Here is a 72089-nt window from a genome sequence, read left to right on the forward strand (position 1 = left end):
ATTTATGTCTTGTCTGTGGTTGCTTTAGCATTACAGCGGCAGAGTCCACTCCAGACTCATTAATACAATTTGATATAATCTCTTTGGTATCTCCAGTGAATTTTAAAACATTCAGAACCAAACCATGACCTCTCTGCATGCACCTGTTCCTCTTCCATCGCACCCTCTAATTGCAAATATTGGCAATAGTGGGAGGAGGTAAGGAAGTAAGGCGAGGTTAGAGTAACTGGAGCAAAACCTGTTATCTGTTATAATAGTGATTTCCTACTACCTATAGCTAATAGTTGATATAACAACAAATTAAAGTGGAAATATATTATTTGGTATATGAATGTGACCACAGGGAGAAGAGAATATAGGTGAGCTCCGTGGAGAGGGACAAGAGCTCGGTGGAGGAACTTTGTTCTTTTTTGTACTCTGAGCTCCTTGAATTATTTACTTACTAAGTAAGTGTATTACTTGTATAATAAAAGAAAAACAATAATTCAAAAAAGTAAATTGGAGTTTGACTCCATTCAATTATTAAAATTCAGAAGACACAAAACTAACAGTCCTGAGAAGTAATAACAGAAGCCCCAAGAAAATAGGGAAACTAAAAGCAATTTAGAGATATTTATATTCTTGGATATAAAACATCTTGATCTTACTGCCAAAAGAATATGATGTTTAATATATCTCTCATAACAGAAATAATAAGAAAAGGCTATTAAACTCAAAAGTATCTCACACACACTGGAGTTAGAAATACACAGCATCACAAAGATGTTTGTTATTTCATATCAAGCAACAGCGACAGAAATAACAGCAAAACTATCCTTAGCATATCTCTAACTGAAATAATGTGAGGTGAGAAACCTAAAGTGTTATATATTCTTTACTTATTATGTACAGTGTTCAGCATGAAATTCCTCCCTCTGTCTGTAGAACACAGCTTGGCTGCACATTGTGTAATGAACACCTGTAATATTTAGTGATGGTAAGGCACTCAGTACATTCCAGCAGGTGCCTTCATTCTCCCTACAAGCTTCTAAGCACCCATTCTCTCAGTTTTGTGTTCTAGGGAATACCTTATACCTTTTACAGCTGAGGAGAGATAAAAGCATAACAATTATATTTAATTATTAGAATAGCTCCTTATTTTTTAAAGATATTATTTATTTATTTGGGAGAGAGCAGGAGAGGGAGAAGCAGACTCCCTGCTGAGCAGGGAGCCCAACTCAGGGCTTGATCCCAGGACCCTGAGATCATGACCTGAGTTGAAGGCAGATGCTTAACCAACTGAGCTACCAAGGTGTCCCTAGAATAGCTCCTTTAATCACAACTATCTACTATGGACTTTAAAGGATATTTAATAGAGACCTGAGTGTGCCCTCCATAGTCATTTACTTTCTGTAGTTAATTTATTTCAAAATGCCTAGTAGTGATAAATCCATTTTCAGTATGTACACAACATAGAATCTAATATTTAAAAGTCACTTAAGGGGGCACCTGGTTGGCACAGTCAGTTAAGCATCTCACTCTTGGTTTCAGCTCAGGCCATGATCTCAGGGTCATGAGTTCCATTCCCTTATCAGGCTCTGCGCTCAGAGAGAAGCCTGCTTAAGACCCTCTCTCCCCCAAGGGGCACCTGGGTCACTCAGTCAGTTAAGCGACTGCCTTTGGCTCAGGTCATGATCCTGGAGTCCCAGGATCGAGTCTCGCATCAGGCTCCCCACTCAGCAGGGAGTCTGCTTCTCCCTCTGACCCTCCCCCGCTTGTGCGCTCTCTCTCAAATAAATAAATAATATCTTTAAAAAAAGAGCCTCTCTTCCTCTCCCTCTGCCCACCCCTTAGAATAAATAAATCTTTAAAAGCCACTCAAGGATCATTGTCTGAATCACACCAGGTACATTGCTTCTTTCTTTCCCTGAGAGATTGCTTGCATACTTCCACAGTCTGACATTAAAAAAAAAAAAAAAAAAGTAACAACAAGTGTTGGTAAGGATGTGGAGAAACTGGAACACTGGTACATTGTTAATGGGTATGTAAAATGGGCACAACCCCTAAGAGAGTGGCTCAAAAAATTAAAAACAGAATTGCAATTACAATCCAGAAATGCCATTTCTGGGTATATACCCAAAAGAATTGAATGCAGGGTCTCCAAGACATATTTACACATTTGTGTTGCAATGTTATTCACAACAGCTAAAATGCAGAAATAGCCCAAGTGCCCATCAGCAGATGAATGGATTAAGACAAATGTGGAATATACATACAATGAAATATTATTCTGTCTCAAAAAGGAAGAAAATTCTGACCCATGCTGCAACATGGATGAACCTTGAGGACATTATGCAAAGTGAACTAAGCCCGTCATCAAAAGCATAAACTATATGATTCTACATATATGATTCCATATATATATGCAAAGTAGTCAAAATCATAGAGACAGAAAGTTGAATGGTAGTTGCTAGGGGTTGGGGGAATAGGGGAATGGCGGTGTTACTGTTTAATGGTATGAAGTTTTGGTTTTACAAGATGAAAGAGATTGAAGATGGTGATGGTTGCAAAACATTATGACTGTACCTAAATACCACTGAACTGTATACTTAAAAATGGTTAAGGTAGTAAATTTTATGTGTTTTGCCACAATAAAAAATATTTTAAAAAAAAACCTGATTTACTGTTGACAAGCACTACTTATTAGAATATTCTACTTTATACTGAGTTGAAACTTGCTTCACTTTTAACCTCATTAGTCCTGGGGAGATCTTACCTTTAAAGCAACAGACTGTTTTTTCTTCCACATTACACTTCCTTAAACATTAAAATTTACTCATTCCACAAAGAAGTCTTCTTTCAATGCAATTAAATAAAGTGATTTGGTAATTTTGTTTCAGAGCATAGTTTTGAAATCAGACAGACTGAAGTTCAAGTTCTATATCTGCCACTTATAAGGCAAAAGGTTTTGGGAAAGTGATTTAATGTTTTTAAGCCTATAATGTATACAAATAATGGTCGTAAATAACCAATAAGTTAGTGGTGAGAAACCACATATAAGGCACTGATAACTGATGTGTTTGAGTCATTGATCATTTTTGTAAGATTGATATTTCACAGGATGCTATCCACAGAAAAACATTTGCCAATCCTAAAGCATTATACAATAGTAGTTAATTCTAATTTTGCTCGGTCTTTTAATAATAGTGGTCAACTTAAAGTATGACAATATTAAACTTGTTTCACTCATCAGCTAAGCATAATAAACCAAACTACTAGATATGCTACACTTTTTATTTTTATAGATGTGTGCTAATGACTTATAACCAGGAATTAGTTCTAAAATAATCAGTGGAAGAGATTTTATCCTTAACATCTATTAATCAATAAAACAATTGTAAAAGAGCCAACCAGAAGTGAACATTCTAAATAAAATTTTCCCATGGAGCAACAAACAATTACTGACTATTCAGTATGACAACTATAGAACAAACATGAATGTTATTATTTTGAGGAATCCATGTTATTACCTTGAGAGTCTATTCAAGAACTTTATGATTTTCAACATTAAGCATGCCATTGTGCATCTCTTGCCTTGAAGCTGAATAGGCTAGCCGCAGCCCATTGACACTGGAATAACCCAGAGCCCACTAAATCATGCCATTATGTGACTTTTACCCCACATCTGTGGGTCATCTCAAAGAGCAGGCAAGTAGAATTTTAGCATGACACATTTTAGCAAAGTACAGTTCTATTTTTTAATATTAGTATTAATGAACTAATGTAGTACAAGCAATGTAGTAACCCATGAAGGACCTGGTAAATTCACAAGGAGCTGGGAGTGTTTACTGGGAGAAAGGAAAGAAATGAATAAATGAAAAGAAGATACAGTGTTTTATGAAATTAATCTACATGAAAAATGAAATTCTTTGTACTTTCTAGCCATAAAAGCATAAATAATTTTAGATAACAATTACACTTTTGTAGTTTTACATTTAACATAAGACTTTATTAATACTTTGTAAGAGTATCAATATTTGCTATTTGGAAGCTTAAATATTTTGTTTCTGAATGTGCATTAAAGCAATAATAAAAAAGCAAAACTATCAACATGGAAACACACTCTCTGGAGTTTATATTTCAAAATCATCTGACTGATCAAAGGAAATCAGAATGTTTACTTTAGTAACTAACTTAGTACTCCCTAATAACATTTAGTGTGTTTTAACTCACTGATATGGACAACAGACTGATGTTTGGGTCACTGGCAATCATTTTTTGAATGTTTGAGAACCAAATATCATACATACTTAGGTACCACTGGAAGAATATTAAGTAATAAAATCAAAATTTGAACACTATTGTTTATATTGGTTGTATATTATTTTTTTATTGCAGTATCTATCTAGAAGAAGTGATTAAGGACAAATAATTTACAAATTAGGCCCATCTGGAAGTGGCTCCTTTATATTACCTTAAGATATTTTGCTTTGGAAATCCTTTAGTTTATATATCAGAATGAAGAAAGGCATGTAGTGTAAAATAGAACTTCACCCCAAATTAAGCAAAGATATAGCATGTGATTAAATTAATGACCCATGTTCATTATTATGCATAACAGTTGATTCTTTTTGGCAAACAGAAAAGTAGGAAAATAACTGGAAAATAATACCTGAAAACATGTAATTTTTTTAAAGAGGAGGAAATTTAAAATGATAAAAATAAATGACAGATAACAATTATTGAACACTTACTTTATTAATACAAATCTGTATCAAATTTATATGCTTTTATATGCTTTATATGCATCTCATTTATTCTCCACCAAAACTATTTAAAATAGTTGTTTTTATTAACTTCTTGTTATAGATGATAAAAGAGAGCATTAAAATGATAAATTTTTTTTCAAAATTTGAATAGTGAGTAAATGTTTTTTTTTAATATTAGGATCAATGAACTAATGTACTGCAAGCAATATAGTAGCATATTTGATTGTAATGTGCTATAAGCAATTTGAATCCTGATCTGTCTGAAGCAAAATGCAGTGATTTTCTATTATACTATTATAATAGATATTATATTATACTATTATACATACCAGTGATTTTCAAAAATGAATAATAATATGAAAAGCAAAGGCAACAAAAGCAGAAATAAGTAGAACTATATCAAGCTAAAAAGCCTCTGTATAGCTAAGGAAACCATAAACAAAATGAAAGGCAACCTATGGAATTAGAAAAATATTTACAAGTCACCAATCTCATAAGGAGTTAATATGCAAAATACACAAGAAACACAACTCAATAGAAAAAAAATATTTAAAATAAACAAATGTATAAAGAACTTATAAACACCCCAAAAAACAAAAAAAAATCAAGAAATGGGCAGAAGACATGAACAGACTTTTCTCCAAAGAAGACATACAAATGGCCAACAGACATCTGAAAAAATGCTCAACATCATTCGGCATCAGAGAAATACAAATCAAAACTACAATGCTAAAATTAACAACTCAGGAAACAGACAGATGTTGGTGAGGATGTGGGGAAAGAAGAACGCTCTTACACTGTTGGTGGGAATGCAAGCTGGTGCAGCCACTCTGGAAAACAGTATGAAGATTCCTCAAGAAGTTAAAAATAGAACTACCCTATGACCCAGCAATTGCACTACTAGAGATTTACCTCAAAATTACAAATGTAGGGATCCAAAGGGGCACCTGCACCCCAATGTCTATAGCAGCGATGTCCACAATAGCCAAACTATAGAAAGAGCCCAGATGTCCTTCAACAGATGAATGGATAAAGAAGATGTGGCATATATATATATAATATATGTATATGTATATATATATAATATATGTATATGTATATATATGATGAAATATTACTCAACCATCAAAAAGAATGAAATCTTGCCATTTGCAATGACATGGATGGAACTAGAGGGTATTATGCTAAGTGAAATAAGTCAGAGAAAGACATTCCATATGATTTCACTCATGTGGAATTTAAGAGACAAAACAGATGAAGATAGGGGAAGGGGAGGAAAAATAAAATAAGATGAAAGCAGAGAGTGAGACAAACCATAAGAGACTCTTAAGTATAGGAAACAAACTGAGGGTTGCTGGAGGGGTGAGTTGGGGGCATGGGGTAATTGGGTGTTAGGCATTAAGGAGGGCACTTGATTAAATGAGCACTGGGTATTATATACACCTGATGAATCACTAAATTCTACCTCTGAAACTAATAATATACTATATGTTAATTAAATTGAATTTAAATTAAAAAATCTTAGGGCGCCTGGGTGGCTCAGTTGGTTAAGCGACTGCCTTCGGCTCAGGTCATGATCCTGGAGTCCCTGGATCGAGTCCCGCATCGGGCTCCCTGCTCGGCAGGGAGCCTGCTTCTGCCTCTGACCCTCCCCCCCTCTCATGTGCTCTCTCTCTCTCATTCTCTCTGTCTCAAATAAATAAATAAAAAATCTTTAAAAAAAAAAAATCTTAGAAAAAGAAACTAAATGGACATTTTTCCAAAGAAGATATACAAATGGCCAACACACATGAAAAGGGGCTTAACATCATTAATCATCAGGGAAATGCAAATTACAACTACAAGGACATATCACCTCACATCTGCTAGGATGTATATTACTAAATAGACAAGACAGCAAATAGTGGTGAGGATTGTGGAGAAAAGGAAACACTTGAGCACTCTTAGCAGAAATGTTACCTGGTAGAGTCACTATAGAAAATGGGATGAAGTTTCAAGAAATTAAAAATAGAACTACAAGATGATCCAATAATTCCATTTCTTGATATATATCCAAAGGATGATAAAAAGATGTGCATATATGCATGTGTATATATACACTATATATATCTCCACACATACACCTGTATAAACAATGGAATATTATTCAGTCTTAAAAAGAAAAAAATCATTTGTGACAACATAGATGAAGCTTGAGGGCATTTATAATGAGTGAAATAACCCAGACAGAGAAAGGCAAATACTGCATGGTATTTTTGTTGTTGTTGTTGTTTTCTTTTTTCTTTTTTCTTTTTTTATTGTTATGTTAATCAACACACATTACATGATTAGTATTAGATGGAGTGTTCCATGATTCATTGTGCATAACACCCAGTGCTCCATGCAGAACGTGCCCTCTTGAATACACATCACGAGGCTATCCCATCCTCCCACCCCCTCCCCTCTAGAACCCTCAGTTTGTTTTTCAGAGTCCATGATCTCTCATGGTTCATCTCCCCCTCCAATTTCCCCCCCTTCATTCTTCAGCTCCTGCGATCTTCTTTTTTTTTTTTTTTTCTTAACATACATTGCATTATTTGTTTCAGGGGTAGAGATCTGAGATTCAACAGTCTTGCACAATTCACAGCGCTTACGAGAGCACATACCCTCCCCAGTGTCTATCACCCAGTCACCCCATCCCTCCCACCCTACCCCCCACTCCAGCAACCCTCAGTTTGTTTCCTGAGATTAAGAATTCCTCATATCAGTGAGGTCATATGATATATGTCTTTCTCTGTTTGACTTATTTTGCTGAGCATAATACCCTCCAGTTCCATCCACGTCATTGCAAGTGGCAAGATCTCATTCCTTTTGATGGCTGCATAATATTCCATTGTATATATAGACCACATCTTCTTTATCCATTCATCTGTTGATGGACATCTTGGCTCTTTCCACAGTTTGGCCATTGTGGACATTGCTGCTATAAATATTGGGGTGCATGAACCATTTCAGATCCCTACTTTTGTATCTTTGGGGTAAATACCCAGTAGTGCAATTGCTGGATCATATGGTAGCTCTATTTTCAACTTTTTGAGGAACCTCCATACTGTTTTCCAGAGTGGCTGCACCAGCTTGCATTCCCACCAACAGTGTAGGAGGGTTCCCCTTTTTCCGCATCCCCACCAACATCTATCCTTTCCTGACTTGCTAATTTTAGCCATTCTGACTGGTGTGCGGTGGTATCTCATTGAGGTTTTGATTTGGATTTCCCTGATGCCGAGCGATGTTGAGCACTTTTTCATGTGTCTGTTGGCCATTTGGGTATCTTCTTTGGAAAAATGTCTGTTCATGTCTTCTGCCCATTTCTTGATTGGATTCTTTGTTCTTTGGGTGTTGAGTTTGATAAGTTCTTTATATATTTTGGATACTAGCCCTTTATCTGCTATGTCATTTGCAAATATCTTCACCCCTTCTGTCGGTTGTCTTTTGGTTTTGTTAACTGTTTCTTTTGCTGTGCAAAAGCTTTTTATGATGATGCAGTCCCAACATTTCATTTTTGCCCTTGTTTCCCTTGCCTTTGGCGATGTTTCTAGGAAGAAGTTGCTGTGGCTGAGGTCGAAGAGATTGCTGCCTGTGTTCTCCTTTAGGATTTTGATGGACTCCTGTCTCACACTGAGGTCTTTCAACCATTTGGAGTATGTTTTTGTGTGTGGTGTAAGGAAATGGTCCAGTTTCATTCTTGTGCATGTGGCTATCCAATTTTCCCAACACCATTTGTTGAAGAGGCTGTCTTTGTTCCATTGGACATTCTTTCCTGCTTTGTCAAAGATGAGTTGACCATAGAGTTGAGGGTCCATTTCTGGGCTCTCTATTCTGTTCCATTGATCTATATGTCTGTTTTTGTGCCAGTACCATACTGTCTTGATGATGACAGTTTTATAATAGAGCTGAAGTCCGGAATTGTGATGCCACCAGCTTTGCTTTTCTTTATCAACATTCCTCTGGCTATTCGGGGTCTTTTCTGGTTCCATACAAATTTTAGCATTATTTGTTCCATTTCTTTGAAAAAAGTGGTTGGTATTTTGATGGGGATTGCATTGAATGTGTAGATTGCTATACGTAGCATTGACATCTTCAAAATATTTGTTCTTCCAATCCATGAGCATGGAACGTTTTTCCATTTCTTTGTGTCTTCCTCAATTTCTTTCATGAGTATTTTATAGTTTGCGGAGTACAGATCCTTTGCCTCTTTGGTTAGATTGATTCCTAGGTATCTTATGGTTCTGGGTGCAATTGTAAATGTGATCGACTCCTTAATTTCTCTTTCTTCTGTCTTGTTGGTGGTGTATAGGAATGCCACTGATTTCTGTGCATTGATTTTATATCCTGCCACTTGACTGAATTCTTGTATGAGTTCTAGTAGTTTGGAGGCAGAGTCTTTTGGGTTTTCCACATAAAGTATCATATCATCTGCAAAGAGTGAGAGTTTGACTTCTTCTTTGCCAATTTGGATGCCTTTTATTCCTTTTTGTTGTTTGATTGCTGTGGCTAGGACTTCTAATACTATGTTGAATAGCAGTGGTGATAGTGGACATCCCTGCCATGTTCCTGACCTTAGGGGGAAAGCTCTCAGTTTTTCCCCATTGAGAATGATGTTCGCTGTAGGTTGTTCATAGATGGCTTTTATGATATTGAGGTATGTACCCTCTATCCCTATACTCTGAAGAGTTTTGATCAAGAAAGGATGCTGTACTTTGTCAAAAGTTTTTTCTGCATCTATTGAGAGGATCATATGATTCCTGTTCTTTCTTTTGTTAATGTATTGTATCACGTTGATTGATTTGCGGATGTTGAACCAACCTTGCAGCCCAGGGATATATCCCACTTGGTCGTGCTGAATAATCCTTTTAATGTATTGTTGGATCCTATTGGCTAGTATTTTGGTGAGAATTTTTGCATCCATGTTCATCAGGGACATTGGTCTATAATTCTCCTTTTTGATGGGGTCTTTGTCTGGTTTGGGGATCAAGGTAATGCTGGCCTCATAAAACGAGTTTGGAAGTTTTCCTTCCATTACTATTTTTTGGAACACTTTCAGAAGAATAGGTATTAATTCTTCTTGAAATATTTGGTAGAATTCCTCTGGGAAGTCATCTGGCCCTGGGCTTTTGTTTCTTGGGAGATTTTTGATGACTGCTTCAATTTCCTTAGTGGTTATACGTCTGTTCAGGTTTTCTATTTCTTCCTGGTTCAGTTTTGGTAGTTGATACCTCTCTAGGAATGCATCCATTTCTTCCATATTATCTAATTTGCTGGCATAGAGTTGCTCATAATATGTTCTTATAATTGTATTTCTTTGGTGTTGGTTGGGACGTCTCCTCTTTCATTCATGATTTTGTTGATTTGGGTCATTTCTCTTTTCTTTTTGAAAGTCTGTCCAGGGGTTTATCAATCTTGTTAATTCTGTCAAAAAACAGCTCCTAGTTTCATTAATCTGTTCTACTGTTCTTTTGGTTTCTATTTCATTGATTTCTGCTCTGATCTCTATTATTTCTCTTCTCCTGCTGGGTTTAGGCTTTATTTGCTGTTCTTTCTCCAGCTCCTTTAGGTGTAGGGTTAGGTTGTGTACTTGAGACCTTTCTTTTTTTTTTTTTTTAAAGATTTTATTTATTTATTTAATAGAGAGAGAGACAGCGAGAGAGGGAACACAAGCGGGGCGGGGAGAGGGAGAAGCAGGCTCCTCGCGGAGCAGGGAGCCCCATGCGGGGCTCGATCCCAGGACTCTGGGATCACGACCTGAGCCGAAGGCAGACGCTTAACGACTGAGCCACCCAGGTGCCCCAAGACCTTTCTTGTTTCTTGAGAAAGGCTTGTATTGCTATATACTTTCCTCTTAGGACTGCCTTTGCTGCATCCCAAAGATTTGGAATAGTTGTGTTTTCATTTTCATTGGTTTGCATGAATTTTTTTAATTCTTATTTAATTTCCTGGTTGACCCATTCATTCTTTAGTAGGATGCTCTTCAGCCTCCATGTATTTGAGTTCTTTCCAACTTTCCTCTTATGATTGAGTTCCAGTTTCAAAGCACTGTGGTCTGAAAATAGGCAGGGAATGATCCCAATCTTTTGGTACCGGTTGAGACCTGATTTATGACCTAGGATGTGATCGATTCTGGAGAATGTTCCATGGGCATGAGAGAAGAATGTGGATTCCATTGCTTTGGGATGCAATGTTCTGAATATGTCTGTGAAGTCCATTTGGTCCAGTGTGTGATTTAAAGTCTTTATTTCCTTGTTGATCTTTTGCTTAGACGATCTGTCCATTTCAGTGAGGGGGGTGTTAAAGTCCCCCACTATTATTGTATTGTTGTCCATGTGGTTCTTTGCTTTTCTTATTAATTGCCTTATATAATTGGCTGCTCCCATGTTAGGGGCATAGATATTTACAATTGTTAGATCTTCCTGTTGGATAGATGCTTTAGTAGGATATAGTGTCCTTCCTCATCTCTTATTACAGTCTTTGGTTTAAAATCTAATTTGTCTGATATAAGGATTGCCACCCCAGCTTTCTTTTGGTGTCCATTAGCATGATAAATGGTTTTCCACACCCTCACTTTCAATCTGGGGGTGTCTTTGGGTCTAAAATGAGTCTCTTGCAGACAGCATATCGATGGGTCTTGTTTTTTAATCCAATCTGATAGCCTGTGTCTTTTGATTGGGGCATTTAGCCCATTTACATTCAGGGTAACTATTGAAAGATAGGAATTTGGTGCCATTGTATTGCCTGTAAGGTGACTGTTACTGTATATTGTCTGTGTTCCTTTCTGGTCTATGTTGCTTTTAGGCTCTCTCTTTGCTTAGAGGACCCCTTCAAGATTTCTTGTAGGGCTGGTTTTGTGTTTGCAAATTCCTTCAGTTTTTGTTTGTCCTGGAAGCTTTTTATCTCTCCTTCTATTTTCAATGACAGCCTAGCTGGATAGAGTATTCTTGGCTGCATATTTTTCTCATTTAGTGCTCTGAATATATCCTGCCAGTCCTTTCTGGCCTGCCAGGTCTCTGTGGATTGGTCTGTTGCCAGTCTAATGTTTCGACCATTGAAGGTTACATATCTCTTCTCCCGAGCTGCTTTCAGGATTTTCTCTTTGTCTCTGAGACTCGTAAGTTTTACTATTAGATGTCGAGGTGTTGACGTATTTTTATTGATTTTGAGAGGGGTTCTCTGTGCTTCCTGGATTTTGATGCCTGTTTCCTTCCCCAAATTAGGGAAGTTCTCTGCTATAATTTGCTCCAATATACCTTCTGCCCCTCTCTCTGTTTCTTCTTCTTTTGGGATCCCAATTATTCTAATGGTGTTTTGTCTTATGGTATTGCTTATCTCTTGATTTCTGCCCTCGTGATCCAGTAGTTGTTTATCTCTCTTTTTCTCAGTTTCTTTATTTTCCATCATTTGGTCTTCTATATCACTGATTCTCTCTTCTGCCTCATTTATCCTAGCAGTTAGCGCCCCCATATTTGATTGCACCTCATTAATAGCCTTTTTGATTTCAACTTGGTTAGATTTTAGTTCTTTTATTTCTCCAGAAAGGGTTTCTCTAATAACTTCCATGCTTTTTTCAAGTCCAGCTAGTATCTTTAAAGTGATGATTCTGAACTCTAGATCCGACATCGTACTAATGTCTGTATTGAGTAGGTCCCTGGCAGTTGGTACCACCTCTTGTTCTTTTTGTTGAGGTGATTTTTTCCGTCTTGTCATTTTGTCCAGAGGAGAATAGATTAATGAGAGAACAAAATGCTAACATGGTAACAACGTCCCCAGAAAATACACTCTAAACAAATCAGAAAAGACGTGAAGCAGGGGAAAAGAAAGGGAAAGAGAGAAAAAAGAAAAAGGAAAAAAAAGTAAAAGATAAAGATAAAAACAAACAAAAACAGAACAAAACAAAACAAAAACAGAATATGATCAGGCTGGTACATAGATCAGTGCCACATACTAGATTTTGGGTGTATTTTAGTCTCTTAGAAGAAAGTGCCTCCCAAAATTTTAAAGAAAGAAAAACTTATATATGTACAAAAATAAGGGTTGATATGATGAAGGGATGGTATATGACTGTAAAGATGAAAATTATAAAAAATTTTCTAAAAGGAATTGATAAGAAGTTGTTTGAAAAAAGAAAGAAGAGGATTTAAAAAGAAAAAAAAGGAGAGAATGTGATCAGGCAGGAGAGTAAAAAAAAACCATACACTAGATATTTAGGGTATATTTTGATCTGTTAGAAGAAACTATCTCAAATTTTTAAAGAGAGAACAACTTATATATATACCCAAAAATACGGGTAACTACTATGAAGGGATAGAATATGACTCTAAAATGAAAAATAAAAATGTTTTTTAAAAAAGGGAATGATAAGATGTTGGTTGAAAAAGGAAAAAGAAAAATTCAAAAAAAAAATTAACTTTGAAAGACTAAAGGATCATGGTAAAAAAGCCATGGATTCTATGTGCAGTATTCCCCTAGCGCTGGAGTTCTGCCGTTCTCATTGATTGGTAAACTTGGTCTTGGCTGGCTGTTCTCACTGATCTTCTGGGGGAGGGGCCTGTTGCCGTGGTTCCCAAATGTCTTTGCAGGAGGTGGAATTGCCCCGCCCTCGCCCAGTCTGGGCTAAGTAATCTGCTTGGGTTTGCTCTCCAGAGCTTTTGTTCCCTGCAAACTTTCCGAATCGCTTTGGAGGCCAAGAGTGAAAATGGTGGCCTCCCAATCTCTGCCCCAGAGGAGCCGAAAACTCAGGGCCCCACTCCTCAGTGAGCCCCCAGAGAAAAGCAGTAACTCCCATCTCCCCGGTCTCTGGCCGCACTCCATGCTCACCCGGCCTGTGACCAAGCATTTCTATCTCTGGCACCCGACCCCACGTGGAGTCTCCAAACCCAGCAGATCCCTGCGGTGCACTCCCATGCCACTCCTCCCGGGGGAGGAAGGGGGGTCCCCCCGGATCTGCTGCTTGTTGGGCCCCTGCTGGAGGAGCAGTGGCCCTACTGCGCCGCAGATCATGGTTTATGGAAACCCCGAGCTGAGAGCCCATGCCTCCGCTCCATCTCTGCAGCCGGCTTCCCCGCTCTGATACCTGGGAGCTCTGCCACACTCAGGCACCCCCAGTCTTTCTGTGACCCCGAGGGCCCTGAGACCACACTATCCTGCGAGGGTTCCACCCCCAGCTTATCCACCGGAGCGACATCCCTCAGCGGGGCAGACTTCTAAAAGTTCCGATTTGTGCTCCACAGCTCTATCACTTGCCAGAAGTGGCCGAGGGAGGCCCCTCCCCCACCGTCTATCCTCCCGAATATCGCCTCAGATTCAGCTCTCCACACGTCCTACCTTCCAGAAAGTGGTCGCTTTTCTGTTCAGAGAGTTGTTGCTATTCTTTTCTTTGATCTCCTGTTGAGTTTGCAGGTGTTCAGAATGGTTTGATCCCTATCCAGCTGAATTCCTGAGACCAGACGAAATCCAGGTCTCCTACTCCTCCGCCATCTTGCTCCGCCCCAATATTGCATGGTATTACTTATATCTTACTTACATGCAGATTTTTTTAAAGCTCAAAATAAAATGAAACTCATAGAAATGGAGAGTAGAAAAACAGTTGCTAGGGCCTTCAGAATAAGGGGACTAGGGAGAAGTTGGTAAAAAAAGGTACAAACTTTGAGTTATGAGATGAACAATAAATAGGATCTAAGGATCTAATGAATACATGGTGACTATAGCTGATAACATTGTACTGCATAACTGAAATGTGCTGAGTAGAATTTAAAGGATCTCACCAATAAATGAATGAATGGATGGATAGATGGATGAATGAATAAATGAATAAAATATGCAGTAAATATGTGAGGTGATAGATGTGTTAATGAACCAGACAGTAGGGAAATCCTTTCACAATATGTACACATATCAAATCATGTTGTACAGCTTTTTAAATTTTTTAAAGGTTTATTTATTTATTTCAGAGAGAGAGGGGGCATAAGTACGGAAGGAGCAGAGGGAGAGGGAGCGATGAAGAGAATCTCAAGCAGACTCCCTCCTGAGGGAGAAGCCAGACACTGGGCTCGATCCCACGATCCTGAGATAATGACCTCAGCCAAAATTAAGAGTCAGAGGCTTAACCAGCTGAGCCACCCAGGTGCCCCAAGGGTGTAGTAAATTTTAAGAAAAGTTTACCTCCTGCATTCATGAAGAGCTGGCTGGGGACAGCCAGGCAGAATCACCATTACCCTCAGTGTATCACTAACTAATAAGTACTAAATCTCTCACGTTCCCTCCCCTTCTTTCCCAGAATTTTCCCAGCTGTTTTGACAGTGGATCTAGGTCTTGTGTCAGACCCAAGAAAAGTGGGAGCATAAAAAAGAAAAAAAAAAAAACTTATGAAAATATGACTTGCTGTATTGCACAAGTATACATTTATGTGTAAATAAATATTGCTTTATATGTACATAAATCCCTTAAGTCTAAGGCATGTTTTTTTATATTAGCAAGGGATGTCTATTAACCAGAAAGTTTCAGAGTCCTAATGCAGCCTGTGGGATTTATTGAGATTCAGAGATCATGCTTCCCTGAATTAAATTTTTAAAAGTATCCTTTTATCATCTTTTCCTTTTTTAAAGAAATGTGAGCTAGAATTTAATCCTTTATCCTTGGGAAGTGTCTCCAGGGAAAGGGAATATTCAATTTCTTCACTTGGAGGGAGTCTTATTCCCCCTTCTTACCATTATAATCTGTTTTTTTCATTTTTTTTTTAATGGCCTAGCTCTTGAATGGAATATGGAAGGCAACTGAATGAAATATGCAGGGGTAGGGTGCATAGGAAAATGAGAGTCTAGAAGAGGGTGGAATAAAGGAAAGATCATTCAGAAAAACCACCTTTAACCCTTAGTAGTCAGGCTTCAGGTGACCAGAATGTCCACTGTGAACCATCTCCTGTTCCTCAGTGCAGAGCAATAAAACCCTGCTCTAAAGAGAAATGTCAGGAACATTTTACACAGACAACTAGACCCTAATTTTTTAGTTCCTTCCTCTTTTTAAAATTCCTTTTCTATCTCCTTTCTCTCTTAATGCCTTCATTTTGATACTTACCCTTCATTTTGATTTCCCTTACCCTTTCATTCTGAATTGAAATAGTCACTTAAAGATCTATAGTAAAGGGCCTCCCATTCCTCATGTACCATTTTATTCCTAGCTGAAATATTTGCTGTTGTGTAGACATGACCATACTATTTAATGTCTACAGTTCATTCTATATCATGATTACAATAATAGGTGCAATCCTAGGATAAGCAAATAATTTCTCAGGGAGCATACTTCATTCCTCTAAGGAACATAAACCCTTCCAAGAAAATGGGATCTCATTAACTAACTTAACCAAAAACACATATGCATAACGGCATTAGGCATTTCTGATGGCAAAGTGCCAATTCTGAATTCCAGAGGAATTTAAGAAATAGAACACTGGCCTGTCTGCCAAGTTTAAACCACTTATACCACAAAATAAAATGAGAACACAGAATACATCATCTATGACTCTTGGGATAGTACGATGATATATTTTTGTGTCAACTGTGCCATGGGTACCAAGATATTTGATCAAACATTATTCTGGGTGTTTCTATGGGATGTTTTTGGATGAGACTGACATCTGAATTGGTAGACTGAGTAAAGCAGATCACCCTCCATAATGTGGGTGAGCCCCATCTAATCAGTTAAGGGCCTCAATAAAACAAAAAAGCTGACCCTCCCCAGTGTAAGAGTAAATTCTCTTGCCAGATGGCCTTCAAACAGGGGCATCAGCTTTTTCCTCACTACCACCTCTAACTAAAACATCATGTCTTCCTGGGTCTCTAGCCTGCCAACCTTCAGACTACAGTTACACCACTGTCTTTCTTCTGTCTCTAACTTGCTGACTCATCCTGCAGATTTGTGGGACTTGTCGGCCTCCATAATCTTATGAGCCAATTCTTTTAATAAGTGCCTTGCCTTATTACTATTACTATTAGGGGTGTGTGTGGGTGTGTGTGTGTATACATCCTATTGGTTCTGTTTCTCCTGAGAACCTTGATTAATACAGAGTAAGTTATATTATAAAAGGCAGATCTTTGAATTCAGTTTAGATTTCTAAAAGCTGGGGTAAGTTTTACCCCAGTAGTCAACTTTGGTAAGGTTTCTGGATCTTCCTCTTTATTTAATTTCCCCTCAAATTTCTAATAGGTTAACAGTTTACGATATCACATTTTTTTTAGGGAAATGGTAATATTCTCCCATATAGTCAGGAAGGAATTAACTATCATTTCCTGCCTCATAGAATTTTAGATGGAACAAACATGAAAGGGAAGCTGATCTACAGCCATAGTGTCTGGAAGTGAAACGGAGTGCCAAGAAGATGAATTTATCTCCCAGGGGTATAGATCATCAGAAGCGATGCTCTGACTCAAATGCAATCTTTTAATTCAAATCAGAGTTGTGCTACTACTTTGCATAGTTAGATGTTTGGTACCTACAAATAAAATTTACAAACCTATCTGCACTCTACTCAGTTAAGTTTCATGTGCATAAATGGGGAGAAAAAATAAAATTATGAAGAGAGATTCTTCCTTGGAATGTTTCACACCCTCTCTCCCAGCAAAGCAAAGCACAAACCCTGAGCAGTTACAAGTCGTTGTCTCTGAAGTTTGTTAGAAATCTATTGATAACATTTCATTACCGATAGTACATTAAGACCTTTTTCAGATTCCCGCTCACAAATGTGGAGAAATTGGATTCTTGTGGGTAATGATTCATTTATTTCAACTCCTCCTTTGCCCTTTTTCATTTGGCGGGATTGATTTCCTTTCTCCATATAATTTCACTTGTCACTATTCATGACTCGCGAATTGACCCTCTCTTCTCTTTGTACATTCCTTTACGAGCCAACTTCTATTCTTAAAAACAATTGAAGTGCACATTAATTAAAAAAAATATTGAAGATGGCATTTATACAAATACTTGCTTTAAGTTATGTTTTCTTACTAATATAAAGTTCTGTGCTTCAGATACAACTATAAAGAAATATCAAAGTACCACCAGGACTAAAATAGTGAGACAAAAATTCCTCAGATGTCCAACTCTAAACCCCTTTCATCCCATGTACACATCCCAGCAAATTTAATCTTGAGGTACCCTTTATTCTGCAGAAGGAAGAAACAGGAAATAATGGGATCTCTGCCTTCAATTTTCTAAGGCAATACCCAAGTTATTAAAAACAAAAACAATTAATCAAATTTCCCTTAAGTTGCAGGAAAATGGGCCTTCTAGAATTCTGGCAAGCTGCGGGGGGACCCTGCTTTCTCCCCTAATGTGAAGACTGAGTCTTCTTGGAGCTGAGCTTGGTTGAAAAAACTAGTAGCACTTGATACTTATAAAATTTCCTTATGTCCAAGTATTACTACTGAATATTATTCCCAACTGATGATGTAAGACCTATTTAGAAGTAGAAAGGGCAGAGCAGAGCAAGAACAAAGATTTCTGGGCAAGCCCCTATCATGTACAAATAGTGACTCTGGGACTGTCCCCTTGCCATAGTCTTTAGGGAACAAAGAAAGCTATATTGAAATTTGTGGCATTAGCTATTATGCTCACTGTTTTCTCTTTCCAACTCCACTTAGTTTATCAGGTTACTTTTTCTGGTATGGTAGTCTGAAGTTTTTTCTGAAGTAGAAATTACAGTTTCTGGCATGACTATCTTCAAGCTAAAATAGTTGGACAAATTTATTTTTCCTTTTTTGTATGAACGTGAGGTACAACAGAGCAATAGATGCCTGGGCAATGTCACAGAGATCTTAATATTTTGCTGAATTGCCTCTTGCAGACAAGTCAACTGTCAAAAGCATAATACTCCACCAAAGAAGAATTTATCTACACACAATAATGAAATATTTTACATTCAGCTGATAGCCCAAATTCTGAGATATCTTAATGTATTTTCAAACTTTTATTTTTCAAGCTTTAAGTGACTTGAAGATCTATCACTTCGAGAATGCTTGGACCACCAAGAAGAGGAAACACTGGTTTGACTGACCTAAAAATCAGATTTGGTATATATTTACTATAATTTGGATATGTTGTTCAAGCATCTTGAGTCTCAATTACCTCACTGACAAAATAGGGAAATAATGCCTACCCAGCAGACTTTCTATCAGAATTAGAGAATTAATATAATGGCTTACCAAAGTACTAGGCACTAAAGGAAAACACTGTTCATTTTCAAGAATATATTTGAAATAGTCATTGAGAGAAGAGTCAGTGCAAGGCTTAAGATAGATGGGTTAAAGTTAGATATGGTATCTTCCTGGAATCTGAGAAGATGTGAAAAAGCTGGAGCCAGAACCAAGGGGCATAAGAGACATGTTTGAGTATTTAAATACTACAGAAGGCCAGAATTAAAAAGTACATGATGATTTATTTGTTATATGGAAATACAAAGAAAAGCATTCAACTCTGCCCCTAGGATCTGAATGAAATGACCAGGCAGATATAAAAACTGAGTACAATGGGTGTCTGGGCTGGTAAACAAGAAAAAAAAAAAATGCAAGCCATGTAGAATCAATCAATCAATATCTGCTAGATATAGTGCAAACATTGAAAACAAAAGAAGTTAGAAAAAAATCTTTCTCCTGCCCTAATGAGAAAGCTCAGCATTTTGGGAACACTGTACTGAACCTCTTGAAACCCTACCTACCGGGGCACCTGGGTGGCTCAGACAGTTAAGCGTCTGCCTTCAGCTCAGGTCATGATCCCAGGGTCCTGGGATCGAGCCCCACATCGGGCTCCTGGCTCAGCAAGGAGTCTGTTTCTCCCTCTCCCTCTGCCTCTCTCCCTGCTCATGCTCTCTCTCTCTCTGTGTCTCAAATGAATAAATAAATCTTTAAAAAAAAAAAAAGAAAAAAGAAACCCTACCTACCACTCCCAGCAAGTGGGACTGGAAATACTATTGCCCCTGGTGCAGGCAGGAAGTATACCATTCAGAATCCTTGCTAATTCTGAGGATCGGCCAAAATTGCAAGCAGATGCAATCAGTGGGTTAGGTATTCACAGAAGCATATAGCCAGCAGGTATTTAGAAGTCCATAGGGGTCTCTCCATTGTGCCTACAATATAGAACATGGTATAGATGATGATCTTCAGGGTATAGCCACAACTTGTGACTGGCTGAGAGAATTTATCTCTGGATTTATCAACATGGGAGTTTTTTGAGATCTTGATCAGGACAATTTCATTAAAAATAATACCAGCATCTTTTAAGATTAAAAAATAATTTTAAAACCAATGGAAGAGGGTGCCTGGGTGGCTCAGTTGGTTAAGCGACTGCCTTCGGCTCAGGTCATGATCCTGGAGTCCCGGGATCGAGTCCCGCATCGGGCTCCCTGCTCAGCAGGGAGTCTGCTTCTCCCTCTGACCCTCCTCCCTCTCATGCTCTCTGTCTCTCATTCTCTCTCTCTCAAATAAATAAAATCTTAAAAAAAAAAAAAACAATGGAAGAAGTTAATAATATTCTGTGTTAGTGAGGGTATGGGAAATTGGTATTCTTGCTCAAGATGGGAAAGGAAAATTATTGTGGAAGAAAATTTGGCCTATGAACTGTCTGCAGTTTTGTTTTCCTTTTTTTAAAAAATATGTATTTTTTAATTTTAAGTAGGCTTCACACCCAACGTGGGACTTGAACTCACAACCATGAGATTAACAGCTGCATGCTCTACCAACTGAGCCAGCCACACACCCCATATTGTCCATAGTTTTTGAACCAATAAGTTAAGATTTAGAAATTTCTTAGAGGATATATAGACATACACAAGTATTTACATACAGGATATGTTCACCTGACTTCAATTAACAAAAAACAAACGACATTTTCTGTTATCCTCTCCATGCATTGTTATTACATATACTATTTTACCCCTCTAAAATATCTTTGTATCTTCTCTTCCTTACCTAATTTGGGCTTCTCCTTTCAGACATAGCTCATTTCTCACCTTCTCTAGGAAGCTTTTCCTGACATCCCAGACAAAATACGAGATTTCTTCTCTGAATTCCCATAGAGGTCTCTGCATATTTTTTTTTAAGATTTTATTTATTTATCTGACAGAGAGAGACATAGTGAGAGAGAGAGCACAAGCGGGGGGAGTGGGAGAGGGAGAAGCAGGCTTCCCACTGAGCAGGGAGCCCGATGTAGGGCTCGATCCCAGGACCCTGGGATCATGACCTGAGCCGAAGGCAGACGCTTAATGACTGAGCCACCCAGGCGCCCTGCATATTTTTTATCATTGTGCTTATCACATTACATTAAATCTATTTAAGTGATTTTCTTCTGTACCAAACCACAAAATCTTGAGGTATGCAAAAAAAAAATAATAGTTTTTGAATTTAACTAAAGTGAACTGTTAACTGAATAGGGAATACAGAAGAGACAGTTTTGGGGAAGATGTGTATTCAGCTTAGATATGTTGAATTTGCAAGAGATGTAAAACATTCAGGTGGAAATTTCAAGAACCGTTTGGAAAATTGACAGGTGGAAATTCACATTTGGGGATCAACAAAGATGCCAGGACAAGAGAGATTATCTTTGAGCTCTAGCTATTTATTTAGAAGTAGCACTTTAAAAAAAAGGATGAGAATATTAAGGGAAAATATAGAAAAAGAAAAAAGAAGGCAGCAGAAAGAACCTTAGGAAGTACCTACATTTAACCATTTGAAGGAACAGGCAGTGGGTTTGAAAGATATTTGGAGAGGACAATGTCCAAATCACAGGTTGCAAAAACGAGTAATCTATATTATTATTTCTTGTTACTGTTTATGGTTAGAGCTATGGTTCTCAACCTGGGACAATTTTGTCCTTCAAAAAATATTTGACAACATCTGAAGACTTTTTTTTGGTCACAACTAGGGGAGTAAAGATGGGGTGAGGGGAGAGATGCTATTAGAATACGGTGGGCAGGTGACAGAGATGCCACCTGTATTAATTTGCTAAGACTCCCCAAATCAAATACCACAGATTGAGTGACCTAAAGAACACAAAAGTATTTTCTCACAGCTCTGGAAGCTGGATGCCCAAGATCAAGGTGCCTCCAAAGTTTCGTTCCTCCTGAGGCCTCACTCCTTGGCTTACAGATGGTGGCCTTCTTGTTGTGTACACACTTGGCCTGTGTACTCTGTGTGTACAAACCCCCAATGTCTTTCTGGGTGTCCTGATTCTGACCCAGGATATGGGTCAGAATGATTAAGGCCCACCCAAATGACCTTATTGTAATGTAATCAACTCTTTAAAGTCTCTATCACCAAATACAGTCACAATATGGAGGGTTAGGACTTGCACATACAGACTTAGAGGGGAAACACTCTGCCCTTCGGTTACCCTAGAATTGATGTCCTTCTCACAAGCAAAATATATTCACCACACCCCAACAGCCCAAAATTATTTTTTAAAAGGTTTATTTAAATTCCAGTTAGTTAACATGCAGTGTAATGTTAGTTTCAGGTGCACAATTTAGTGATTCAACACTTCCTTACATCGCAAGTGCACTCCTTAATCCCCATCACCTATTTCACCCATCCCCCACCCACCCACCTCCCCTCTGGGAACCATCAGTTTGTTCTCTATAGCTCAGAGTCCACTTCTTGGTTTCTCTTCTTTTTCCCATTGCTCATTTGTTTCATTTCTTAAACTCCATATGTTAGTGAGATCATATAGTACCTGTCTTTCTCTGATTGACTTATTTCACTTAGCATAATACTCTCTAGCTCCATTCATGTCATTGCAAATGGCAAGATCTCACATTGTCCTTATCCATTCAACTATCAATGGGCATGGGCTGTTTCCATAGTTTGGCTATTGTAGATAATGCTGCTATAAATATTGGCGTACATGTATCCCTTTAATTAGTATTTTTGTATTCTTTGAGAAAATACCTAGTTAGTGTGATTGCTGGGTTGTAGTTAGTTCTATTTTTTAACTTTTTGAAAAACCTCCATACTGTTTTCCACAGTGGCTCTACCAGTTTGCATTCCCACCAACAGTGTAAGAGGGGTCCCCTTTCTGCACATCCTTGCCAACACTGTTCTTTCTTGTGTTAATTTTAGCTATTCTGACAGGTGTGAAGTGATATCTCATTGCAGTTTTAATTTGCATTTCCTTGATGATAAGTGATGGTGAGCATTTTTTAATGTGTCTGTTGGCCATCTGTATGTCTTCTTTGGAAAAATGTCTATTCATGTCTTCTGCCCATTTTTAATTGGATTATTTGGTTTTGGGGTATTGAATTTTGTAAGTTCTTTATATATTTTGGATACTAAGCCATTATTGGTTATGTAATTTGCAAATATCTTCTCCTGTTCTATAGAATGTCTTTTAGTTTTGTTGATTATTTCCTTTGCTGTGCAGAAGCTTTTTATTTTAATGTAGTCCTATTTTTAGTTTTATTTCCCTTACCTCAAGAGACATATCTAGAAAGAAGTTGTTATGGCTGATGTCAAAGAAGTTACTGCCTCTGTTCTCTTCTATGATTTTTATGGTTTCAGAACCACATTTAGGTCTTTAATCCATTTTGAATTTATTTTTGTGTATGGTGTTAGAAAGTAGTCCAGTTTCATTATTTTGCATGTACCTGTCCAGTTTTCCCAACACCATTTGTTAAAGAAACAGTCTTTTTCCCAATAGACAGTCTTTCCTGTTTTGTTGAAGATTAATTGACCATACTGTTGTAAGTTCATTTCTGGGTTTTCTATTCTGTTCCACTGATCTATTTGTCTATTTTCCTGCCAGTATCATACTGTTTTGATCATTACAGCTTTTTTTATTAAAAGATTTTAATTATTTGAGAGAGACTGAGAGAGAAATAGAGCATGAGTGGGGGTAGGAGCAGAGGGAGAAGCAGACTCCCCACTAAGCAGGAAACCCAACACAGGGGTCAATCCCAGGACCCTGGGATCATGACCTGAGCCAAAGGCAGATGCTTAACTAACCGAGCCACCCAGGTGTCCCATCACTACAGCTTTGTAATACAACTTGAAGTCCAGTACCTGTCTTTCTCTGATTGACTTTCTCTGATGTCCCCAGCTTTGCTCTTCTTTTCCAAGGTTCCTTTGCTATTTACAGTTTTTTGTGGTTCCATACACATTGTAGGAATATTTGTTCTAGTTCTGGGAAAAATGCTAGTGGTATTTTGATAGAGATTGCATTAAACGTGTAGATTGCTTTGGGTAGTATAGACATTTTAACAAGATTTGTTCTTCCAATCCATGAGCATGGGATGTCTTTCCATTTCTTTGTGTCATCTTCAATTTCTTTCATCAGTGTTTTATATATAAGTTTTCAGAGTCTTTTCACTTCCTTGATTAGGTTTACTCCTAGGTATCTTACTGTTTTTGGTACAACTATAAATAGGGTTGTTTTCTCAGTTTCTCTTTCTGCTGTGTCATTATTGGTATAGAAATGCAACAGATTTCTGTATATTGATTTTGTATCCTGTGATTTTACTGAATTTGTATATCAGTTCTAGCACCTTTTTGGTGGAGTCTTTCTGGTTTTCTATATATAGTATCATGCCATCTCCAAATAGTGAAAGTTTTACATCTTCCTTGCCAAACTGGTTTCCTTTTATCTTTTTGTCTTATTGCTATAGCTAAGAATTCTGGTACTATGCAGAACAAAAGTGGTGAGAATGGACATTCTTCTTCATTCCTGACGATAGAGGAAAAGCTCTCAGTTTTTCCCCATTAATGATATTAGCTGTGGGTTTTTCATATATGGCCTTTATTATGTTGAGGTATGTTCCCTCTAAACCTACTGTGTTGAGGGCTTTTATCATGAATTGATGTTGTATTTTGTCAAATGCTTTTTCTGCATCATTGAAAGGATTATATAGTTCTTATCCTCTTATCTATCTTTCCATTGATCAATTCATTTTTTATCCTACAAGAAGCCATAACTTTATTAATGGCAGAAACAATACAAATTTCAAGCCAAGCTGCAATTATTCTTTTGAAACATCAAAAAAATTATCCTTGTTTTCAGATGGTTACATTGTTAATTCTATAATAACATTTACAATGTCATTCTTGCTGTTCTTCAGAACTCAGATGCCTTTGCTCTTGACACATTTGCCTGTGACGTGACCAGTTCTATGTCAACTTCTACATGTGTTTCCTCAACCTCTTCCTCTTCACTCTCCCCCAGTACAGTTGGAGTCTGTGTGTTTTCTTGAATGTTTGGGACCTCGAATTGAACCTCAAATTTCTCAGCAGCTGCTAGTTTTCCCAGCTGAGACAAATCCTTAATCTTTGTTTCCCCCAAAACTATGTAGGTATCTGAAGCTGCGCTCTTGTAGACATCTGGTTTTGTGATGACAAAGAGGATATTCTTAGATATCCAGATAGTGACTCTAGTAACCCCTTTAGCCTGTCGTAGACCCATTTTGGACATAGCCTTCCATACCTTCTTTTCACTCTGGCTTTGTTTTGCTCTACTGACTGGTTCTTTATCAATTTCAGCTGCTGCGGCCAGCTGGGCTTATGTGGTTGCCAGTGTGGAATCTTGTTCCTCAAGCTCTGATCCATCAATGTTGGATTCTATTCCAGACCTGGTCTCAGTGTGGGGCTATGGTAACTCCTGCTTTTTAGCAGAGTTGATTTCTGTGGGTTCAGCTGGCACTGTGTGCAGGGAACATGGAACCAAGATGGCAACAGAAAGGGAGCAAGTGAGAATGTAGCCCACGCTTGCTGAAGAAGGATTATCCTTTCTTTTATTAATGTGATTATCACATTGATTGATTTGTGAATATTGAACCGTCCTGAAACCCAATTATAAATCCCTCTTGGTTGCAGTGAATGATTTTTTTAATGGTTTGTTGGGTTTGGTTTGCTAGTATTTTGTTGAGGATTTTTACATCTATGTTCATCAGAGACATTGGTCTATAGTTCTCTTTTTTTATGGTTTCTTTATCTGGTGCTGGTATCAGGGTAATGCTGATCTCCTGGAATGAAATTGGAAGTTTTCCTTCCTCTTCTATTTTTTGGAATAGTTTGAGAAGAAAAGGTATTAACTCTTTTCTAAATATTTGGTAAAATTTGTCTGTGAAGCCATCTGGCCCTGGACTTTTGTTTGTTGGGAGATGTTTTATTACTGATTCAATTCTTTGCTGGTTATTGGTCCGTCCAACTTTTCTATTTCTTCCTGTTTCAGTTTTGGTACTTTTTATGTTTCTAGGAATTTATCCATTTTTTCTAGGTTGTCCAATTTGTTGGCATATAGCTTTCCATAATATTCTCATAATTGTTTGTATTTCTCCTAATTTGTGATTTTATATATTTGGGTCCTTTATCTTTTCTTTTTGATAAGTCTGGGTGGAGGTTTATCAATTTTATTAATTTTTTTCAAAATATCAACTACTGGTTTCATTGATCTGTTCTATTTTTTTAAATTTTTTTTAGTTTCAATATCATTTATTTCTGCTGTCATCTGTGTTATTTCCTTCTTTCTGCTGGCTTTAGGCTTTGTCTGTCATTCTTTTTCTAGCTCCTTTAGGTGTAAGATTAGGTTGTTTATTTGAGATTCTTCCTGCTTCTTGAAGTAGGCCTGTATTGTTATATACTTCCCACTTAGGACCACTTTTGTTCCATCCCAAAGGTTTTGGACCATTGTGTTTTCATTTTCATTTGCTTCCATGTATTTTTTTTTCTTATATTTCCTGGCTGACCATTCATCACTTAGTAGCATTTATTTAATCTCCATGTATTTGTGGTCTTTCCAGAGTTTTGATTTTTGGGGTTTTTGTTTTTTGTTTGTTGTTGTTGTTGTTGTTTTGGTGGTTGACTTCTAGTTCAGAGTGCTGTGGTCAGAAAAGGTGCATTGTATGACTTTGATATTCTTGTATTTGTTGAGGCCTGTTTTGTGGCATAATATATGATCTATCCTGGAGAATGTTCCATGTGCACTTGAAAAGAATGTATATTCTGTTATTTTAGGATGGCATGTTCTGAATATATCTGTTTAGTCCATCTGGTCCAGTGTGTCATTCAAAGCCACTCTTCTTGTTTCTTTTCTGTTTAGATGATCTGTCCATTGATGTGAATGTGGTGTTAGCATCCCCTACTATTATTGTATTATTATGGATTAGTTCCTTTACATTTGTTAGTGTTTTATGTATTTGGGTGCTCCCGTGTTGGGTGCATAAATATTTACAATTGTTATATCTTCTTGTTGGGTTGTCCCCTTTATTATTACATAGTGTCCTTCTTTGTCTCTTGGTACAGTCTTTGTTTTAAAGTCTGGTTTTTCTGAAATAAGTATTGTTACTCTGACTTTCTTATGACATCCATTTGCACAATATGTTTCTCCATTCCCTTGCATTCAATCTGCAGATGTCTTTAGGTCTCAAATGTGTCTCTGGAGGCAGCATATAGATGAGTCTGGTTTTTTAACCATTCTGACACCCTGTTTTTTGATTGGAGCATTTAGCCCATTTACATTCACAGTAATTATTAATAGATATGTATTTATTGCCATTTTATTACTTGTTTTGTGGTTGTTTCTCGAGATTCTCTGATTCTTTTTGTCTTACTCCCTTTCTTATTTTGCTGATTTTCTTTAGTGATATATTTGGATTTCTTTCTCTTTATCTTTTGCATGTTTATTAGTAGTTTTTGATATATGGTTACCATTAGGTTTGTATATAACTACTTCTGCAAATAGCAATTTATATTAAGTTGATGGTCATTTAAGTTTGAACTCATTCTTTTCTGCTCTCCTCCCCACAAAGAGCCCCAAATTCTTAACCCATTCTAGCATTAACTCTAAGTTCCAAATGTCATCTAATATCATCTAAATGAAGTGGGGGTGTAACTCGAGATATGATTCATCCTGAGGCAGAAATTTCTCTCCACTTATGATCCTGTGAAAACAAACAAGTAATATACTTCCAAAATATAATGGTGGACAAGCATAAGACAGATATTCTCACTCCAAAAGGCAGAAATAAGAAAAGAAAAGGGACCAGGGGTCTGAATCAAGTTCAAAACCTATCAGGGAAAATTCCATTAGATCATAAGGTTCAATAATTATCTGATCACATTTTCAAATCTTTTACTTAAAAATCTCCTCGGCTAAATGTTCATTCACAAATTCTCCCTTCCACATAACACTGGAACACGATTCAGCCAAATTCTTTTCCACTTTCTTCCAATGTCTAATAACATGTTCCTCATTTCCATCTGAGATCTCACCAGAAACATCCTTAATGTCTATATTTCTACCAACAACTTCTTAAATGCAATCTAGACTCTTGCTAACATGCACCCCAAAAGTCTTCCAGCTTCTGCCTATCACCTAGTTCCAAAACAACTTCTACAATTTGGGGTATTTGTTATAGCAGCACTCCATTTCTCAGTACCAAATTCTGGATTTTTCAGGGTTCTCTACAGAAATAGAACCAGTAGGATATATATATGGAGAGAGAGTGAGAGAGTGAGAGAGAAAGTGAGATTTATTGGTTCACACAATTTTGGAGGCTTGGTAAATCCAAAATATGATAGGGTAGGCTGGCAGGTTGGAGACTCAGGGAAAAGTTCAAGTCCAAATTCTTTCTTGTTTGTGAGAGGTCAGTCTTTATTCTGTTGAGGCCTCCACCTGATTGGAGGAGACCCAACCACATTATGAAGGGCAATGTGTTTTATTCAAAGTCCACCAATTCAAATGTTATTCTCATACAGAAAAACACATTCATAGGAATATCTAACATAAAATTTGAACAAATATGTGGGTGTCATGGCCCAGCTGAGTTGACACACAAAATTAACCATCACACGACCTCATCCTACAATGCATAAGACATTCCCCCATAACAAAAAAATTATATGGCCCAGAACATCATTAGCACTAAAGTTGAGAATGCCTGGTCTCAATTTCTGGAAAGATTATGAGGATATTATAATGAGCATTGCATAAATAATAGCACCTATAACAAAAATGTAAATAATAAAAATGAAGAAAGGAAGGAAGGGAGGGAGGGAGGGAGGGAGGAAGAGAGGAAGAAAAGAAGAGAAGAGAACAGGAAAAAAAGAAAAGAAGAGAAAAGGAGAGAAGAGAACAGAACAGAACAGAACAGAAGAAAACAGAAGAGAAGAGAAAAAAGAAAATAATTTAGACACCTTGAAGGTGAAACTGATATACTCTCTCTTTTAGGCCACTCTCAGGTAGGTCCCACTAGAAGAACTCAGAGAGTAGTGGGTAAACTCAATAAATGTCACTGATTAAGTGAACCCTATGAGTGTGAATGTTAGGAGAGACATATCACCAGTAGGTTTATTTAGTTTCATAATATTTCATGGGAGAACTTTTTTTTTGGCCATGGGTTTACTATATATATATCAAAGGTTGACTATTAAAATAACAGACTTGGCTTACTTTTTTTTTTTCCCTATCAGCCTCAATCACATTTTAGTGTTTTTTGTTTGTTTTTGTTTTTCTCAATCTGAGAGTTTTTTGTTGCCTTAAAGCATAAATAGGGGCTTTTATTTGGAAATAAGGGTACTTTGGCCAAATACATCTATATAAAAACCAGACAGTCTATAGATTTAAAACTTAGTATTCTCACAAATAACAAATCAAGGAGACTCATCCTTAAAAGGACTTGGTTTGAGTTTTCTGAACTAAAAACTAAAAAAATAGTTCAAGTATGAATCATGCTGTTATTAATAGGCTTTCTCCCATAAAATCGTTGCTTTATAATTACTACATTAAAAAGCCTATCTATTATTCTAAAAACTTATAGTATTAAATGTTTTAATTTTGTATTATACAAAAATTTTAACAAAAATTTTATTATAACTATATCTAGTCATTTTTACTAGATATGAATTACTTAAGTAACCCAAATCCTTTCATTAAAAAAAAATGTTATGTTGCATTCTCTATTGCATTTCATAATTCATTGTGATTGAAGCAGTAAGTGGAGCTGAGAGCATGAGGAGCCCACAGAGGTTTCACAAGTAATCAGTGAAGTACCAATGATAACTCCTAAATAGCTGCAAGGCTATCTGTGGTGCCTTATAGTTACAAATATCCTGTCAAAATATGGATTCTCGGGCGCGTGGGTGGCTCAGTTGGTTAAGCGACTGCCTTTGGCTCAGGTCATGATCCCGGAGTCCTGGGATCGAGTCCCACATTGGGCTCCTGGCACAGCGGGGAGCCTGCTTCTCCCTCTGACCCTCTCCCCTCTCATGCTGTTTCTCTCTCTCTCTCTCTCTCTCTCAAATAAATAAATAAATAAATAAATAAATAAATAAAATCTTTAAAAAAATATATGGATTCTCTTTTTTTCCTGAGTATTAAGCACTTGTTTCTAGGTATTTAACTGACTGTTTTAGCTCTGCAGTTCTCTTAAGTTTCACTCCCAGAGAAACTGAATGGTTGACTTTGTTGAGGGACTGTTAGCCGTAACTTAGGTCATCACTTCCTTATGAAATACTACAATAATTCTCAAATTCTGCCCTGAGTCATTCATATACTTAAAGACAAATCTTAACTTTAGAGGACATTCCTCACGCTGGTTGGTGATGCCAGAATGGTTCTTCTTTGGTCTGAGCAGTGTAAGGTGATCATGATGACAATTTTGACATTTTTTTTTAATTAAAATAAAGAAATTTGTACAATGGGTTTTGCTTTCCTTGCAAAATTTGAGTCATGCTTTTTTAGTTAAAATAAGGAAGACACATGAAAAGCTACTTGATTTGGATCACTGGTTAAATCCTGACTGGTTATCAATGAATAAGGAAACAGGATTAAGTAAATTTATACTCTACTGAAGGTCAAGTGATAATTGTTTAAACATCATTTATAGCACTGGTTAAGACTACTCACCTTAATCAACTGCAAACCAAAGAAAAATTACTCTAGCTCTGAAACACAATGAAATCCAAATATGCAAATATAATCTGGCATTTGCCAAACCAATGTTTCCCATTTGAAAGATTTCTTTTCTAGAAATGTTTGGTTTTATTTGTAAGATATTTAACGGCACAGTAGTCACATTATTCAAAGAAATATCAAGTCTAACTCCTAACAAAGTAGAAGTAAAATTTATACCTTTCTTTGAGTTGAACTATGAGGGCTCTTTTTAATAAACTTTTTATTTTGGAGTAATTTTAGATTTACAGAGAAGTTGCAAAGATAGTACAGAGAGTTCCTATATACCCCTCATCTAGTTTCCCTTATTAACATTTTACATTACCACAGTACATTTTTCAAAACAAGAAACTGACATTGGTACATATATTAGTTTCCTAAGGCTGCTATAACAAATTATCACAAACCTGTAGCTTAAAACAACTGACACTTATTTTCCCACAGTTCTGCAGGCCAGAGAATAAAAACAAGGTGTTTCCAGGGCCGCACTCCTTCTGAATACCTTGAGGGAGATTCTATTCTTTGCCTCTACCAGCTTTCTGGTGGTTGGTGGAATTTCTTTATTTGTGGCTCCAATCTCCACCTCCATGATCACATTCCCACCTTCTCATCTCTGTGCTTATCTGGTAAGAAACTTGTCATTGGATTTAAGCCACCCAGATAATCTAGAATGATCTTATCTGGAGATCCTTAATTATATCTGCAAAGATACTTTTTCCAAGTAAGGTAACGTTCACAAATTCCAGGGATTAGGACATGGACATATATTTTGAGTGGGTGATCATTCAATCCGTTGCAGATTATTATTAACTAAACTCCAAATAGTTTTTGCATCAATGTTATTTTCCTATTCCAGTACCAAATCGAGGGTATCACAAAACATTTAATTGTCATGTCTCCCACATTCTCTCTTGTCTGTGGCAGTTCCTAGCCTTTTCTTCTTCTTCGTGACCTGGAGAATCTTGAGATATACTGGCCAGCTATTCCACAGAAACCCCCCCCAGTCTGGGTTTGCCTAATGTCCTTCTCATGATTAGACTGGTTTATAGATTTGGGAGGAATCACAGAGATGAAATGCTTTTATTGTCACATCCTATCAGGAATCTATTATGTCCACATGACATCACTGCAGATGTAAATTTTCATCACTGGTTTAAGGTAGTTTACGCTGGGTTTTCCCAATCTGGCATTGTTTTTTGTTTGTTTGTTTGTTTTTTTGTTTTCTGTTCCCTACTCTAGTCTATAGAATTGAGTCACTGAGGCCAGCCCATGGTCAGTGGGGGATGGAATGTGGGGGTTGAAGCTGTACCTTCTGTAAAGTGAAATAGCTACATATTATTATTTGGAATTCTTCTATAACTTCTCCCTCATTTATTTACTCTTAATCATTTTAATATCAGTGTAGACACATATATTTATTTTATACTTTGCGTTATGATCCAAGACTACATTATCTATTTTGTCATTTAATTTGTTCCAGCTTTGCCAACTGAGAGCTCTTTCAGGTTGGCTCTTGTGTCTCTATGGCATGTTACATCCTTTTGGTTTTTTTTTTTTTTTTTTTTTTTGAGTACTTCTTTACTTTCTGGTACTACAAGATGTCCCAGATGTATCTTGTATTGGTGGTTACTTTTCAAAGCCAAATAAAATATTAAATATCCAAGACTTTGGTTTGGCTTGTCTGGAATGATGAAGGGCACTCTCCTTTTGATCCCTCGTGGAATCTTAGTAAGTAAAGACAGTGGTACAGTTTCATAAAGTATTGATTAAACAAATAGCATGGCTAAAGAGTTATGTGAGATAGTAACTCTTCTTAAAAATAAAATGTTCATTCCTCAAGCAGAAGACAATACAGCCACATTGAATTCTAGTAATAGACTCAGCAACCTTTAGTTTCAGCACCACGTCAGCTGAGACTGTCAATTCCCTACTGGTGCAAACCACGATTAGCTATAGACTTGCAGCTCCCTTCTCACTTGCTTTCAATCTTGGTCAGTGTTTGTAAATTTACAGATGCTGCTCTCTCATAAAACCATCAATTGAATAACACACCATTTTCATATAACAGTTTTGTCCCTTGAGGCCCTAGAAAAGTTTACAGTGTAGATGTAGGTCACTTACCCCGGAAATGAAATGAAACGAAGCTGCCTATGGTAGACATTTAAATAAACAGCACTATGCAGAATTCTAACTTGTGTGTTTATTTACATTTTCCCTAGAAGAGGAAAGAAAAGAGAAATTTCTCTGGTTATTGTTGGACTTTCTGTAAGCCAAGCTGTATTTACCTAGTACTACTTGGGCAACAACACACTAAAAGAGGCTAGAATTAAGGTACTATATGGCAATAAGAATTACTTCAATAACAGAAGACATTTATATATATGAAAGATATCATATAAAGGATATAAATATATATGGAGAGAATGAATATATTTATTACATCTATAATATATAATGTATGTATATGTTTATTTCATCACCAAATAGTTCTGTCAGATGGGCAAGGAAACTATTCAATACATTATCTCTACTCTGGGGATAAGGAGGCCTGCAGTAAGACAGGCTGAATTTCGTGGTGCAATCATAGTCATTGACTTACAGAGCACAAGGATTCAGGAATGTCTTCTGAATCTTTTTGTATTAACAATACATGTACAGATCGCTTCTCGGCCTTTTGGCTAAGATCAAGTGTAACAATACATGTACAGAAAAATCACAAAGTATGTTATATACCTGAAATGTTCTTTAATGTTCTTATGGAATATATAAGGCTCTCATCTCCATGAGAAATTTATAAACAGCTACAAAGTAGTTAACCTTCTAAACTCAAGCTGTGCTTATAAACCCAATGTGCTTACAGCCTGATTAAACATTTTCCAAAATTCAGTCTGGCATATAAAAAAAAAAATATTCTAAATCCTTAAAATGTCATTTGAAGGAAATTATGTGTGTATTAAAGTCAAGGTGGAAAATATGTGTGCTACTTCCTCTAAAAGAAGGAGTCCTTTCAATAAAATACATTTTAGCAAGATGTGCATTATAAGATTATAAATGGAGAGACATGACATGATGTGCTCTTTTGTTTTTTGGCATGGGAAATTTTTTAAATAGTGTATTTTGTCTTGTTATTTCCACAAAAGCACTTAGCAACCTTTCATATTTTCAACATCATTTCTTGACAAGACAAGAGAAGAGTAATCTGTGGGTGGCACTCCGAAATGATAATGAGAGGAGTGTCATAAAAAGAACATCATGTAAGCTGTTAGAATGTTCCCCAACTATACTTCTCGGAGAGTCAGAATAAACGTCTTTGTGATTCCTTATCATATAGAGTGACTTTACTTTTGATATCCAAATGAAGTCACTAATTCCAAAGGGGAGGGCCTCACAACTAATGTAGCCAGGTTTAAAAGAGCAAAGAGAGGAGGAAATTATGTAGTCGACCTATTTAGGATTTTTTTCTCTCTGCTTGTCATATTAGCCTTCTTTTATTCTTCAAGATAAATGTGATCTAAAATACCACTGAACATGAATTGTGGATAACTTTGAAGAATTAATCTAATGCATTTTGATGTTTGCTTTTTATGTGCAGTAATGAAATTACCATCCCTAAGACTTACTTAATGCTAAAACTGGCAATTATTCTATTTCCTCTCAGCATCAGAATTTTGGTGAATGAAAAAAGAACCACAGAATTTTGGTGAATGATGGATTCTCTAGATTTTCCAATTATAAAAGGAACAGCATGTAAATCTGACTCCATTCCTTTTTTTAAAAAAGATTTATTTTAGAGAGAGAGAGTGAGAGTTGGGGGGTGGAGGGGCAGAGGGGGAGACGAGAGAGAGTCTCAAGCAGGCTCCCTGAAGAGTGCAGAGCCCTATGCAGGACTCAATCTCACCACACTGAGATCATGACCTGAGTCGAAATCAAGAGTCCGATGCTTATCCGACAGAGCCACCCAGGTGCTCCTGTTTCTTATACTTCTGCCATACACATAGCATTAAGTGTTGGCATTCTACAACTTTCTGCTTCCTTTTATTTTTCACCTGAGTTTTATATTTAAATGCATTCAGGTAGACATCATATAGTTGATCATATTTTTGTATCTATTCTGATAATCTGTCTTTTTATTAGTGTAGTTAGACCATTCAGATTTAAAGTGATCACTGATATAATTGGACTAATATCTAAGATGTTTGTAACTATTCTATTCCTTGCATTTGTGTTTTGTTCCTTTTGTTTACCTTCTTTTTTTGTCTTCTCTCATTTTAATATTGAGCATTCTACATAATAGTATTTTATCACCTCTCCTAGCCTATCAATTATACCTCTCTTTTTAAAAGTGGTCATGGATTTCTAATTGTAATGTACATTTTTAATTAAGTCAGTTTCACCTTCAAATAGCACTATACTATTTCAAGTACCTTATTATAACAGAGTATTTCTAATATCTAATACATTTCCCTTGTATCCCTTATGACACTGCTATCTTCTATGAACTGAATTGTGCCCCCCACACACACACTTCCTGCACAAATTCATATGTTAAATCCCTCACATCCAATGTGATGGTATTTGGAGATAGGGCCTTTGGGTGGTAATTAAATTTAGGAGTCACTAGGATGAAGCATGATTTTATGATGGGAAGAGGAAGAAAAGAAAGAAAAAACGGCGCTCTCTCTCTCGCGCTCTCTCTCTCTCAGCCATGTGAGAACACAGAAAGAAAGCAGCCATCTACATTCCAGGAAGAGGACCTTCACCAGGAATCAAATAGGCTAGCACCTTCGTCTTAAACTCCCCAGCCTCCAGAACTGTGAGAAATAAATGTCTGTTGTTTAAGGCACCTAATAGGTGGTATTTTATTTATAGCGGCCTGAGCAGACTAATACTCTACCATTTATTTCACTTAACCATATGCTATAATCACCTGATACAGTGTTGTTATTACTTTAAGGACTATAATCTTTTAAATCAATTGACAATACAAAAAGTAAAAGATGTTTTACCCTCTCTTACTCCTTCTTCAGTGCTCTTCCTTTCTTTATGTAGATTCAAGTTTCTGACCTGTCATTTTTCTTCTTCCTAAAGAACTACTTAAGTTTGTTTCAGAGCATGTCTTTTGGCCATGAATACCCTCAGTCTCTGGGCTTCTTTTAAGATTTTCTCTTTGTTTCCTGCAACTTGAATATGACAACTCTGGGGATAGATTTGTTTTTATATTTATCTTTCTGGGTGTTCTCTGAGCTAACCAGATTTGTGATTTGATATCTCTAATTTGGGGCAATTCTCAGCCATCATTAAATATTTCTTCAGCTCTCTTCTTTTTTCTCCCTCTGATAATCTAATTAGATGTATTATATCTTTTGCAGTTGTCCCACAGTGCTTGAATGTTCCGGTTTTATTATTATTATTATTATTTTCTCTTTGCATTTCAGTTTAGAATGTTTCCACTGACATGTATTCAGCTCGCTATTTTTTTCCTCAGGTGAGTTTTATTTACTCAAAAGCCCATCAAAGGCATTCCTCATTTCTGTTATTATAGCTTTGGTTTTTTGGGCTTTCTTTTGATTATCTGAGTTTCCACTTCTTTGCTAACATTATCTCTATGTTGTGATGACTTCCAAGCTTTTTATATATCAGGGGAAGCTATATTAGGAAGTCTCCTGATTTAACATTAGAACATTTTCACTTGGTAATTTCCTCATTCAGGACAGTTTCCAGAATGTGCCATTCTCTTATCCAGGACCAAAGGAATACAGAACTAATATATTCAAATAGCCAAGTGTTCTACCTTTAAGCATGCTTACCATTAAAGTACTGAAGACAGATATTTAACCTTTCTCTTAAATCTAAAGGGAATTATATTAATCAATCTTAATAACTGATTTCAGCAATTAGTAATAGCCATTAATAAAAATCTGGACTACTGGCCTATCAAAGTTTAAGCTGCATTATAGGCACATTATACTGTGCAATGTATTTTAAAGAACTTGATGGCTTAGATATATCATAGTGTCCATATAATATGTATATGCATGTTCTCCCCATTAGTGATTTTAGATCCATTCTCCACCAGTCTCTATCCTCCTCTGTGCCCTGGGAAACTGATTTATGTAGACTAAATCAAAGTTTTTCTTTGCCGTCTAACTTTTGGTTGGATTCATCAAGGGACAGGAACTCAGATGGAGGGAGGTGAGTGAGTTTCAGACATCAATTCCCCATCCCTCTGTGTTCACCTCTGAGTCCACAGTTCCCCCCCATTGCTGCCTCTCCATGTGAATATCCCCTTTAGGATTTTCAACTGCCCCTGCCTGCTGCCCACCCCTGCCTGTTATAAAAACCCAACTGCGGGCGCCTGGGTGGCTCAGTCGGTTAAGCGACTGCCTTCGGCTCAGGTCATGATCCTGGAGTCCCGGGATCGAGTCCCGCATCGGGCTCCCTGCTCGGCGGGGAGTCTGCTTCTCCCTCTGACCTTCCCCCCTCTCACGTGCTCACTCTCTCTCATTCTCTCTCTCTCAAATAAATAAATAAAATCTTTAAAAAAAACAAAAAAATAAAAATAAAAAGCCCAACTGCTTATGTGCCTGACTGCTAAATCAATTTTCAGCATCAAAGACAGAAAAACACCCAACCTGGGATATATTGTGATGTGCCATTCCCACACCTCCTTTTCTTTTTCCCCACTTGTGTTCTGAGACTATAGCATATTAGTGTTTCTAGAGGAAGAAGTAACAGTGTTCTGGCTGGTTCAAAAGCAACATTTACATAGAAGAGATGACTTCCCAGTTAAAGACCCTACATGTCTGAATCAGGACCATCAACTCTGCTTTTGTTTCCAGGAGGCAGTCTGCTCCAATTGTCTTTTACTTGCTGGAAATTCCTTCCAATGTCTGGCAGTGTTGATCATTAGACCTACATTGTGTGTTATTGTGAATTTTGGTTTTTATTTTTATCTTAACAGATAATTTACTGGAAAGTTAGGAGAGGATGTAAGGCACTATTTTAAGTCCAAAGACTGAATATGAAATTAGTAATGACTGCTAAATAAGCCACAGACATTTTACCTTCCTACATAAGATGCAACACAATGTAGTACTAACCTCCTAATCTGTACTCTATGCTTGAGCTAAATTACCTAGATATTTCTGAACATTCCCAAACTTCTGACTTAGTTTTCTTGCCTTCTATTAGAATTCTCTTAGATCCAGCTCTACCTGTTCAAATTCTACACTTTATTTAAGGATTATCATGAAGAGCAACTCCCATATTAAGCATATTTTGATATCTTTTTTTAAAGATTTTATTTATTTATTTGAGAGAGAAAGAGATAAAGCATGAGACGGGGGAGGGTCAGAGGGAGAGGCAGACTCCCCGCTGAGCAGGGAGCCCAATGCGGGACTCGATCCCAGGACTCCAGGATCATGACCTGAGCTGAAGGCAGTTGCTTAACCAACTGAGCCACCCAGGCGCCCAAGCATATTTTGATATCTTTAAGAAGATATTATCTCTCCCTCTTTTGAACAATTTTTCTATATTATTTCTCTCATTGCCTTTTCACAAGATACCCACACAGTTGAGTCTCATTATTTGCTCTAGCTATATACGTTCTACTAAGTCACTGCAATTACTGAATCAGTGAATACTGAACTCCTAGGGGGAAATTCAGGGTTAATTCCTATAAGCCTTTGGTCACAACACTGTTGTTAACATTTTGATCAATACATAACCTTGTTTTGTATGTTTATGCTTGAAAATACCTTATGTAATATATATTTTTAATTCATTAACATTGAACTCACACCCAACAATACTAAAATTTCATGCCGGAATGAAAATTATCTGTCACACTACTTTCTCCATAAGGCACATCACAGCCTCTTTGCCCTTAGGAACACTAGACAGTACTTCAGAACTACATCTGAGGGACATCTTAAGCAATAAAGTCCCAACAAGAATCACAAGCATGCAAAAAAAAAAAAAAAAAAAAAAAACGCTACATAGACTGTAAGGACACTTGTTTAGTGTGAGAGTGGAAACAAGAAGGCAGAGTATGTCCTTGTTCACCCTCAGCTGGGAACATGCATATCAGGTGGCTCAAAGTTTTCACTACTCTGCACAAGTTCATGAATGACTGCAAAAGCACCAGGATTATTGATTTTGTTATTACAAATAAATTGTAGTGGTCAGGCAAATTTGGAAATACAAATTTGTGAATAATGAGGGTAGGTGTGTGTGTGTGTGTGTGTGTGTGTGTGTGTGTTATGTACCAGCTCTGTGGCAGGTCCTGGATTGGGCATTGTAGATATATAAAGGAAGGGGTTCACAACTTGGAAAGGAAGACAAAAGTAAACTGATGCTTCCAGTGTGGTATAAAACATGCAAGAGGAAAGCACATGGTAAGATAATGCCTCATAACGAGAGTACCTAGCAAAGTATCAAGGTTCAGGAAAAATTTCCAGGAAAAGATGGCTTGTGGGCTGAGTCTAGAAGCACAGTTATAACAGAAAACTTTAGAATCTTGTCCACAGTATCTAATACAGTGCCTAGCTACATTGTAAGCAAAAAATAAGAATAAAGCTTTGATTATCAAGGTCTACTTAGGTTAAAAATATAAAATAGAGGAAAAAATTATACCTAACTGAAACTTTGATATACAATTTCATCTAAAATCTTGGAGACCCATTTTAGCCACTGTAATTACTGAAGCAGAGCACAGCGCTTTCCTGTTAGACAGACACCACACATCATGACTAAATGGGGACAGGCAGAGCACCAAAAAGACTGACAGCAGCCAAAATCAGGGGAGGCTCATATGTCATAGACAAGAGTAGACTGAGAAGGAGTTATAGAGAAGTAAAAGCATCATCAGTTGTGGCATCCTAAAATCAAGGCAGAAGTTTCACATTGGAGGGAGTGGTAAATGATGGAAAGAGTCCAAGTAGTACGAAGAATGAAAATCACCCATTAGATTTCACAGCTAGAAGATCATTGTTGACCTTGGCAAGAGCAACGGCAGTAGATAATCACAGGCAAAAGCCAGATTGCAGTGCACTGAAGAGCAAAACTAATGTTTGTGTGCTTTCTTCTCCAACTCCAGCCACAGTGGCCTTTATCAGCTTCTCAAACATGTCATTCTCCCTCTGGATGAGGGCCTTAATGTTCTCTCCTTTCCCTATGGTCGATTCCTTCTTAGGTTTAATTGTCTCAGATTTTACTTCCTCTGCAAGGTCTTCCCTGAACAACACATGCCACCTACCATACTGGATCTTCTTGTTATATTCCATGTCTGAATAATGGATAATGTCTTCCTCTCCCTGCCACAACTAGATAAAGCCAGGACCATGCCTTGTTTTCCTGACAAGGGTATTCCTAGCACCTAGTGACATTCCTGATATGTCATTTTTACTCAACTAGTAACTATTCCCATGTAAGACTAAAAATCCATTGAATTTATTCATTCCTTTTGTTTCCCTGCAGTGTCTTGCATATGCAAGTGCTCAATAAATATGTTCAAGCAATCCAGCATGAGTTAATTAAATTGCAAAAAAAAAAATAATAGAAAATATCTGGGTTATATGGCATCTAGAACCTTCCCCTAACACTATATGTTTGCTTTGTTCATTGTTGTATCACTTTTGGCAGGAGAGATGCCTAGCACAGAATAAGTAAACAGCAGGTTGGTTTTTTGTTGTTAAATCTATAAATAAAAAATTGAAAGAATTAAAAGTACGAGTTTGGTCCAGTCTGTACCTTGAGCTTATAAATTTACAAGGCAAATTTCAAAATAATAGAAAAAGCAACAGCTTCTATGATGATTCTACAAGGCAAGGAATTCTGGCTCTTACTATAGCCTATACCATGAGGAAGAAAACAAAGACGTACTTTCAGAAGTCAAGGTGGCATACTGAAGATCTTTCTAATAAGCTTAAATTCAAAAGGTTACTAATAATAAATGCAGGACTTGCACATAACCATGGACACATATGAAAGAAAATGAGTATCACCTAAGACACACTAAAGCCAGAATAAAGGAAAAGTATAAAGACTAAAAAGTAAAGAGAGAAGGATTTTAGGTTAGATATGGAACTAGAGGAAATATGAAATAAACAGATCTTAAGATCATCAACATTAGCCACAAAGAAAACACAAAGTGTACTCAGATTACTACATGCCCACACAAATGGCTAAAAGAATAGCAGGCATTGGTGAAGACATGGACCTCTATCTCTTAATTTTGCTGCTGGGAGGGTAACAAGGTACGACCACTTTGGAAAACACTTGGCAGTTTCTTATAAAGTTATACATAAACTTACATTATGACCCAATTCCACTCTTAGGTATTTATACAAGAAATTAAAACTTACGTCTACAAAAAGACTTGCACTTGAATGATCACAGTAGTTTTATTTATTATGGTCAAAAACTGGAAACAGCTTAAATATCCATCAGTAGGTCAGTAGATAAACAAGTTATGGCCAACAATAGAATGCTTCTCAAAAAATAAAACAGAAATGGATTATGGATTCCACAACATGGATGAGCCTCAAAAATATTTAAGTGAAAGAAGTCAGAATAAAAGATTCATACTATAAGATTACATTTAATATGAAGATCTAGATCAGGCAAAACTAAACTATAGTGATAGAAATTAGATCAGGGATTGCCTGGGTTGGGTTATGTTCCAATCTATACCTTAAATTTATAAACTTACTTATCACTGGGGAAGGACATAAGGAAATGTTTTGGAGTGATGGAAATGTTCTACATCTAATACATGATAATGGATCCATATATATATTAGTCAAACTTATTACACTGTATTTTTAAAATTAGTGTATTAATTTTATTGTATGTGGATTGTACCCCAATAAGTTTTATTAAAAATTGAAATAATACATTAACAGAAAAAAAAGAGAGAAATAGGAATATTCAGCTTCTATTTTGTTTCCATACTTACTGTTAAGGGATATTTAGTTGATTTAACATTGATAGTAAATATTCAAGATCAAATGTGGTAAGAAGATTGTACAGTAGCATCTGGTTCTTCTAAATTCAAGTTTTAAAAACAGAAATTTACCCCATGTATTTTGGTCAAGGTTCTTCACTGCCAAAACTAGAATCCATTCTAATAGATTAAACTGCACTATGGACTGAACTGTATGCCCCCAAAATTCATATGTTGAAGTGCTAACCCCCAAAGTGACCATATTTGGAGATGGGCCTTTACAGAAATAAGATCATGAGAGTAGGGTCCTGATCCAATAGGATTGTCCTTCTAAGAAGAGACACCAGACAGTTTGCTCCCTCTCTGCCATGTGAGGGTACAGCAAAAAGTCAGTCAGTTGCAGGCCAGAAAGAGTTCCCACCAGAAACTGACCCTGTTGGACCTCGATCTTGGACTTCTAGCCTTTGGAACTATGGGTAAATAGATTTCTGTTCCTTAAGTCACCTGGTCTATGGTATTGTTATGGCAGCCTGAGCAGACTAACACAAACTGAAATTGTTTTATTATAGGGCACTAGATAGCTTACAGAATCTCTGGCACAGCAAGGAGGCTACCCTATTGATAGGTCACTAAGAATTTGGAACTGTTGGTTACAAAGAACAAATAGAGCATCTTTTCCAAAACATCTCTGTCCAAGACCCCAGTTCACAGCACTGTGCTTCTTGGTATATCTAGGGAGTGATTTATAAACAAAACCATCCCTGATGAATACAGATGCAAAAATCCTCAACAAAATATTAGCAAACAATCCAAAATACATTAAAAAAATCATTCACCACGATCTAGTGAGATTTATTCCTGGGTTGTGAGGGTGGTTCAATATCTGCAAATCAATCAACATGATGCATCACATCAATAAAAGAAAGGATAAGAACCATATGATCATTTCAATATATGCAAAAAAAAAGCATCTGACAAAGTACAACATCCATTCATGATAAAAACCCTCAACAAAGTAAGTTTAGAGTGAACATAATAAAGACCACCAACAACACAAGAAACAATAGGTATTGGTGAGGATGTGGAGGAAAAAGAACACTCATGCACTGTTGGTGGGAATGCAAACTGGGATAGCCACTGTGGAAAACAGTATGAAGTTTCCTCAAAAAGTTAAAAATAGAAATACCCTATGATCCAGCAACTGCATACTAGATACTCCCAAAAAATACAAAAACACTAATTCCAAGGGCTATAAGCACCCCTATGTTAATTTCAGCATTATCTACAATATCTAAGATATGGAGCAGCCTAAGTATCCATTGACTGGATAAAGAAGATGTGGCGTGCATATATAAAATGGAATATTATTCAGCCATAAAAAAGAGTGAAATCTTGCCATTTGCAACAACATGGATGGAGCTAGAGAGTATAATACTAAGTAAGATGAGTCAGTCAGAGAAAGACAAATGCCATATAATTTCACTCATAGTGAAATTTAATAAAACAAAAGAGCTAAGGGAAAAAAGAGAGAGCAATAAATCAAGAAACAGACTCTTTAACTACAGAGAGCAAATTGATGGTTACTAGAGGGAGGTGGGTAGGGGGATGGGTGAAAAATGTGATGGGGACTAAGGAGTGCCCTTGTTGTGAGGAGCACCAGGAGATGTATTGAAGTGTTAAATCACTATATTGTACACCTAAAGCCAATATAACACTGTATATTAACTAACTGGAATTAAAATAAAAACTTATAAAATCAAACAAACATCTGGGGGAAGGAGAAAAAATGAGGTAGATTATGAATTCTGTCTGAAATCTTCTAATGACTAGCCTATTCCTGGAACTTTTAAACAACAGGAATAGTCTTTCAGGTATGTTATGTGTTCAAATCCCTCCAACTGAAATCCCAGAGAAGGCGTAAGCTAAACCGAGTCTAGTGACAGTGGAAGACAGTCTGGTGACCTCTCAACATGCATCCAGGGCCGCATCCAATTTACCCTTCCTCCCCACTACAATCCTCATCACAATAAGAGCTGCCTTGATATTTAACCAAAGGGCACACTCCTCTGACCTTTGGGGTCTTCTACAATTAAATCAACTGGCTGTTTTTACTACTTCATTGTACAGCTTTCAGAAAAGCAAACTTACCTGTGACATGGAATTCTGAGAGTCAAAGCAGTAAATCATCTGGAAAGGGACACTAGGCATGAATAATTTACATCTTGGTATCACGTATACAAAAACAACTAGAAAATTTTACTAGGGGCAACAGGAAGTGAGAACAGGGTTGTTCTTGTTTCAGTTTTCATTTCAGATCTTGAGGTGCTGGTGAACACATTCCTTTTAATCATCTCTAGCACAGTCATGCTAGTTCAAAGCTAATAAACTCCTACAGTCTAGTGTCATTTGTTCAAATGATGCATTTTTGGGGGGCTCATTATGAGAATGGAATTATAAGCCTTCTTGCATAACTCAACAGAGTCTAGACACTATGGGAAAAGGAATCAGAACAAATAGGAATGATGAATCTCCAAATTCATTTCCAAAACTAAAAACAAATTTACTCTCAATTTATATTTTATTTATTTGTATACTCTTTAGCAAAACACTTTGTAAGATAAATTCGTAAGTAATGTTCCCTGTGCAAAGGCGGACAATACTCTTTCTTGAGGCCATGTGACTTTTCAGATTTGCAGAGTGAAGAAATGATTGATATTAATAGAGAATTTCTAGGTTTGATGTACGGTATTTGTGAAGAACCCCAACTCATTTTTCTGTGGGCTCACAGAGCCCTTTCCCACCAACATGTGAATCAATGGGAGCTGAGAACTCACCTTGAACACCAAGTATGTTCTCTGATCAAGTATAAAATAATGTGCCTTCAGATCCTCTTCCCCAGAATGCTGCACGTTTTGATGTAAGATCAGTTCTTACTAAAGTATTCTAAACCATCAATTCCCTTGCTGCATTACCTGTTCTTCATATTCTGCTGAGGCCAAAATGTGTCAGATGGACAGATTGCTCTGCCAAAGACAGTCAGATTTTGTCAAACCAAGAAAATTAAACCCAGGCCCTGTCATAAAAACACAGCTTACGAGCCTGCCGGATGCACCAGCAAAACTGGTCTCGATAACAGCTGTGCTCCCTCCTGGCATTTCAACATTGGCCAAATGTTGATTCAAAGCATAACCAAATCCAAAATCTCTCAAGCAACCTCTGTTTTAGCTGACATATCAGTGCTTTTGGGTAAGTGGTATTTGCCAACCCCCAGTCTGAACTGCTGACCATAAAACATGAGCTAATGAACAAAAATTAGCTCCAGAAGAAAAGCTCCAGTTGTTTGAACTTGCCTTTTCCTGTTTTTCTGGCCCTTGGGAAAAGTAGGAATTCTTTACTTCATCCTTCATCATGTTTTAGTATTTTAGGAGAGTTTCTGTTCTCTAAATTGGCTGGGTTTTCATTTAGGATTAGAATTCTAGCTGGATTATCATTAATAGTGTGATTCTACCAGTTAATTTATGATAATTAACAATTCCCTATTGAACAAAATTGTCAAAGATTAGATACATAAGAACACAGTCAGGTATTAAGGGGAGATGTACTCTCTGGAGCACTTCCTTCTGGGGTGTTTCTGGTCTGCGTTTGTCCTGGGGTATCTGATGTCTGTCTGATGTATTCTGAGGCTTATGGATGAGCTCCGGATGGATTCTAAAGTTTCCACATAAATCTCAGAGTTTTTCATTTCCTCCACATAAATATTCCCAAGAACAGATGGCTTGAAAATTATTGCATCACAAAATAAGATAGACATAGGAATGACCTTTCTTGCTCAATTACTAATCATCATCTGAAGCCAGCTAATTTGAAACCAGCAAAATGGTTGTGTCTACCTTTAGTCATAACTCAATTTCCAGACAAACTATACACTGCCAGAAAGGTAAAATCCATACTGATACTCCTGTTTATAAGAAAGCTCTCCTTTTTTAAAGAAAATTGGCCAACTTTGAAAAATATCATTTTAACCAATTCTACCTGTTTACCTTTTGCTTTCAACCAAAAAGTTAATTTGGACTCAATCTTCCAGAGCAATGAAAAAATTGTGTTCATAATTACTCTTTTGTTCTTGATGGTTTTAATGTATCAACCCCAACCCACACTCCCAGTGTTATTTATTAAGCCATCAACTATCCGGATGGATTAAGAATGGTCCCTACAGCCTGAAACTATTAATGTATTGCTTATCATAATTTGCTGAAATTTAGTATAAACACATATAGACAAGTGTCAAATTAAACAGGCTATAAAATTATTAGAATATAAAACTTAAGTAAAAACATACTTCTTCAAATATCTCTCAGAGCTCATTCTTCCAAGAATAACTCTCTTTAGCTAATTGGTTAGGTGCTTATTTAAGCCATTTATTTCAATCCCAGGACAGAGGGGCGTCTGGGTGGCTCAGTGGGTTAAGCATCTGCCTTCGGCTCAGGTCATGATGTTATGGTCCTGGGATCAAGCGCTGAGTTGGGCTCCCTGCTCAGCAGGTAGTCTGCTCCCTCTGCCTCTCCCCCTCCCCTGCTTATGCTCTCTCTCCAGCTCACTCTCCCTCAAATAAGTAAATAAATAAATCTAAAAAAAAAACCCAGGGCAGAGGCAACAATCTATGTCTAATTTATTTTCCCATATACAAGTGGATTTGAATTGAAAAGTTAAAGGTGAAATGAAGCTGTCAAACCTATTTTGTGATAATTTGCAATTAACATAAATTAAGTGACTACTACAGAACTTTTGGGCTCAGCTATTACTGAGAATAATGTATATTCCTATCTGTTTGTTGATGCTCATCTTGTTTCTAATCCTTAAGTAATTTACTCTCTATCCTTTTCATCTTTTTCAGCCTGTTGAAGTAAAAAAAAAATCTGTTCTGAAATCTTGTCTGTTCTGAAACTAAACCTATCCAGCTATTAAACAGTGCCTCTTTTTTCCTACACTTTGCTTTATAATTCTCTCAAGGCGTCTAGGTAACTATTCATTTGACCTTGAATGTATGACTTTTATTTGTTATGAGCCTATGAATTCAAGATCTAAAAAGATGGTCATTATCCCCATATTACATTCAACTACATTACAGAAACAGAAGTGGTCAATATAATGCACCAAAAGTTAGGGGTTTTCTATTGAAGGGTTCCAAACAACACCAGGCAAAGTACGTGAAGGGAGAAGAACCTTGAAGTGGTCATGGTTGCAAGGAAAATATGTGAATATAAGTTCTGATCTATGGAAGCTGAAGGAACTAGCAAGGACATAACCTGATTTTATGGCTTAAGCATTTAAGGTATGGAAGATAAAGCAGAACTGTAATTTGTAGCCACCACAAAACACACCTTCCCTGCTAATATCTGGCATCTTAACTGCCTTCCTTTGAAAACACTTTCTGTACTTTGGATTTGTTGTATTTCTATGTTATTGACAATTGGGTAAATTTTCTATTAACTTCCTAGGAAAAGGACCCAACCTAATTTTTTTTTTAATTTTTAGTTATATAGCTATTAAAGAAGCAACACAGTGCTTTTCATTCTCTTTGTATACTTAGAATGCATAATTAAAATATTCACCTTAAAAAGTCTTTAAACAAGTTGAATTCCAATCACTCTAGGCAATTTGGGTGTTGTTCTGTTGAGTTTTTAAACACTTCCTTTAGTAGCTAAGCCTTTGCTTCAACTGGAATCACACATAGGAGTGCAGTATGTAGAACTAATTTAAAAAAAGGGCAGGGCCCAAAGCACCCCATTCTCCTCTTGGTTTTGTAATGGACTCCCTACACACACACACACACACACACACACACACACACAGAGCATGACTCCTGAGTAGGTCCAAAAGATCCATTTTGAAAATAGCCTGACTAAATGGTCTCTCAAGACCTCTTCCAACCACTCATTAAATGATTTTTTACCAAGAACTCATTTTTTAAAAAGACTAAATGGAGAGTACTTTTCGAATGTTATTTTGCTATCTCCAATTTTATTTTGTTCTTTAAAGGTCCTATCTCATGCTCTGCACTCTAGAGCCAGACTGCCGAATTTTATAACGTGGGCTGTGTCATTTACTAACTGGATGATCTTGAGGAAGTTACTTAACTTCTCTGAGCCTGTGTGTCCTCATCTATAAAGTGGCGTAATCAATATAACTACCTTCATAAGGTTCTTAAGTTGTTTTAAATGAATTACTCCATATGGAGCCTTTAAAACAGTGTTTGGCATATAGTAAGCACTCAGTACGTGTAAGCTACTATTATTGAGTTGAATAAATCAAGTACCTACAATGAACAAGACACAAAGTGTTTCAGGAGACAAAGTCAGTAATACATAATCTTAGCCCACAAGGAACTTACAGAAGCCTTAGATAAGGACCCATACAAGTACTTACGAAGAGGTTCTAAGATTTATGGGGATCCAGATACCCAAAACATCCTCCAATCTACTTGGACCTAACTAGAAGAGAAGAGACAGATGCAAGCTACTAAATGTGATCCAAGTGCCCATCTCATTAAATAACGGGAGGCAAGTGCCCAACTGCTCCTAGGAATGGACTCTCTGATTCACAATGACATAGTATGGGAAACCTCTGTATTACCTCCATAAGCCTAACAACAGGATCTGTATGAGCCCATGCAGAGGAGTTGCCTGGCCAGCTGCAACAAAGCACAGCACAAGAAAAAAAGAACAAAGAGGTCCTGCCTGAGAAGTTTTAGCTGGTGAGAATGCAGAGTGGTACAATCACTTTGGAAGACAGTTTGGTAGTCTCAACAATACTAAATATATTCTTACCATACAACCCATCAATCACACTCTAGAATTTAGCCAAAAGCATTTAAATTTTATGCCTGCACAAAAACCTGCACACAGATGTCTGTAGCAGCCTTATTCATAATTTCCAAAACTTGGAAGCAGCCAAGAGTCCCTTTAGTAGGTAAATGGATAAACAAACTGTTATGCAACCAAATAATGGAATATTATTTGGCACTAAAAGGAAATGAGCTATCAAGTCATGAAAAACCATGGAAGAAGTTTAAATTTATATTACTAAGTGAGTGAAAGCTACATATGGTACATTTCCAACTATATGACATTCTAAAATGGCAAAACTATGAACACAGTAAAAAAAAAAATCATTGGTTGTCAGAGGTTGGGGGGAGGGGAAGGATAAATAGATGCAGCATAGAGGATTTTTAGGGCAGTGAAAATACTCTGTATGATACCATAATGATAAATACATGTTATACATTTATCCAAACCCATAGAATGTTCAACACCAAGGGTGACCAGTAATTTAAACTACAGACTTCAGGTGATTATGATGTGTCAACATAGGTTCATCAGTTGTAACAAATGTACTACTTTGGTGAGGTTGACAATGAGGGAAGATAAGCATGTGTAGAGGCAGGGGGTATATGGAAAAGCTCTGTATCTTCCTTATATTTGTTGTGAATCTAAAACTGCTCTTCTCCATGAGACACTATGGACTCTGAGAAACAAACTGAGGGTTCTAGAGGGGAGGGGGTGGCAGGAGGTGGAGGGATGGGTTAGCCTGGTGATAGGTATTAAAGAGGGCACGTTCTGGGCGCCTGGGTGGCTCAGTTGGTTAAGTGACTGCCTTCGGCTCAGGTCATGATCCTGGAGTCCCGGGATCGAGTCCCGCATCGGGTTCCCTGCTCGGCAGGGAGTCTGCTTCTCCCTCTGACCCTCCCCCTCTCATGCTCTCTCATTCTCTCTCTCAAATAAATAAATAAAATCTTTAAAAAAAAAAAGAGGGCACGTTCTGCATGGAGCACTGGGTGTTATATGCAAACAATGAATCATGGAACACTACATCAAAAACTAAAGATGTAATGTATGGTGATTAACGTAACATAATAAATATATATATATATATAATAAAACTGCTTTTCAAAACTGCTCTTAATTTTTTTTTAATGAAAAACAAAAGTGAATTTTACCAATGCAGCTCTGCCCACTAGAGAGCCATGGCCAATGATTTCTGGGCTGTCATGAACTCACTGGGTTAATCAGTCCATCTCCCTAGAAGAAAAGCAAATAAGGGGAGTCAGTGGTTCTCAGGGTGTCAGATGACACCACTGGGAGAAAGAAATAAGAGGGTATTTTTGGTTCACACAATCACAGGGATGCTAACCTGTCTTGAAATAAGAGTGCCATTCTGTACAATGAGTCTACACAAAGAAGAACTGTCAAGCCCACTACACCATAATGCCTCGGTAAGAAATGGTAGAAAGGTGATAGAAACACCTTTTCAACATTTCTATTATAGACTGAAGGTAATAGCAGAAAGTAATTTCTCTGTGACTCTAAGTGTAAAAGTAGGAAGAAGTTTGAAGATGTTTTAGAATAACAATATCATGATTTTTTTTCTTTCTGTTTATCCTAATGTAGCTTATTCATGGGCAATATTTTGTATATTCTACCACTTTTCCTCAATTCTAATGATAGGAACAATGATTTCCAACTTCTCAACACTTCCCAAGAATGGTGAAAACTTCCATTCTACCCCCAGTTGAGAAAACAGAAAAACATTGCTTGTTTCTCTCCAAGGAAGCAGAAATGACTAATAACTAGGCAACTAGAAAAGAAACTCAGTTTGCTCTTTGTTTTCTCAAATCATCTTATTCACAGGAGAGTTGAGACTTTTGTGTTCCTGCTGCCATATGGGAAAAGCATGCATGGCCCCTAGGCCAGGTATGTCTTCTTAAATGTAGTCACCAGTGCAGATCAATCAACATTTGGGATATTTGGTCATCCATCTACATAATTTATCCTTTCTCTTCCTCTTCTTCTCTTTCAGATTTCAAATAATTATTTGGAGATATATAGATTATGACATAGTACATTTAATAACAACTTTCCAAGGACAGAGTACCAAGTTAAAGATCCACCTTAGTTTTAAGACATACTCCAATCTAAAAATGTTCAAATGTGAAGGTAAAGGGAATGCAGAAAATACCCTAATTTGGAAAATATCAGCCCAATATGTTAATTTATTTCACAGCAATGAAATATCTAATTAGTAAGTAGTAATAAATATGCATTATCTGAGGAAAGCTTATATTTGAATTGTGTTACAATATATTACCGTAACAATAGAACCTTCCACTACTGAAGTCACATGGTTTCCAGAATTCTCTTTCTCCTAGCACCATCATGCATGAATAAAACGTTGAGCACCATGCACCATTATTTCTGAGCTAACACAACACTGCCCATCAAGGCTTTTGTCTTTGTCACAGTCTTCATTGTTGCTATCCCAGTCTACTGAGAACAAAGTATCTTATTGCAGAGATTAAGGTGACACAGAGAAGGTAAGTAACCAAGCACAGGCAGTCCTTGGACTACGGAAAAGGTAGAATTAGGTCAGAACCAAACCCTGAAATCATAAAGGACTAGGGGATGTGACCATGAGTAAAAAAAACACAAAAAACAAAACAAAACAAAATAAAAAAGTGCCTCAATCATTCGCAGCTCAGATTTTTCCAATTTTAAACCCCACACAAAGGGTGACTTCAAAGCTTTTGTGACTGCTGAATGGGAAGAAAAGGCTCTAGAGGAGTTAAGGTTACAGACTTACCTTGCAAGAAGAGTTTTAACAGGCAAGGAGGCTTTAGTGTTATATAATGATACATTTTTTAAGGACCTATTTCTTTAAAACCTAAATTTGTATCCCTTAGAAAATGATTTAAAATATCTAACAATTATAATTAGCTTCAGGAACAAACAAATAAACACAGAATAATATATAAATAATGCCAATTAATGACCCCATAATAAACAGCCTGCAGTTGAATAAATAATCCTTTAGGCTGAGCCCTGATGTATCAACACTGGCAAAATTAATGAATCTTTTATAGACCCTAGTTAATAATAGACTTTAGATCTGACAGGTGCATGTTCCAGAAACATGCAGAAATCCAAATGTTATAAGGCTCTCTATCCCCATCCACTGCTATTATGTCAGATATGGGGCCATTTTTCTAGCAAAGTTGGCAGCATGTCTTTCAATTGATGACTTGAAGCTTTTCAAAATTATTTGTGTTTATCAGTGACTCACAATAATTGTTTTAAGCTAATATCCCCCCCCCCCAAAAAAAGAAAGGTAACAAGGAGGCCAAAAGATATATAATTTGCTTGTTGAGCGTTTGGACTTCACAATCAAGGTCAGATTGGAATCTCTACTCTGACTTGCAGAGCTGCATGTCCTTAGACAAGTTACTGGCTCTGCCTCAGTTTTCTTATCTGTGAAGTGGTTAAAATAATACCTACCTCGGGGTGCCTGGGTCGCTCAGTTGGTTAAGTGTCTGCCTTCAGCTCTGGTCATGATCCTAGGGTCCTAGGATTGAGTCCTGCATCAGGCTCCCTGCTCCATGGGGAGCCTGCCTCTACTTCTCTCTGTCTCTCATGAACAAATAAATCTTTTTATAAACAAACAAACAAGAGTACCTACCATACCAGTTACTGTGAGGATCAGTCCATGAAGATAGTGACCTGAGAACAGTGCCTGGCACATATTAAGGCCTCAGGAAATATAGCATTATTAATATTATTGGCATTAAGTATTAGATTTACTGTACCCCTTGCTTAGCTAGAGAAGGAAGGAAAGAGTAAATGCTATTTGGACATTTTGTCTATATTTAACTTTGGTTAATATGGAACAGAACCCATCATTCACAATTGTAAGTAAGCAATATTAAATAAACAGCTTGCCAATCCTTACATGTCAGTCAGACATGTTGAGTGGGATCTTGATCATATTGAAACACTCTTGTTTTTAACCATTATTTCCTTTAATACTATGATCAAGGAGGCATCATTTACAAACCACACCAAGAAGCTTCAATCAAAAGACCCTGATTTTCAAAGTACATTTTTTTCCTGGCTTTTTCCAAAGCACAGGTTTCTCCATTCAACAGTAACATAACTTCTCTTTTGAGTATTTCCATGTCCACTTCGCCTGTGGCCTTCATTCCTTGTCAGATTTGCTACTGCAGTTTTTACTAATCCCTGTTGAGTGCCTTCCCTGACAAAGAATAGAGAGTCTGGGCCATTAACCCAGTCAAGGGCACTGGGTCACATTTTAGAGATTTTTTTTTTTTTAATCACACACCTTTGATCCCAAGCAATACTTCTAACCTGTCAGTTCACTGAGAATTTAATACATATGAAGCAAAACTGACAGAGAAGTATTCACCCTAACTGCCCCAAAAATGATTCCCTACACCAGAGATTCTGGTCGGACCCAGGAAAGCCTATAACCTGCCAAGAGTGGGGCTGAAAAACATATTTTCCATGCAGATGGTGGCTCAAGCATGTTTCTTTTGCCAGATTATATGTGCAATAAAAAACAAACAGAATAATGTTGTCCTGAACTAGCCTGTAATCTCTGTCACTGTCTTTATGATACGGGAACTCTTCACTCTACACTTGAAGACAGATTCATCTCCTGTCTTTTGCAAGTAATTGGATTAAAAAATAGACTGAATTTGAGCTGTTGGAACTCATTGGCCCAGATCTGGGAGGTCTACTTGAGTCTGAAGTTTTCCCTCATTAACAAGCAATCAAAAGCCAGTAGATAAAATTCAGAAATTGAATGACTACTCTCTGATCAGCACTGCCATGAGGGCTGGGGATGCAGCAGTAAATAAAAAGGAGGTTTAGCTTTCTAATACACCGTGCCTTCAAGAACGGAGTTTTATGGGCTTGATGTTTAAGCTTCTAAAAAATTCTAAGAAGTGTAGGGCTTACAGACAGGGGGAAAAAAAGAGAGAGAGAGAAAAAAAGTTAGATTGGAAAGCAGAAGCAGGCATGATTTCTTCTTTCATGCCCTTTCCTAAAAGAGTAATAATGTCAAAAGAAATCCTAATAAAATGGAAAGTACAAAAATAAAAAAGAAAGAAAAAAAAAGAAATAGTAGTATTTGGGCGGGGGGGGGAAGCCAATTCTACATTTTACAAGGAATAAATAGCCTCAATCAGAATACTATCCATAAAGATAATAGTTCAGGAGTAGGCTGAACACTAAGAGATTTAGTATTTGAAACATGTTCAACATCAGGCATACTGATTTTAATGAATTGAGAACTATTTTCTTCAATAAAGTCTCTAAAACAATAAGCAGTAGTCTATCAACAGACAGGAGTCAGCATGAGGTAGATTGTTATTTATGCATGAAATGTGTTAAGTTTGCTGAAATCCGGGGAGTGTTTTCCTGGTTATTCCTGCAGAGACAAATGTCAAAGAGAAAGCCTTCAGGTTATGTAGAGGTTGTGGGGGAATGATTAGAACACAAGCTGGTCCATCAAAGAAACCCTATGACCCGGAGTGATTATGCTGTACCCATGGATAGAAAACCCAGCTTACTGCACAGACATTGCTTTCGACATCAGTTAAGGCAAGTATAAGAACTGCAAACCAGATAATAGATGTGGACAGTAATATCTCTATTTTAAATCAAACAATAGTTATCATGCCTTCTTGTGAGGACACAGAAGGTAGTAGTTAACAGATTTCTCTATAAACATTAAAATGAGGGCATGGAGCCAGGTTGCACTAATTGAAGAAAAACATACTTGCTAAAATACAGTAACTTTTAATTGTTGCACTATTTACCCTTTCTCAGAAGCAAGACTGAAAGAGCTAAGCAGCTTTGGGAAGCAAAACACAACTCACTGCAAGTTGATACAGGCACATATAGAAAAGTCCACATAACATTGCCTCTTCTCTGATGGCCCAGAGACACCTTAAATTCACACATACAAAAGTGAACTCTTGCTCATATCCCCTTTCAAACAAGTTTATTCCTCCATGCTCCCCAGTTTAGGCAAGAGCGTCACAAACTACCACACTGCCTCAGCCAAAATTCTGGCAATCAAATTTGTTTCCTCACATTCTTTTGCTCCTGGACACCCAATCATCACCCATTCATCCTCAAATCTTGCTGATCCTATGACTAGAAAGTATTCTGAATCAATGTTTTTCTTGCCACTACCTTAGCCCACTTCGCCTACCAGAGGAAATAATCATCATCTCTGGAGGAATATAACATCATATGGAGCCACGACTGTTGTTTTATGCATAATAAGGGGCATTTAGTTAAAAAAAAAACTAGCAAAGAACAGGATATTCTCACTAAAATTCAATAAAATAAAAACAGACAATAGAAACAGAGCTACAGACAAATGGGATACTAGACTTTAAAGAAGATGAGAAATCACTGAATGTTATGTGCAGAAAATAAAGGAAAAGATGACAGGAATAAATTAAAGAATGGAGAATCTCTTCAGACTGCAGGAGTCACTGATAAGGTACACAATAGAAGTTCTAGAATTGAAAAATATTATAACTAAGGAAAAAACTTGAATAAATGCATTTGTGGATTTGATATAAAAGAAAACAGAATGAGTAGACTGGAACACTGGTCATTAGAATCTAAACTAAAATACAATGAAAAAAAGGAATGACAAACGGGACCAAGAATAAGAGACAAATAAGACACGACGAACAAAATTCAAGGCTGGGGTCAGGGGGAGAATGAGGAAAAAGCAATATTTAAAGAGATGGCCAAGAATTTTCCAAAACAGAAAAAAAAAAAAAAAAAAAATCAACTCACAGATCCAGGAAGCACAAGTAGGATAAATTCAACAGAAATACATTTAGATCACACTAAAATGGCTGAACAGAAGGGAGGGAGGAATTTTAAACAGCAAAAGAAAAAAGATGCATTACTCTCAATGAAGAGAAACTTAAGACTATAGTTGCTTTCTCAATAGAAGTTAATGGAAATCAGAAAAGAACAGAATCTTTGAAATGCTTTGTAAAAAAAAAATAACTACATTATTATTATTTGGCATCCAATAAAAAAAATTCCTTAAATATGAAAGTGAAATAAAGATGCTTTCAGATAATACACACACACACACACACACACACACAAGTGAGTGAGCTGTTCAAGTTAAAGAAAAATTATCCCAAAGAGAAATACTGAAATTCAGGAAGAAAGGAATAAGAATGGAAAGAATAAATGTGTGGATGGATATAAATATTGACTGTACAAAACAATGATGATAAGTGTCTTGTGTGGTTTAAAATATAGAAAGTTAAGAAGTAAAAGATTTGGATAAATGGAGATAGCCAATAAAATAAGAAAATGTATTACTACTAAGCTAATATGGGGACAAAAGAATGACAAGAGATATGTATTAATCTTAAAGAAGGCAAACGTGAAAGGACAAATGGATATCTAATACAGTCAATTCTTTTCATATCAAGTATTTAAAATAATATACAGACATTCTAAATTCTAGAATATGCATGCACTATGAGAGCAGTCACATTGAAGCTAGTCTGGACGCCACTAAAAGTGAACATCAGCCACAAACAGATGTGGTTATCTGATACAACATGTAAACGCAAGAGATTCAGTGCTTCATCCAATTGCACTACACCCAAAAGAATGCCACTTGGAATATACCATGAACACCTTAAGGATCTCAAACACAGTCTCCTCCAACAACTTGATGGGTCCACATCCATGTGGGCAGGATATCTCCTTGGCCACATTGAGCATGACACAATGAAATAGGGAAGGGCAATGTTATTCATCATGTTTGCTCCTGGAGAGGACTATGGAATATACACAACATCCCATTCCACTCAGAACTTCCTCTGAGAAGTATCGCATCAGGGCCCTGATTAAGACCATCCAAGAGCTAATGAGTCAATGGCAGGCCACTGCCAAAGCTCAGGTCCATTTGTGTGCAAGTTCAGGATGTACAGTCCATGTCCATCCATATTTATTTTTTAACCTTAAAATAACACTGTTTCTGATCATAAGTAATGTTTCTCTGTATAGGTTAATTCAGTGAAGGGAATATCCCATTACTTCTTTAAGTGTATTGAATAATTTCAAGCAAGTTCTGACTGACCTTGAAATATGAGCATTCTTCTCTTGGGCAGAAGGGGGTCTGGCATTGTTTTTTATTTGTTTAATTACAGCTCCTGAGTTGTTAAGTCTGTGTAAGGAAACTTTCAAATACAGAGGACTTTATCTCTCAAGCACTCTGCCATGTGTTATGTGGTCTCTGTGACTAGCTACATATTCTAGATTCTACATCCCTGTAGAAAAATAAATTTTCAGTCTTAATAAGCTTCACAAAATAGAAGCAGGGTCTACAGAGGCAGATGATTGATTCCTACAGCCCACAGTCCACAATGTCAAAATAAAGAGCATGTACTTGTTAAAGAGACTCAGTTTGTAACTCGGTTCCAAACCAACTCCTGGCACAAGGTGCAGGCTGCTCTGTGATGCTTACCACCTACAGAGGGAAACACAACTGATAAGAATGAATGAACGGAGTAGAAGACAGGTTCCCAGAAAAGAAATCACAGAGAAAAGGTACACATGTACACATATAAGAGGAGGTAAGGAAGAGGAGACAAGACTCTATTTGGTATCAACAAAAAGTATGACTAAGAGAAACAAACTCTACATTTGAAAGGATCTTGATGGATCATTTCACCCCTATTTTGGTTAATAAAAGAAATGTCTTACTTTAATTTTTTTTTCAAAATATCCATCTACGCTAATACTAAACATGGATGGCAAGCATTTGCATTTTTGTCTCCTAACTTTGCCCTGTGATAGCTCTGCTCTACTTAACCTCTCAGATTACCTCCTCCTACTGGAGAACTCAGAAGTCTGACATGTTGGCCAGTTCTTTAACTTTTACACATGTGTCATCTCATCAAATTCTCAACAAAGTATTTATTATAGGTTTAGATATAACTAAACAAGACCCTAGGCACCTTGGTGGCCCTGGGAGTGAATCCTTCAGTCCTGCCCCTCCTGTCCATGACAAATATCTAATTCAACATCCAGACAAATCCATTTTGTTCTTCTTTTTCACTTGTCAAGATTGGAAAGCTGAAAATACACCTCCCCAGACTCCTTTTTTTGGCTTTGTGATATAGTTGTTACCAATGAGATCTATGTAAACATCTGGAAATTTCCGTGAAAGATTTCACTTTTCTGATAAATAGCATGGGAGTAGGGATGGGGAACAGGGAGTGTGAGAGAGGTCCACCCCACTGAGAATATTTTATTACCAACATTTTTTTTTGAATTGCTGGTTCATGGTGCTATTGAAAGCCAAGAGGCTTTTAGATTTATTATCGTTTACATTTATGCAGACCATGTACCCCTTAGTGCACGTAGGCAGACAACTTCCATTATTGCCCCCCACCTTAGTATGTCATTCTTCCTGACATGGATACCATTCTTTCCTCCCTCCTGCTGCCTGCAATCAGACATCTGGCTGGAGCTGCAACCACCATCTTATCACAAGGGAAAAACTAAAAAAAAAATCACAGGTATTACAGTGTTGACATCCTCAATCTTCTGAAATAATGCTAGCAACCATCCTTTCAAGATACTTGATACTTGGAGGAAAAAAAGCCTCCGATTTTTATAAGGCATTGCTTATTCAGCTTATCTGTAACTCATCGTCAAAGGTTATATGCTATTCACTCCTAAATGTTACCCTTACATTTTATATCTGCTTCTTGTAAGATGTATATAATTGGGGTTTTTTAATTCAGTTTTATTTTTTAATTTGTATATTTAACCATTAACATTCATGTAATTATGGTTGTGTGTGGACTTATGTCTACTATTTTACAACTTATTTGTTGTTGTTCTTTTTCTCCTTTGTTTTGTCCCACCCCTATTAGTTCCTTTGGCTTTCCTAATCAGGTTTTATTCCTTTATCTCATTTTCAAATATATTAGTTTGTGAATTATAAATTCTTCAACTATTCTTTTATTGGTTACCCTAGAGATAACACACATCCTTGACTTGTTAGAATCAACTACAAATTAGTGCTTCTACAGAACACTTTTCAGACAAACCTAAGTTCTTAAAATTCTTTCACAGATCAATGCATTCCCCTCTGTTGTATAATTTTGTCACTCAATTTGATACTACAGATGATCTATAATATTGAGATGTATTACAATGTTTTCACAAGGCATAATTATTATTGTTTAATATAGTCAATATTCTTTTATTTGTACACAAATTTATAATTGTTGTTGCTCTTAATTCCTTCCTTCACGTTTACTGTTCTGTTGGAGAAAATCCCATGCTTTAAGAACTCCCTTTTAATGCCAATCTGGTAGCGACAAAGTCCCTTCATTTTTGCTTCTCAGGAAATGTATTTATTTTATTCCCACTTTTAAAGAATATTTTGCTAGATACAGAATTTTATGTTGACAGCTGTTCTCTTTCCTCTCTTTAAAATAATACACATTTTCATTTCTATTAAAAAGTTAACTGTCAATCTTGTTCTTTTGATGATCTTACTCTTACTCTCTGATTGCTCATTAAAACTGTCTTGCTTGGGGAGCCTGGGTGGCTCAGTCGTTAAGCGTCTGCCTTCGGCTCAGGTCATGATCCCAGGGTCCTGGGATCGAGCCCCGCATTAGGCTCCCTGCTCCGCGGGAAGCCTGCTTCTCTCTCTCCCACTCCCCCTACTTGTGTTCCCTCTCTCGCTGTGTCTCTCTCTGTCAAATAAATAAATAAAATCTTTAAAAAAAAAAAACTGTCTTGCTTTTCAGTAGGTCACTAACCTGCTAAGGCTGAGGCTCATAATTATATTGCCTGAGGCTCATAGAATTTCTTGAATCTGCGACTAATTTTTCAATTTATCAGTTCTGAAAATTACTAGGCATTATCTCTTCAAACACTGATTCTGCCACAAACTCATTCCTCCCATTCTGATACTTCAATTACTTGTATTTTAGACTTTTTTACTATGTCTCATATATCCCTTAGAATCATCTCTTCTTCCCATGCTTTCTTGTTCTCCATGCTTTAATCTGGATTTTCTTTTTTTTTATGAACTTATCTTCCAAGTCACTATTTCTCTCTTCACTTGTATCCAATCTGTTATTGAATCTATCTCTGGTATTCTCAATTTCAGTTATTGTATTTTTCAGTTATAGAATTTCTATTTGATCCTTTTTAATAATTCAAATTCTCAGGTAAACTCTCCATCTTACTCCTTATTTTCTGGAACATGTTAATCACATTTATTTTTTTGTTGTTGTTAATCACATTTATTTTAAAGTTCATGTCTAATAACATCAATATTTTGATCACCTTTGAATATATTTCTTTTTTTTTAAGATTTTATTTATTCATTTATTTGAGAGAGTGAGAGAGAGAGCACATGAGAGGGGGGAAGGTCAGAGGGAGAAGCAGACTCCCCGCCGAGCAGGGAGCCCGATGCAGGACTCGATCCCGGGACTCCAGGATCATGACCTGAGCCGAAGGCAGTCCCTTAACCAACTGAGCCACCCAGGCGCCCTGAATATATTTCTAATGCCTATTTTTTAAATCTCATCTTGTTCATTGAACTGTGCTAATTTTTTATTCACTGTAGACATTTTATGTGAGAAAAATATAAAGGCTTTGAAAATTTTCCACCAGAGGATTCATAATAAGAGGATTCACCTTTGCAGGGAGCTGACATAGAACATATTACACCAACTTCATCATAGGCAGATCATGCTATCTTGAGATAGGGTTTCAGTCTTTTTGTGGAACCCCACTAGAGGTCCCAAACAAGAGCCTGAGTGTTTCCTAGTGTTCTTCTCCTTGGAAGTTTCTGAATTCCAATTTTAGTTTCCTCAGTACCCTGAGATTACGAAAACTCTGTTCCACATTTAGCTGCTTTATTATTGGCCATTTTCCCCCTCTGCCCTACATGTCAAAAATTCAGCAAATGGGTCAATGGAGAAAACAAGTGTCAAACTTACTTCTTTATGCTTCTTTCTCTCAGGGCTCTTGGCATCTCTATTTCTGGCTACCTTGGCAACTTCAAACTTCAGTTTTCATTTCCTCATTTCAATTCATTTCCATGAGGTTGCCTAAAACCTGACTAACTTTTCTACCTCTCAGCAGCCACCCTCTTCATGGCTTTTCATCCCTCTATCTCCCCATCCCCCACCTCCAATAACAAATGACCCAAAGAGAAAAAGAAGCATATGGAATGTTGAATTTATGCTCAAAGAGCTCTCTTTTGTCTAGATCTTTGTTCCTCAAAGCCTGGCTCTCTCAGCAGCACCCTTGTATCTTTAGAGAGATGGACTTTTATAATTTATTCAGCTTTTCTAGTTGTTCTCAGAAAGACCACTAATACATTATAGGCTACTCCATCATAGCTAAAAGTGGAAGCCTCTATCATATTCAATTTTTGCTTTGTTCGTGAAAATGGCTCTTTCTTGATCGGCAGCATGAGCAAATGAACAAGTTTGGATTGTTTTCCCACCATCCTCTAAATTTGAAGATAAAGTAAAAAGATTAAATGTTATCACTACATAAGTGAAAAAATTCTTACATGCTGTCTTATTTAGGAAAACTTGCATATCAATGGAATCAGAGATAGGAGCAAACCTCCTGTATCCTGTTCTATCCCAGAAAAGCTCCATATGCATACCATCATCTTCCATGATATACACTAACTTCACTACAGCAAATCGTGATATACCGGTGTATTCTTTTTTGGTTGTAAAATCTTTTCTGATTGGAATTAAATATTGAAATCAAATTTAATATGTTTTGTTATCAGAATGCCTTTGCCTTACTCCTTGTTAGCAGCAAAACTAAGTGTATTTGGTAGTTAATGGTCCCTACACCAAGAAAAATGTATAAGATTCATCCACGTTTCACTTAGAAGTAAGAAATCTGCCTGGTTCATTCTCAGACTAAGCAGAGGGCTTGAGGCACAAATAAATTTCCTCCAGAACTGAGTGAAATAAAACCTAGGCACAAAAATTTTTAACCTTGAATACGGTAATAAAAAGAATACATTTGTATTTATGTTATGTTCTCTTAAAAATGTCGGATTATTGTTTCTATGCAATTAACCGATTCTTACCTATGTTTACATACATACATTGGTTTTGCCCAACTAATTTGTTATTCAAGTTTTGTGAAATCAAAACACATTCAAATTCTTCATTTTATTTAAATGAACCATGTGTTAAAATCATTTTCTAAATAGAAGAAGCTCTCAAATTAACTTTCAGACATATCGATGGCCAACAGTATCTCAGATATTAGTCACATTAATGAATTCTGGGCTTCCCTTTACTCTTCCTTTCCCTATCTATTAAGAATTAATCAAAAGGCTTGAAAGAATTACCTCCTTTTTAATATGTTAAACCAAGGCTGATTGATAAGTCTCCATGGGAACTTTTCTGGCAAGTCCTTCTCACTAATTTACACTTTGCCAGAGGATCCTAGCAGAAAAATTATCATTGGAAACTGCAAAATGGTTAGCAACACTTGACCTCCCTGTACATATATTAACCAATCTGCCATCACTCCAGGTAGTGCACAAAGTACCAAAGGAAAGAACATCAGGATTTCCCTTCTGCTTTAGCAGGCAAAGTACTAGACTTAAATCACTATCCATTCCATAGATAGCAGAATGTGGATAGTGATTCACATGGACAGTGACCCCAATGGGCTGCCTTTCTCTGGACAACCCTCCCAACATAGACAGCATTAATTCAAGAACTAGTACAGGCTGAAAAGTCTGACCAGACAGAACTAAGTCTTGGTTCTGTCATTACAAGCTGTGTGGTTTTAGGGACGTTTCTTAATCTCCTAGACCTCAGTTTCCTCACCACCAAAATAAAGACTAATACACGTATGCTGTAAAGTGTTAGAGAATTATTTTAAAATTTATATGGATACATTTATAAGCTCTAAATAATATTAAAAAGGTAAAGAATAGCCTTTATGTTATTGCTATTATTATGTCTTCAAGCTTGATAGAAAAATATTGCTAGTTATATCAAAGAGTTATATAGTATCACTCTGTGCTACAGTGAGTTAATCCATTTATTTCAAGAATCATGCTATGTGAAATAAGTTCATTGCAACAAAATAATTCTATTCCTGTAAGCTTTATAAAAAGGTATATTTCTATTTATGGACCTAATTTAAATTCTGCTATATTTAAATTGTGGTTAGCTGCATTCCAGGAAATAGCCACTTTGAGAAGAGATGGTAATTAAGGAAACAAAAAAGTACATTAATATCACCGTTACTTTTACACTGATTTCTAATCTGCATTCAAAGGAGGTCAAGATGGTGAAAATATGCTAGAAAGTGAGAATTGAATAAATTAGTTTCCATGACCCAATCCATGCCTCTAATTGTGGTTTAAGATGCCCTATATTCACAAAGTAAACTGTGGGATCAAAACCTAATATTAAATAATTTGCATTATTAAAGACCAACACCTAAAAGTCAAATGCTTTTTTCTCCTAAAACAAAAAAAATGCCCTCATCCATCTATCTTTCGTTCTTTCTCTTTCCCTTTTTTCTTCTTCCCTCTTTCTTTTTCTTTCCTCCTCTTTCTTTCCCTCCCTCCCTTCCTCCCTCCCTCCCTCCCTCCCTCCCTTTCTTCCTTTTCTTTTTTTCCTCTTTCTTTCTTTCTTTCTTTCTTTCTTTCTTTCTTTCTTTCTTTCTTTCTTTCTTTCAACAGTTCTATTTCATGGAGATACTTCACTCAACTATTCACCAGCTGACTGTTATTTATAAGGTCATGCTTGACTCCCATGAGTCCAAGTGCTGTCCGTTACTAGGAATCTAAGTTTGCACAAGAGATTTCTTCCGTGGCAGTGACAGACAACAGATTCCAGAATACCAATCATTGGTTAAAACATCTGTGAAGAGTAAGTTCACTCACATGACACATAAAACCCTTTCAGTGTGTAAGAAAATGTGAAAGTAGAGGAGTGTCTAAGAATAAATAAAGTATTGCTATAAATTGGAAATGCCAAAAAACAGAATTGTATCAAAACCTGGCCTATTTGACCTTGCTTAGGGCTGCTGATGTCACTAACATCAGATCATAGTTTGTTAATCAAAGTTAAGTAACATAATATATCTTACTGTCAACTATTACCAAATGTAAGCAGTAAGAGTAGGGACAGGAGAGTTTATTAGCTGGTAAAATATTGATGAAATGACCAGATTTTTCTGTTTTGGTTTAATCAAGATATAAGGAAGTAGTACAGGGTCTATAACAGAGTAGACACTTTATAGACATTTGTGCAACTAATTAATGTATTGATTAATGAGAAAATAATTCCTGGTCAAAATATTTTAATAGTAATGAATGGCACCCCATTTATTTGTTTATTATACAACAGATTAGTTCAAATATTGGCAAATACTCCTCAATAATGAGTACACAGATACTTTTACAGTCACTGAAAAAACCTGTGATACTTGTAAAATATTTCCTGTAGACTGTGGTAGGAATAGTCACATGCTCACTTTACATAAGGTTCAATATATAGCCACCAAGATGGTGTAATATGAGGGATTGAAGAACTCTGAGCCTTTTTCCTCTCCTTGTCTCCTGTATCTTTCCTACCTGTTAGCTAAATATTTCAATTCTTGTCAAGATGAAGTCTTTGATTTCACAATCAAAACAACAGTTTAAGATTAAAATACCACCAATAGAAGTATGATGGCATTAATTCCATACGACATAAATTACTAAAACAAGTGTATATACGAAATTATAATATGGGAAATATGCTCTGCCTCAGGTTGTGAAACTAGCAGATATGTTTTTGTAATGGAGACCTTCAAAGTTATAAGGCATATATAAAAAGAATGTTTTGCACTACTCAAGTTGCAGATAGCAAAATATACTGTAAAATATTTTACCAGCAGAGAAAAGCAGTAAATGAGCACATAACTTTACTAAACAAACATAGCTTTCAGTCATTACTCAATAAATGTTAGGAAAGGAAAAAGTAGGTAGGGCCCCCTTTTGGAGGAGACAGTCGTAGCATGACCAATTTTCAAAATGAAATGTAAAGAATTACTCCCCCTAACATAAAAGAAATACAATTTGGAAAACAAGAATTACCATTTCAGGCTTATTAATATTCAAACCAACCAAGATTCAGAAGTGTTAGTACATCTCAGGCAAGACCATACAAGGAAAGATGGAAGAACTAGGCTGTGACATGAGTTTTGGGCAATGACAAAAATCCAAAGTCATTCAATCGAGCCACACTTTGTCCCCCCATCCTTGAAATAGTGGTTGAGCAGTTTGGGTTTGTTTTACTTTGTCTTGGCTTAATTTTAAAACTAACAGAAATACCAAGAATATGTTAAGTTTCTTCTCTTGCTATTTTCCCTATTTCAAGTAATATTATTTTTTCTGATTATCAAAAGAAAAACAGCTATGCTAGAAAAATGAGGAAAAGTAGCACAACAGAAAAACCACTTGTAATGCCTCTATGCAGATATCATCATTGTTAACATTTCAGTACCTGCTTTGCCCCTCCTTTTATGTATATATATGTATATATATATGTGTGTGTGTGTGTATGTGTATATGTATGTATCTGCACTTCTTTAAAATATTGTGATCTTTTTATTTGCATTTTCCATTGACATTTTATTTTTTGAAAATAGGATTTCTAATGGCTGCCTTACCTCTATTTTTTGGTTATACCACCATTTCTTTAGCTATTTTCCTTTCATTGGGATTTTGCTTTGTTTCCACCTTTGTTTACACATTAATTCTCTTGCTACTTTTTTCTAAATTCTCTCCTTATCTAGAAGCCTGCAATGGGGCTATTTAATGCATGCAAATATTTTTGAAAAAATTATCTTGCAAAAAAACTTAAGGAAAAAGTGGCCCTATGTGGAAAATATTTGTTATTTTCTCACAACTGATTGGTTGGTTGATTTTTCTAAAAAAGGCATTTATATATATATATTTTTTAAAGATTTTATTTATTTATTCATAAGAGACAGAGAGAGAGAGAGAGGCAGAGGGAGAAGCAGGCTCCCCGCCGAGCAGGGAGCCCGATGCGGGACTCGATCCCAGGACCCTGGGATCATGACCTGAGCCAAAGGCAGACGCCTAACCATCTGAGCCACCCAGGCACCCAGAATTTATATATTTTTAAGCTTGGATACAATCAGACAAGTTTCTCCTGCTCAAAATGTGTTATTATCATTTCTTCTATAACACATTTTATTGTTCCTTCCTGGAAATTGTTGATTTCCTTTTATACACTTTCAAGTGAGTCAGCTAAACAAAATAATCACATACTGAGATGATAGGTAGTAAAAGCCACTCTCAAAAAAAGTATTTGTGAAAACTATTGCATGTTTGGTATGTCTGATGCCCAAAGAGTAATCAAGCTAAACACTGGGACTTTAAAAGGGATATATGATGATATAATGTCCAAACATTTATGATCATGAAAAATATCCTTGTGATTTTGGAAGGTAAGGCATAAAGAATAGATAAATGCAAATAATTTCAGCAGCCTGAGTGCCCTAAATCAAATGAGGCTCTTTCTTAAGAAGAAAAAAAATCAATTTATAACAATCAAGAGGGTTTCATTTTTTTTTTATTACAAGAGAAGGAATCAATAGAACCCACATCAGTAAGTCCATCTGAGAAAATACGAGCATGTTTGGCAAATGATAGTTCTGTGCTAAAGAGAGAGCCAGAGAGAGAGAGAGAGATGAAGTATAATGAATGGTAGTTTTATGAAAGGTTTAGCCAGAAACTGCAATGTTAGGTCCTTATGGTCAAAATATCTTTCAAGCTCCCATCTTTGATCCTGGAAAACACCCTAGCCTTGGAGGAGAGAGGTTAGAACTAATTGAAGAAGATAGAGTTGAGCAACGGAGTTTGCTTGGGCTTCAAAATAAACGGAACAACTAATCAGATGTTGGTGTACTTACAAAGTTTCAGCACCAGTGTCATTTTATTGAACACTGGAAGTTCAAAGAAGAAAAGGTCATGAGACCTTCAATGTCACTCAAATACTCCATCGAATTTAAAAGCGTATGTCTCTTTAAAAAGGAATTATCTTTTAAAAATCAGCTATGACACCTAAATAAACACCAAGGAGCAATACAAGCTGACTGACAGATATAGCACCCTGATTAGTATTTTGCTTTAAGCACTCAGAGTGCCAAGAAAGTTGGCAAGAAACAGCCTAAAAATCTACCCTGTCCCACAGACTCACACCGGCAAACAAAAGATTTTTAAGGTCAAATGTAGAGAATTTAATATTTAAGGAACAATTGATCTACGTGTCTCTTTTTGGGTTTTCTATGATTTGTTTTACTATTGGTCCTTTTATATATCAAAATGCTGTTCTTATATCCTTTTCAACTCAGGCTTTTGTTCCTTCCTTTCTTCCTTCTCTCTAGTTCTCTACCCTTCTTTCTTCTCTTCTCTCTTGTTTTCTCTCCCTTCCTTCTCTCTCTCTTCCTCTCCTTCTCTCTCCCCTCCTCTCCTTCTCTCTCCCCACCTTCCTCCTGCTCCCTGCCTTCCTTCCCTCCTCCTCCCTCTCTTTCTCTCTCAAAACAAAATTGTATCAGAAGTGCCTTTATTGGTGTAGAAAGATCATGTTAATGGTAAGATTTTGGCTGGCGATTGTCAATTCTGGCAAGATCCTTTAGTGTGAGCTTGAAATTGAATTAGTGATTATAGCACTCCAACTTAAGAAAGTAGAAATAAAAGATTTTATTCCTGGGCAAGCCTACAGGTGAAAGCAGTATCTACAGTGGCAGGTGATGCTGTTTGGATTCTTCTGAAAGGGAAAAGAAATGATGAACAAAAGGATTTCTAAACACTAGTATTGGAAGTTTGCCTATTTTTCCTTTCCTAAGGATGTTTTCAACATAAAATCACCATGAACATTAGGAAATATTTATGTAAATAGTATTCTAGAAAAACACTTTTACTAGCCAACTTCTGAATTTACGATACAGAGGAAAGTAAAATGAAAATTAATTGCAAGTGAAGTTGCCAGTTAGACTCCAAAATATTTTTTAAATATTCCTGTGGTGACAGAGGCCTATTTTTTTTCTATTTAATTTAACCAGATTCTAAATACAATAAAGGCCATGTTACAAAGAATCATCGGGAAATAGTATAAAGGTATGACACAGAAGGTAAAATGACAGGTTTTTTGTTATTAATTAATTAATTAATTAATTAATTTATTTATTTATTTATTTATTTATTTATTTATTTATTTGACAGAGAGAGACACAGTGAGAGAGGGAACACAAGCAGGGGGAATGGGAGAGGGAGAAGCAGACTCCCCGCTGAGCGGGGAGCCCGATGCAGGTCTAGATCCCAGGACCCCGGGATCATGACCTGAGCCGAAGGCAGATGCTTAACGACTGAGCCACCCAGGCGCCCCAAGTGACAGGTCTTAAAATCAATATATTTCTTTCAGAGATCAGTGATTTCCCTAACGTACATGCTGGGAAGAAAAGTACATTTATAGCGCGTTGACAGTGTTACCTGTATTTTGTGTGGAGTGACAATATTGTATGTTTTAAATTTAGGATATGAAAGAAAACCCATGATGTTCACAATGATTATCAAATCAAGTATTCACACTTTAGCTGGATTTTGGTTCCTATCATTTACAAAAATAGCTCTTCCTCTGGACACAGGTGTCACTCATTTTCAAGTATGTCTTCAGGATTGAACCCCTTTGGCTTTTTAATCCTAGGTAAATAGTGGAAATGTTAGCACAAGGAAAGTTAATACTGATTTTCTCACCTTAGACTAACAAGATTTCTGGACTGCATTGGCAAACAATTCAATAGAAATTTAGAAAGGATATTTTAAGAGCAGGAAATCCTTTGTCAGGGAGGGGAAAAAAAACAAAACTATAGGCAGACAATCCTTATGTCCAATGACTTCTACATTAAAAACAAATGTTTTGTACTATTGACATCATTTCATTACCCAGCTCATTCCTCTTATCTGGAGGTAATTTTTAACAGATTCCAGCCTACTTTGCAGACACAAATTTCCAGCCACTCTCCTTCAGGCCCCAAGAGACCATTTCATAAGCAAGCTAACATCAATTCAAACAAGATTCATTTTTTCCATCACTTTACACCCTAGAAAACTGATACAGACTTCCCCAGATGACGTTTAATACAGAACATAGGTTTATGAAGTGTGGAACCTCATTTCAAATGTACACATAATATATTGATATAGACTCTGGGAACATTTTCAAAGAATACAAATGTGCCGGGTCCAAGGTTTAAATGGTGCTTTTTGCTGAAATAAAGCTCATAAAAGATTTCAGAAGGCCAGAAAACTTTAAAATTTAGTGCTCTTTTTTGCGATTTCCCAGAATGTTCTAATTTAGAAACTAAATTGTATACCTAACATGCAAATGTGTTGTATAAGCAATTCATTATATTAAACAAATTTGACAATTGAGGACCTGAATATGAATTTCAAAGCCTGAGTACTTAGAGAAAAGGTTCATGAGTAAAAACCATGATGATGATAAATAATATATAGCACTCTATGAACAATAAGCAGTCCCCACATTCAAGAATGTAATTAGTCTTAGTTAAAGAAATACTTTCAGAGCCATGGTCACTCAAATTCTATATCTAGTCTTAGAAATGTCTAAGGAATCTAATGTAATAGACAGAATTGTGTCTCATAGCACATCTTTTTTTAAAAGCTTAGAGACATACCCATGATCACATCCCACTTTCCTTATGGGTTTCATACTCATATGATATGTTTATGGGTATCCGTTATCATACCCTTATTACATAAATTTATATTTTATCCTAAGTAATGAGCTCCATAACTGAACTGGACTATGCAAAAATTATACATCTTCTTACTGCCCTAAACTGCCACTTTTGTTCAATAATTCTCTCACTTCACGGTAAGCATCCTACTTCATTCCCCTTGAATCCAAGCCATTTACTGCTTAATAAAATAGTGTACAGTTGATAACAACCTGGTCTATAAGAAATGGGCAGCTTCCACTTTCTGCTCTAGGAAAACTCACTCTCAGATCCCGGCCACTATGAAGTAAGAGAAAGCCCAATGTGACAGCCATATGAATGAGACATCTTGGAAGTGAACCCTCCAGTTCCCAGTCAGGTTGTCCCAAGAGATGATACGTTGAACAAAACCAAGCCATCTCTACCAAGCCCTGCCCATTTTGCAAATTCATGAGCAGTATAAGTGATATTGAAACTTTGGGCCACAATGTTTTGGGGTGGTTTGCAATAGATAATTAGAAATGACTATAATGTTTTCCTTCTGCCTAATTAAACCTTTGATATATAATCTTAAAATACTGCAAATTATTGTAAAAGTAACTTATTTCAGTTTCTGCTGTCCCCCTATTCCACAGTGCTTTCCAATGTAGGATCACAAAATGGAAGAAACAAAATTTAAGGAGACCAAGTCTGATACAAGAGCTGGATAATCCACCAACTGGATAATCAATGTTGTGTCACTGAGATATAATTATCCTGAAAGGCAGTGTGTGAAGAATTAAAAGTGGACATTATGGCAATGCACATGTTTCAGAGGGCATAAATTTTCTGTAAGACTTAGAATCAAAGCTGTGCTCTTAGTGTTGTCAAACTACTCTCAGAAGCTGAATAGTGGACAATGGCCATTAAAACTCAATCTATGAGAGACTATGGACCCTGAGAAACAAACTGAGGGTTCTAGAAGGGAGGGGGGTGGGGGGATGGGTTAACCTGGTGATGGGTATTAAAGAGGGCACATACTGCATGGAGCACTGGGTGTTTTACACAAACAATGAATCATGGAACACTACATCAAAAACTAAGGATGTAATGTATGGTGATTAACGTAACACAAGAAAAAAAAAAAACTCAATCTATTAACAGGCTGAAATCCTATCTCTTACTAGGTTGTAGAGCTAACATTTGGATTCATGTGAAATATACTAAACCATGTTGTGTGTCAGATATCAAGTTGCATGCTGTCCCATGAACCTGTTATATTGTTTTCTTAAGATATTTTGTCATTTCATACACTCTTTTCTTGCAGGGAGAAATGTTCTCCTTGAAACTTCCCTGTATAAACGTGAAAAATAAAAGGATGGTGTAAATATTTTCCAAACCAGATCACTGTATTTTTCAATTTGGAATTAAAGTTTTACTTTGATAATTACTTCACTTTGACAATCATCCTGCCATCAAGGTTTATTTGATTATTATTTTTTAAATAGTAATGACCATAAATGACTGACACCAAAACAGAGACATCTTTTAGAAAATGTCATTCTAAAAAACCCTAATTGCAAAATATGGTACTCAGGATGGTCTATTATTTCCTTCAAGACAGTAGGGGGAGAAGGAATAATGGCAGCATCAAAAGTAATAGTAATAATAAAAAGTTAATTCATAGATAAAGTAACTCAGATACAATGTTATTGAATGTTTTCAAATATACACAATAATTAATATAAATTAAGGCCAAATATTAAAAGAGACTATATTTATGAATTCACCTAAGACAATCACATTTATTCCTAAGAACATGTAGAAAGCCCCCAAAGTCTGAGGATTTACCTACTCTGACCCCTTAAGTCTAATGACCAGCAAGTGCTGATAAAAACAGATGATGTTAGATACAGACTCTCTGGAAATGAATATAGTGAAAGTTATATAGTCCCATCTGCATTATTTTTTGAGTTCCTGTCTAGAGACTATGCATATTTAAAAAAAAAAAAAAAACTAATGTCCAACTAGTCTCATTTTCCTCAAGTTCTCATGAATTATATGTCTTCTATTCATTAGATATCATGAATTGCTTTAGTTATTTTAAAAAACCTCCAAGTTCAAAACAATAGTATTTGGGAATATTTGATTCAGCAGCTTTCCTGATGGGGCAGCGGAAAAAATGAAAAATGACTGATGAAGTGACGACATTCATTTAAGCCACTGGTAAATATCATGTTATTCTCTGGAGGTAAGTGGGATTACCACTTTTCTCATATATATGCACAGTCACAAGTACACATGTGAGCAACTAATAACAGTGAAAAAGAAACAAAAAAACTAATGTTCTAAGGGTACTACTAGGAAAAGAAAGTTCATTATACCCAAAGCAAAAAATAATTTATATATACATACATACATATATATATATATATACACATACACATACATTGCACACCTATATGTTTTTAAGGTATGTATGTATGTATGCTATACATATATGTATATATCCTAAGACAATTCCTGACAATAAAAGTTAGCTATTATATGAAAATAAAAACAAAATGTTGTCAGCAAAAATACTATTAAAATAGTAATATATATAAATCGAACCCCTCTCATGAACTTAAAGAAAACAAGTTGCTTTATTAATGATAATTGTAGCAATACAGTAGTTAACTTGGCTTGTCATTGGTTTCCATATTTTTCTCCATGGGTAAATGTGTCAGAAAGTAAAATACAGATTTATGTCCAAATAATTCCTTACACTCAGAAGCA

General features: G+C 36.5%; 1 non-coding gene and 1 pseudogene across 1 annotated transcript; one reads left to right on the top strand and one right to left on the bottom strand.

The window, feature by feature from the left end:
- Positions 1 to 24762: 24762 nt before the first annotated feature.
- Positions 24763 to 39979, bottom strand: LOC110584141 (annotated as a pseudogene).
- LOC123324274 lies at positions 33354 to 33545 on the top strand. The gene has a single exon (XR_006539736.1). It is a non-coding gene; the product is annotated as a U2 spliceosomal RNA (small nuclear RNA).
- Positions 39980 to 72089: the final 32110 nt, after the last annotated feature.

This window comes from Neomonachus schauinslandi, chromosome 2 (assembly GCF_002201575.2).
Source record: "Neomonachus schauinslandi chromosome 2, ASM220157v2, whole genome shotgun sequence".
Lineage (NCBI taxonomy): Eukaryota > Metazoa > Chordata > Mammalia > Carnivora > Phocidae > Neomonachus > Neomonachus schauinslandi.